Source organism: Lonchura striata, chromosome Z (genome assembly GCF_046129695.1).
Source record: "Lonchura striata isolate bLonStr1 chromosome Z, bLonStr1.mat, whole genome shotgun sequence".
In the NCBI taxonomy this organism is placed as follows: Eukaryota; Metazoa; Chordata; class Aves; order Passeriformes; family Estrildidae; genus Lonchura; species Lonchura striata.
Window position 1 is genome coordinate 60421402 of NC_134642.1, and position 69128 is coordinate 60490529.

Consider the following 69128-nt stretch of genomic DNA (forward strand, 5'->3'; position numbering starts at 1 on the left):
ACTGAGAAGCCTGTTGTGTAAATGGGCATTGTGTCCTCTTTCCACCAATGGATTCATTACCAGATTAAGAAATGGTAGCGTGATCTTCTCTAAGTCCTTTGGTTTTAAGCTTATTTATAGACTCAGGTGCACAGTGCCTGCAAATTGAGTGTTCAGTATTAGAACAAGCTGTATGTCCTTCTGGGAATGTAATGAACATATGCCAAGAAGTGCTTCCAGCTGGGACAACCAGAGCTCAGCCAGAGGACAGCTCTGGTTCACCTCATCTGGAGCGACTTGCTGCCCACAGACCCTATTGTTCCCCTGCACAGGGCCGGGGGAACAAAAGCAGTGTGTAGGCATTGCTTAGGCACTGTACACAGGACACTGCCACTCAACTACAAGTGTGGGAAGGGTGTAGAAGGGAAGGTAGTTGGCATCTATTCAAATTTAATCCTGAGTGGAAAAAAAAAATGGTGTTTCAAAAGTATGCCTGGAACTCAGCATTCTCTCAGGAAGAGAAAAGGTGGGTAATCTTTTTGGTTGGCACATGTACTCACACAAGCAACCTCCGAGCACCTTCTGATCCAGCAGTCAAGAAAATATACCTAGTGCCCAGTGCAGAACTCCATTTTAGTTGTTCCTGCGATGGTATCACAAAGCTGAGTGCTTCTGGCATTTCTAAAGACATCAGAAATGAAAGTCTGAAGCATATTTGGTAGATGCATTAACCAAGTGCAGATAGAAATCTCTTTTTTTGTACATAGGCCTGATCCTCAGCACTGCCGAATGAACACATATGCTTTTTTCTCAATTTTATTTCACTACATCCATCTTAGGTTTTTGCCTGTTGGCTAGCCTTTGAAATCTCTTATTTATATCAACTAGTAGGGCACAGCAGATTTTTACCACTGTAAGACATATGTCTAGTGTATATATCCTGCCTAGTACCTTGTGCATGCATCCTACAATTTGTCATTGCACTTTGCAGCAGTTCTAGCACCAGTGCAACAAAAGCACACACAGTGCAGGGGTGGCAATCCTACATCTCCCGTCTCACCTAGATGGCCCACAGATGGCCAATCCACGACAGTGCCCAGCTCTGTCAGCGACACAGACACCTGTCCCACTTCTGCACGGGGGGAACCTAGGTAAGCAAAGACCCTACAGCTCTTTGGCAATTCAACAACGACTTGGCCTTTGCTATCTTCGCTCTGGGAACCTGCTGGCAAAGCATTTCTCCTCTATTTCTCAAAGAAATATAGCAGCCCCTCTTGAAGGGGTTGCAGGACTCCCAGGCGCTTCCTACGGTCCGGCCGAGGCAACCAGTGAGTGCATAGCTGAGACTCGGCAAGCCAGCGCCTCCGCAGCCGCTCGCTAGCACCCTGCAGCTGCTCTGCGGGCGCAGCCTCTGGGGTGCCCGGCTGTGTCCCTGGGAGGTGGGGCGCCTATTTCCCGGTGACAGAGCAGCCCGCGGAGGCGCTCCGCCTTCCCCTGCCGGGAGCGGCGGCTCCGCGCTGCCCCCGCGGCCGCGGAGCTCCGCGGGCCCGGCGGCGCCGGCTCGGCGCACTGCTGCCCTCTGCCGGCAGCGCCGCGCCACAGCGCGCCGGGCCGGCGGGGAGCGCGGCGGGGCCGGCTGCTCTGGGGTCAGCTCCTTTTTTTTGTTTGGTTTGTTTGTTTGTGTTTTGGACGGTGTTTGTTGGTTTGGTTTGGTTTCGTTTGTTTCCTTTTGTGGTTTGGGTGGTGGGAGTTTTTTGGGCACGGAGGTGGGTTGAGTGAATAGATACGGGTGCCACCCCTTGCTGCTAGACAGCAGTTCCTGCTGCGCTTACACACCTGCTACTGGGCGTTGCTGGTCTGTGGCTGCGTCCCTGGATTCAGTTTGGAACAGCTGGCTCTGGATATGACAGGAGTTCATTTCGGGTGCTCTTCAGCAAGAGTTGTTTGGAGCCACAAGCTTTGTTCATGTGACTCCTTCCAAGGTCACTGGAAGGGCCAAATTCCTAAAACCCCACACGTCTCATCCAAATGGATGGCCAAACACACTGAAGTTGAAGCAAATATCTTCTGCTGTAAAGTTTTTAACTGATTGGTCTTGTGGGTGCTTGAGACCAGATATTCTTTGGCACAGACTATTCAGATAGTCAGTTTTGACCTTCTAAGTACTTTTTTCTCTTTTTCCTCACTGACATTTAGAAATGTTTTGCCTTTATAGCAGTGAATTTATATTTGTCTGAATCGAAATACACCCTAACAGAAAGCTTCCTCTATTCCTACAGTATAAATTAATACATCTATGTCTCTACCACCAGCAGCAATTCCATAACTCACTTTGAGCAGTGAAGTATATTAATTTCAGATGTAGGTTTTACATTTAAGCGGGCATCCTATTTCCAACTTCCCCTTTCTTATCCCAGTTTCTTTGCCTTTCATGGCATTCCAAGTAGAGCTACATGTTCCTTGGCATTTACAGATTTCTCTTTCTGGCATTATGGTCTGTCATCAGGTCAAGTAGAAAGAAGACACAGCTGAACCTCAGCTGCTTGTCTGTACAAATCCACAACCTTCCTCTGGATCTCCAGAGGGGTTGAAGATCTCTTGAGAAGGGGTCATTGGCCCTGGTCCAGCAGTGCCCCTCAGCTGCTGGCCAGCCATGCCATGGCCAGGACAGGCAGGGCCCCACTGGTACTGTTGCAGAAAAGTTTCCCATATACTTTTGCCTAATCTTTATCTCATAATTCATCCCAGGCTTCTGCCCCACAGACACTCTGGGAGGGCACCCAGTATAATCCTTCAGCAGGGATCACTCTGTCCCCTACTAACTTCAGTCTGGTAATGAAAATGGTAGTAATGTAGACAAACCAACCAGGCAAAGGTCTGCAATTTTTGTGTGCAACATGCAGTGGGCAACAACCCTGCCAGTAGGCCAGAAAATGAATTCTGGGTCTCCTGTAGCAGACTTCTCTGCTTGTGTCCCTCAAGAAAAGTGCAGGGCACTACCTCACAAAAATAGGGAAAGAAACTAACTTACAGCTTCTCCCTATTTCATTACAGTATTTAATGAAAATATAACAGTTTTCAAGAATAAGGAACTAAATACTTTACTTCACTAAAAATTCTGCTTGAGAAGGGTTCTCTCTGGACTGTACCCACAATAGTTCACAAGAGGTGCTGTGATCACCATGCAGATGGTTTTATGGCAACAATTTAATGGAACTAAGCTCACTATTAATTATATTAACTGTCAGACCTGGAAGACTGAATATAGCACAGTGCCAGGCTTTTGGGATGGAGAAATACCTATATAAACCTGAGTGTTTTGCTAGAAGCAGAGATGGTCATGCTGACTGCTGTGATTTCAGAGCTTAAAACTCCAGCCATCTGTCATAATTGTGTGTAAAAATTGTCATCCTGAGAAAAGTAAAAAATGCGGGTGAGGGAGAAGGAAAACAGCAGAGAATTTTTTTTTTTTTAAACACAAAGAAACATTACACTATTTATTTGCAAGAATTTAGGTTTTCCTTTTTTTCCTTTTAATATGCTGTGCTTTCATGTCTATTGTTAAAATCTTCACCATTCCGTGACATCCATGTGGGCATACACTTGCATGTCTCCAGCAGAAAACTAGTTTGGAGGTTAACACACAAGAAATTTGTTCTTCTTGTCCTCTTTTGGGGTCTATTCAGGACTTTATGAAGCTATGAAAGTGGTAAGTGGTAAGGTCTTGAAACAAATACAATCAAGAGGGGTTTAAATTACTTTCTCAAAGCTTTTTTGTTCCATTTGCTTGGCTTTGTTTTTGACAGCCTTGCTGTGTGAAGAAGTTTGTGCAAAAGGAAATATCAGTCATATTTTTTCAATAGAGTACTTTCTTAAGTAAAGACTTAAGTTTTGAAACACAGCTGTGTTTCAAAATGAAAAAGATTATTTGGTATTTCACTCTCGGGGCTCAACACATGGGTTTTTTTTCTTTCTTCTGTTGAATCCAGCAATGTTTTTTAATAATTAAAGGTGAAAAAAATTTGACACAAAAATAATTGGAAGCTTGTTGATATTAACTGTGTCAAATGAGCTACCCAAGGATCACATCAGAGCTTGTTAATGTTTTACCCTTGTAAAACAGGGTTGTTCTTCCTCTTTTACAGTTTGGTAACTTGTAATATTGTAGTCTTAGCACTTTGCTAAGATAGAAAGCCCTAGCTGATAAATGAAGCAAACTAAGATTCATTATCCATTAAGTATTTCTATTGCTATTTATGTCAATATATACAATATTTTGAAGGCATTTAGACTAAATCTTTTAGAAGAAGTGGAAGGGCAGAGATATAAAAATGTTTTGGTAACTTAATTACAGAAAAGAGAAGTAGAATTGGCAGGTTCCTGTATGACGAAGTTATACCATTACCTAATCTTTCTGCAATATTAATAATCATATTGTCTATTCATTTTTAAGTATCTTGGCTTAAAGCTGTTTTCTTCTATCTATTACTTACTTCAGAAAGCCATGGAACAAAGTCCATTTTATAGCTTCAACCTGTTTGGGGGTGAACATCTTAGTCACACATGAAGCAAATGTGTGAATGAAACCTAAACTTGCTTTGGAAATTGGGCAAATTCAGGCCAGAAAGACAGATATGCTGGGCTAAAGAACATGGTTAAAATCCTGTCTGCACTGAAAAGGAGAAATAATTATCTTTGCATCAGATATCTACTTCCTTAATCTCAGTTCAGGAAGATGCAATTCATAGATCACTTACAGTCTTGTCATTTTTAAAATAAAACATAATTTTGTTTTGAAATTAGAAAAAATGTAGGTTTGACCATATGTTTTTTTCTCAATAGAACCTGCTTTTCTTTTTGTTATCTTCAACAAAGGAGGGAATCATGGGGAGAAAAAAGAACTGTATCATTTTAAAAAGAAATAACCAATTGTAAAAAAATTCCTTTTCTTCTAATTCCACAGCATGAACAAATGGCAACTAAGAAATCAACTTAGTGACTAAGCAATCTTGTATTGATAAAGAACATTATTCTTAAATTCCCTAGTAATGATGTAAGAGCTTCCAGCAGATTTCTCAGTGTAGAAGCTGGCAAAGCCAAACCTAAATTTCTTCTGGCAAAAACATTGCAAATGGGAACAATATTGATGTGAACAGAAAAACACAATACGATCATACGATCATCCACTGAGTCACACTGGGGTAGGGCAAAATTTTAACTTAATTTTCAACAACTTGGTCTCTGCAAACCTACTTGTTGAACTCTATTTCAACAGGCCATGTATTGCTTAGCATAAAAGCTGTGGAAAATAAGAATATGATTTCTCTACTCCTTTGCTTCTCAAAGCCTTTTGATAGTCACTCTCTAGAATACATTTGCATTGTATTGTGCCTTATCAAAGGGAGCAGAGAGTCGCTGGAGCAATGGCTTTGCCATTGGGTTTCCATTTCAAAAGAGGAGAACAATATCCCAGATTTACTTCAAAGCAGCCAGCCCTTGTGCCTTTGCATTTCTTGTGTGGTCTGTTGAGGACAACCCAGTGGTACCAGCAGCACTGGAAAATACAGGAAAGCCTCGTTTGGTCCCAAGTCAAACAGCAGTTCACACAGCTCTAAATCTTTTGCGTCTCCCTTGAGAAGTAAATGGATACTTGTGAGATTGCAGATTGTACAAAGCAAAGCACACACTGAGTACATGAAGCAGAACAAAGAAGGGTCAGTCTCTCTCCCAGGAAAAACTGCTGATGGCTGCTGTGAAAACAGATAGCCCATCTCTCCTAACTATTTTTGTTTCTGCTTATCTATCAGTACATTTTGACTATGCATTCTTAAAAATATTTCAGCATTTCTTCCTTGCTGCCCTATTGTGTGTTCCAAGCTCACTAGTACACATAATTGGCTTTATTAGGATGAACTTGGAGCTAGCCCAGGCAGGCATGTCCTGGAGTAGAGGATCACACCAGGGCACCTTGGGGAATTTTCATTTAAAAAAACTGGCAAAACCTCAATGCTAGTACCAACAGAGGGATCCCAGACCCCTGAGCAAGGAGAGCTGAAACTCTGAGGGACAGTGGCCATCCCCCAACGTGGACAACAGCAGAGCACAAGTGTAGCAGCCTGAACTGCTGCTAGTAAAGTCCAGGGTAAAGAAGCAGGAAGGGCCTTTGCATAAAATCCACAGATGTTTAATTCAGCTGCTGGTGAGATGTTCAGAGTTCCTCCAGCACACACATGTCTCAGCGCTCACTGCCCTGTCCGGGGGGGTCTGGGGCTGAGCCAGCTCTCGGGGCAGTACAAAGATGAGGGCCAGTCAGGGAATAGGGAGGGAGTGGCTCAGGGACACAGGAACAGACATAGGAATAGGGGAAGGAGCCAGTGGGGTTTTAACAGCTTTGAGGGAAGCTTCCTGTGTCTCTCTAAACTGGGGAAATGCCCCCCAGGGTCTCCATACAGAAGGAACTGGGCTAAAAGGCCAGAGCATCTGCTCACTCTGCTCCAAAAACAGCATCCAAGACCCAACAAAAAACATGGAAGGGCCCCATGGAAAGGCTCAACAAGACAATGTGTCCTGTTGTCCTCACTGCTCTCACAGCAAATCACAAAAGGGATGCTGGAAGATAAACTCGTACTCGGATACTCTTGAATGCATTTACACCACAAATTTGTATGCTGGGATGTTAGTGCTCCTTGATTTGAAGCAGAAAGGCACTGTTATGGGTTCTGTGCCTGCCAGGTGCACAGGGGCCTGGCTAGTGCATGGGAAACTGGATGAGGCTTAGAGCTGGCCAGCCTGCCTCCATTGAGCCTCATAAAATACAAACTGCATAAAGTAGGGGAGAAAAAAGTAAATCTGAGTTTGCAAGGGATTTGCAATATTAGGACTACAAATAGAAATAATACATAGAAAAATCTTGCTTTTCTCTCTGTCTTGGAAATACATTCTCATAATAAGTCCTAGTATTATCCTTCTTCATCCTTATTTTTCTGTCTCAATGGCTCTCTAAAATAATCTCTATTGTAATTTTAAAAAAAGATAAATCAACATTTTTGGGTTATATTTACTTTGCTTCTGTATCTCTGTTAAGCAGGAAAAAGTCACAATAAAACCAGCATGAATGAATTCACACATGCATAAACACCCTGGAGTATCAGGGCACCTGATTTATGGCATCTTCTCAACAGGGGAAGAAGGGACAAATTCAGCTCAAGTCTGGAATGCCTATGGAAAACCTGTTTGCTTTGCTACTTAGCTCCCAGGCAGCCCACAAAGAAAGCTTCTTCCAGAGCCTGAATGGGCATCCTGTGGACATGGCCACAGAGAATTTCTGCCAGGTTACAGATACAGGAATTGGGCCTGAAAGGTGCTCCCTAACATCATTCCTAACTCTAGAGTCTTATTACTACCAAGAAACAGCAGGGAGGGAGCTGAAACTGTCTGTGTTGTCTACAGGTTTGGTGAGGAAAAAAGTAATCCTGTCAGCTCCACTGGGGTACAATGCCACACTTTCACATCTTCTTTTGGCTTAATGTTCACTGGTAGAGGGGGTGAACTGACCCAGGTGCTTCTGTCTCAAGTAAACTGTCTCTTCACCCTGTTCACTCCCAGGTGAGGAAAGGGAAGGACCATCCTCTGTCATCTTGATAATCTAAATACCTGGCTACAGTGAGCACACTTAGCTCAGCAATATGCACAATTCTGAGTAAGGTGGACCTAAGAACAATTATCAGGATTATATGAATAAGTCCCTCTGTCCTCTGACTTTCCTAAAAATGTCAAGTAACTTCCCAGAAAAAAAAAAAAAGATACTTAAGCACAAATATAAATACATTTACCCAGTATATATATAGAGGTAAGTTCTATGAGAAATGAAAGTAGCTTTTCCTAGCAAAGTATACCTAGTTGAAACCCCTGCAATTCTGTTATGAAATGACTTGTCAAATAAATTCTCATTTTTCACTCTTCATTTTTTGCTTACCTTGGTTTTCAAGGAGTATTTATGAGATTATTTCTCAAGCTTTTTTCTTCCAACAGTTTAGTTATGGTGTTTTTGTGGCATGTTATGTAGCAAAGCATGATGACTCACTTAAATTAGATTGCTATAACTACTACCCTTAAAAGTTATACTACGGTGGTTTTTTTTAAGAAAGGATGGATAGATATGGAGAAAATATTTTTGGTGGTGGTGGACATCTTTTAAATCAACTAACACAGACAGTCTAAATACAATCTTTTTATTCAAGTTCAGAAAGAAGCAAAGCCACTTGCACATTATACCATATAGGAAGAAACAGAACGTTCCCCTGTTTTAGCCCACAGGTTGCAGTGGCTTACCAACCTCAGAAATAGTTCTGGACAATATGCCAAGCTGTTCTGTGGAGTGTCTATGTTTAGCAGCACTGGTAGAAGCCCTCTCTGCCTACCCGATCCCTTCCCTGCTCAACCACCCATGCAGAATGATCACTCATAGAGTCCAAGGAAGAAAATAATTATTTCTCCTGTCTTCTGAAAATATTTGTCCTTTCTTTTTTTTTTTTTCATACTAAGTTGAAAGTTTTCTGTTCTACCTAGAGCACTTTCTCTCCACCTTCATCTAGTCTAAATTAGCTCTGTGGTTTTTTCCTTTCTTTTCTTCATCAGTCAGAGTGAACAGAGGAGCAGAGTACTGCTACTTTAGTTGTTTTCAGGTCTGAGAACAGAGCAGAAAACCAGCTATGATAGAGCAAAAGAAAGAGAGGAAGAGATGAAGAATTTAACAGACAGGAAAAAAATTAATCTTTGAGAGAAGTATTTTTTTATAGTGTTTAAGTCCCCTACTTCTCCCATGCAAATGTCTGTCAAACCTGGCAGGATTGCTAAAACAAATCAATGCTTTCAGGCTAACTTGGGTTTTCTCAGTGCAATGTGTATAGTTAGGCAGTAAATACAGAAAAAGCCTTACTATTTTGCCAGGGAGCTAGAAATATCCTTCAGGCTGAATCAAAGCCACTTCTTTCTAATTTGAGACTCCAGTGCAAACTGAAATTCTCTCTCACACAGATGCACCATTTGTTTTTCTGAACCTCAAAATAGGCTTTCAGATACTTGGTTCTCAGCAGGATCTGAGTCAAAGACCATGAACCATCTCAGGTTTCCCCTGATGGCAAACACACTGGAAAGCACCCCAGACAGCTCTGCATTCATGTGCTGGTGGGGTACTCAAAATATTTTTCACAGCCCTTTTCAAGTGCTTCCTCAGACACCCTTCTGTCTGTTCTACTACATTTCAGTCAAGAAACAAACCTGTCATTTATACATTTGAACAACATACTGAAGAATGGTAGCCAGATCAAAACCCATCTGCCAGCCTGATGGAGAAGCAGAAGATCTGTGCTGCCTACTAGGGTCGAAGATCCATGGTGTTGCCAAGAGAGCAGCCCAACTTGCCAAGTAGCTACTACTACCATTTCATTTGGGTGCAAATGACACCACAAGCTAAAAAATAGGCAGGATCAAGAAAAAGTCCTGGTGAGGCAGATGGAAATTATCAGTGCCCAAGTCCTCATCTATGCAACCAGTTGAAGAAATAGAGACAGAAGGGAAAGAAACAGAGAAAGAAGCAGAGACAGAGAAGCAGACCCATTGCGCAGATAAAGATCTGGCTTTGTGACCAATGCCATCAAGGAGTTTTTGGCTTTTATGAGAATGGGTTGTACTTTAATGATGATAACCTATCAGGGAGAAACAGGAACTACCTGTCCAAAAGAGGCAAGGGAATCTTTGGCTGGCCAGTTTGGTGAGATAGACTTTAAATGGAAGGACTGAGGGCAGGGGATGTGTTGTGTCTGAAGTGGCAATGCTCCTACTACTACTTCCTCCTGGGGAGCTAATGCAGTGACAGATCTCCCTTGGCTGCCTCCCAAGGTGAGAACCATGGGGCTAACCACATCAAGGTGTGTATGGCTTTGGTAAATGCCTTCTAGGGAACCTGGATGCTGCATCACATCTCTGAAATGCCTGTACACAAATGCACACAACATGGTGAATAAAAAAGAACTAGAAACCTAAACAGGGTGTTGATGTTTTTGCTTACATTGCTGGAGTGTTATCATGGATGGTTGTGTACTTTATAGAAAGGACAGGTCAGCACAACAAGGTGATGGCATTGCTCCTAAGTGAGGGAGCACCGGGAATGTACTGAGCTCTTTCCAGGACAGATGAACGAGTTGAGCATTTATGGGTAAAAATTAAAGAACAGGCTAACAAGGGTGACACTGTTGTGGGTGGTTGCTGCAGGCCACCTGATCAGAAGGAATTTGATGAGGCTTTCTGTGGACAGCTGGAAGCAGCCTAATAGTCACAGACCCTGGTTATCCTGGGGGACTTCAGGCACCTTAATACTGTTGGAGGGACAACATGGCTCTACACACCCAGTCCAGGAATTGACCATTGACAGTAACTTTTTCATGAAAGTGGAAGAGGACCCAAGAAGGAAAAGTGTGTTGCTGGACCTTGTACTTACAAATCAGGAGGGACTGGTCAAAGAAGGCTGGGAACAGTTTTGGCTATAGTTACTATGGGATGGTGGAATTCGGGATCCTTCATGGAGGAAGCAAAGCACTAAGGACTAGAACCCTGAGTTTCTAGAGAGCTAACTTCAGCCTCTTCAAAGAGGAGCATGGGTGAGGGCTGTAGAAGATAAGGGGGTCCAATATTCAAGCATCACTTCCTCCAAGCTCAAGGCGAGTGAATCCCCATGATAAAAAATTCAAGCAAAGTGGGCAGGAGACCTGAATGGATGAGCAAGAAGCTTCTAGTTGATCTCAAACAGAAGAAAGCAATTTATGGCATGTAGAAAAAGGGACAGGCCACATGGGAGAATTATAGGAGCATTCTTAGAGTATGTAGGAATGCAATAAGGAAAGGTCCACTTGAAATTGAACCTGGCAAGGGTTATCAAGGACAACAAGAAGGGCTTCTGCAAATACATCAGCAGCAAAAGGAACATTATGGAAAAATGTGGGGCTGCTGCTGAAACAGATGGGTGTCCTACTGACTGAAGACACAGGGGAGGAAGAATTACTTCATGCCTTGTTTGCCTCCATCTTTACTGTTGAGGCCGGCTCTCAGGAATCCCAGACCTCAGGGTTAAGAGAGGAATGCTGGAAAAAGGAAGATTTCCCCATGGTCAAAGAGGGTTGGGAGTGCTGTGAAGACACTCTCCATCATCTTTAAAAAATGATGGAGAACAGAAATGGTTCCTAGTAAGTGGAAAAAGACCAAAGTTACCCCATCTTCAAAAAGGGAGTACACAGGAAACTACCAGTCAGTCAGCTTCACCTCCCTCCCTGAAAAGGTAATGGAACAGATCTTTCTAGAAGTCATCACCAAGCATGTAAAAGAAAAGGTGATCAAGAGTAGTCAGTTTGGGTATAACAAGGGGAAATCATGCTTGACCAGTCTTACGGCCTTCTGTGATGGCATGGCAGGCTCCCCCACAGTGAGGGGAGCCGTGGATTTTGTCTGCCTTGGCTTCAGGTCTTTTGACCCTGTCTCCTGTGACATCCTTGTAGGTAAGCTCATCCCCAGTTCTACCCTCATTGGTTATTGTTCCTACACCCCTCCTCCTGAGTTCCTGTACAAAACCTTTGTTTGCCCTCCCAAGCTTGCCCTTGGGGCGCCATTATTTTCACCGAACAAATCCACCTTGTTGCACCCTTAGGCCCCCTTTGCACCTTAACTGTTCTGTGATTCTGTGAAAATTCAGCAGAATACTTCTCTTGGTTTCAATACTCCTGCTTTCTCAGGAGTGTCAGTCTGCCTCTCCTAGAGCATACACATCCACAGATTGGCTGCTTTAACTGCACTGGCACAGCTCACAGGAGATTCTCTGTGGATACAGCCTCTCTTGCTTCCATGTGCACACACAGCTGCCTGAAGGCAGCAACCACCGGGAGCTGGAACTTTGAAGCACCCTGCAAACAACAGCATCAATTAATATAACACTGAATGAAACAAAGGAATGCAGATTTAAGCAGTGGCACCAGTTTTCAGAACCAAAGAGCCAGGCATGTCCACCCAACCTGAGGTCTTCTGGTAGAGCTATTCAGGTTGGAAAGGTAAGCAGCATCTGCTTCCTCTGCTAGGGAATGGGTAGGTTCCTTTGAAAATGCCCAAGAGCCAAGTTCCTTCTGGATGCACATTTTCCTTCCCTGACTAGGGAGGAAAGCTCAGGCAGTCAAATTCATAACATCAGTATCTTACGTAAAACCCTGGCAGTCATTCCAAATTACTCTTTTGTCCTTCTAAACTCAGAGGACTGGTATATGAGTACACTTGAGAACCAAAGCAGTGCTTTCTCCCCACAAGTCATCTATTGTCATGTTTTGTAGGAAAAGTTATTTCAACCAGGATACTTAGGAGCTGGGATGTAATAATTTGAATGACTGAGAAACTGTATTTCAGCTTTTATTAAAAAAAAAAAAGAAAACAAACCAAGACATCACTTTTACATTTCAGAACATTTTCAAACAAGGCCTTTCTGTTAAAGCTGTAGGTATCTAAAAAGTGTCTACATAATTCACACCTGTATGAAGCTTTGCAAGTCACACCATAGTTGCCAAACAGCTATATTGCACAAAAATCCACACAATACCACACCATTTTTAGCTTAGTCTACATTGTAAAGTGCTGTTTCATAGGGAGAAACTTGAAAAAATAATTATCTGGATAGGCATGTACTGCTGAACTGTATTGCTGAAAGTTGACACTTCCATGGTAGTGGAAAAATATCACAGCGTGCTGTCAGTGCCTATTGACAGTGTGTTTTTTATTTAATAAGAGTAAGCAGCAAAGACTACTGTCTGGAATGCACACTAAGTATTCAAGTAACACCAAAAGGCAAATCAATTTTTAAACTCAGAATGAGATAAATACAAACAGATCTTTCAAAAGGTAGACAAATGTTTAAATTAGCATCAGTTTCTGTCCAGAAGAGTAAGTAATTGCATAGCAGAACACATGTTAAATGAATCTGAAACTCCAGTAGAAAAAGCCCCTACATTTTTAATTTCTTACTTCTACAGTCTCAAACCAATAATCTTTTCTAGATCTGTGAGTCTGAGACACTGTCTTCATATCTGCAGTAGAGTGTTCCATTTACAAATATTTTCATAAAGTAACAAAAGGTCCAGTAATACAAATCCAGGTGCTTATAAAAAATGTAAATGTGGAAATGTGAAGTGCTAACCATGACATAAAGCCTGTAATTTACACCAGTTTCTGAAACAGAAGAATTAAAAATAAAACATTCATCTATGGGAGGAGATTTATTCTGGAAAAGAAAGTTCAGCCCTACAACCTGCAGCTCTAAGCCAATTCTTGGTTTGGTAGATGAACTGACCATTGCCAGTTATACAAGGGGAGAAGTCACAGCTACTGAAGTGAGAATCCTTCCTCCTGGCTCTCTCTGACTGCTGCACTCGCATGAAAAATCATGAGTCACATACTCAACATAGTATACTAATGCAAGAGTTTTCAGTGCTTGACTTGTGGTTTAATAAATTTTGGAGAGGGAAAAGAAGTAGAAGGAACAAAAAATCTTAACAACAGAGATCTCTACAACTTAGTTTGCTCCAAGACCTGGAAAACCAAACAAATAACAGAATGGGCATGTTTGTGTATCCAGTTAAGCTACTACTCAGGAGCATCCAAGTGTAGCAGTGGCTGAAAAGCTGCAGAAGGCCCTCAGATCTTAGTGATTAGGTAAACAAGTATTATCAACATAAACAAATGCGAAACAGCATACCAGGTGGGGAAAACCCTGCATGCACAGCTAACCATTAGGACTGCATGAAAAACACTGCAGAAGAAGCTTCATCAGGAGCATGGTATTGCATATCAACCAAATAAAAGGCAATTACGGTTTTAGGACTAAAAGAAGAAGGAAAACACAAAACTTGGTCATCCTTCACAGCAAGAGAGTGTCTTATGGACAGACTGTTCAGTCAGCCTCAGCAGGCAAAAAGAGAGCAATGGCTTCAATCCAGTTAGAGGGAAGATGAAAGGGAGGGAATTACAGAAATTAAAAGGCGATAATGATAATCATCTAAACCAGAAGAAATTACTAAAAAGGCTAACTAGTAAGAGACAATTTTTCTTTTCTCCTGCAGGAGAAAATTCCAAAAGGTATCCCATAATTCATCCCTGCTGCTGGAACATCTCACACAACTCACACTGAATCTGTGGAGGGCACTTTCACACAGCCTTATCAAGACAGAAACATTTGCAGGTGACATCCAGACAAGAAGTTGTGCTTGCTGAGCCTTTCTGGTTGTCACACTCATGCTGGCCTAGACAACCATTTCTGACAGTTTTTTCTAATAGTAGCCACAGTTAGAGGCTTAAGAGAGAAGACACTGGGAGAGGTGGACTCCAGGTCAGATCAGTACAGCAGTTCAGACAGCAAAGCCCACAAACGTTTTGCATTATGACCTGCATTCACTTAACTATATTGTGATTTTCAGGTCCCATTTCACAGCTCTACAGCTGTATACATGGACTTAGTGAGCATACTTCACACACATTTACCAAGATGCAACACTATCCCCAAATTAGAAAGCATATCCCCAAATTAGAAAGCATATCCCCAAATTAGAAAGCACCAAGTATTTATTAGAAACATTCTTCACTCTAGATCCTTATTTTTCCACCAGTCAACAGTGTACATACCCTACTTCTTTTTATACATGGGTTTCTATAAAGAGAGGCAATCCACCTTCATTCCCAGTAAGATAATGTAACATAGGTCCTTCTGGAACGTAGGTCAAAATTTATGGAAGACAATAAATTGATCAGGGACAGCCAGATGAGTTCACCAAGGGCAATAATCACCTGCCTCATCTAGTGGTCTTCTGTGACCCAGTGACTGCACCAGAGGATAAGGGAAGAGCTAAAAGATACCAAGTACCTGGACTTCTGTAAGGCCTTTGATAAGATCCCGCACAACATTCTTACCTCTAAACTTGAAAGAGCAGGTTTTAAGTGGATGGACTTAGTGAATAACAAATTGGCTGGATAGCTACACCCAAAGAATTACAGTCAACAGCTCAGTGTCCAAGTAGAAACCAGTAATGATGAGCAGTGTCCCTCAAGGGTCTGTACTGGCAACCAGTGTTGATGTGGACCTCATGAGGTTCCCCAAGACCAAGCAAAAGATGTCTTGCACCTGGACCTAGGAAATTTACTCTATCAATACCAACTGGTGAATGAAGAGCAGCTCTGCAGAGAAGGACTTGGACATCCTGATAGATGAAAAATTGGCCATGAATCAGCAATGTGTGCTTGCAGCACAGAAAACATCCTGAGCTGCCTGGAATACTGCATTTGGCTCTGTGAGCCCCCAGTACAGAGTGGTTCCAGAGGAGAGGCACAAAATTCTCAGAGGGCTGGAACACCTCTCCTGTGAAGGCGTTGTAAGAGATGGAGTTATTAATCATGGAGAAGGCTCATGAAAGACCTAATTATGGCCTTTTACTATAGAAAAAATATTTTTTTAAAAGATGGAGAAGATTTACCAAGGCCTAGAGAAATAGGACAAAGGGCAATGGTTTTAAACTAAAAGATGATAGATTTAGGTTGGATATAAGGAAGAAATTTCTAACAATAAGGGTAGTGAGACACTGAAGAAGGTTTCCCAGAGAACCTATGGATGCCCCATCCCTGGAAGTGTTCAAGGTCAGGTTTGGTGCAGCTTTGAGCAACCTGGTCTAGTGGAAGATGTCCCTGCCCATGGCAAGGGGGGTTGGAACTAGATGGTCTTTAAAGGTCCCTTCCAACTCAAGCTGTTCCCATTACTATATGATTCTGTGAAAAACTACTGTGTGATACAGTTTTTAACATCAGAGGAACTGAAATTTGAAGGGAGACATCCTTTAAGGCAGAAATTAGGTCTCCAAACTTAACCAGTGCATTTTTAACATTCTTACTAAGAAAAATTCAAGCTGCTACTAGATTTTAAAAAATTAACCTATAAAAGCAAATGTTAAAAGAAATACCTGATTTTATTTTTTTTAATTCACATATAATTACTCATGTCAGCAACTCACTTGCTTTGCCTAAATACCAGGTACTATTATTCACACATGCAAACCTTTCTGATTTTTGACTCCAGATTCTGACATTTAAGGTACAATTGCACTTTCTTTTAGATAGCTTATAGTAAAAGCCTGGAAGAATAAAGGAACTTACCATTATGCCACCAACTATATGACACTGAGTGTCAGAACTTGCATTTTAACTTACAATCACATTAAGGGTATACAACATGCAATCAGAATTAAGTTTACCTTCATCATTCCAAGTATAAGTTAAACATTCAACACCATTTCTAATTTCTTCCTCTTTCATATTATAGTTCTATATGCTATTCTGTGCTGAAAGGCCCAACTGGTGCTCAGGGGTAACTGGAAAGCATCTAACCCTGTAGAGGCATTCAGGCAGATTTCTTAAAAGGAGAATGGCTGTAGACATTCTCAGTTCAGTCAGAGAGAAAACAAAGCTTTCTAACCAGGCAGAAGCCTGGGAAACAGTTGAGAAAGAATGTAAATAATTCTTTATCTCTCTTGTTCACATTCTTTATAGATAAGGTCTGCCACTGTGCATCATTCACTGCACACCAATGAAGTGAGATGTTTTTAGTCTAGGACCAATAAAATGCGTCTAGACAATATTCTCTATAAAAGAGAGATGTATTTGAAATAAATCAGAGTTCTACTCTCAAACCTTCTGATGTGGAGTCCTTTCACACCGCCCTGCCTCAACAGCGTCAAATGGCAATCACACACCATAAGCTTTGAATTCATTAAATACAAAACCAACTATTTAAGGACTTAAGTTAAATAAAAGGCAGATTTCTACCCCAAAGAGTAATTTTTGGTTGCTAGTCCTGAAAAGTAAATTTTGGTTGCTAGTCAGACTTCTTTCCTGCTTCCCCCAGGAAAAAAAGTCTATGGAGAATAGCATTGCACAGATCACAAGAAAGGCAGGAGAATTCATCTGGTGCAGGAAGCACCTGGACCATTTATTTTAAAAATCACAGGCCAGAGGCTTGTGAGCAACACGTAAGTAGAATATAATTTATCAGGACTAAAAGCTAAGGTAGAATTCTTCTGCTTTCATTTTCAGTCTCAGAACAGCAATGGGAAGAGATTCATGTACTAGATGTCGTCATGGTACTCCCTGTACTTGGCTGTGACAGCTTCCTCAAGGTGCACTGCTGCACTGCCCATTAAAGCAAACGCTGGGTACATTAAGCCAGAGCAATCCACCTCACATTCATACAGGCACTTCATACGGCCTGCATCATAAAATCCTACCCTGCCTCTGTCACAGTCAAGGCAAATGCCCAAGCATGATGGCAGGGGAAGGATTCTGCTGGCTGGATCCTTAGGAGCAGCAGGTGTAGCAGGGATAACAAACTTCTTCATGCCTAAAGTGACCAGTGTGCAAGGCTGCGATGAGTCGAAGAAGGCATCTTCACTCCCACTATCATGACCACTGTCTTGCTCGTATCTGGAATACAAAAAAAAAAAAAAGAAAAAAGCAAGTGCTTTTGTCAAATGCTGAAGCAGGATCAGTGATGTGAATGGGAGAAGAACATTTCTGTGAGATAAGCAACATTACATAATCACCCAAAAAAACCTTGGCTGGTTAAAAAAATCATGGAATCATAGAATATCCTGAATTAGAAGGAAACAACAAAAAACACTGAATTCCAAGTCCTGGCCCTACACAAGACAACCCCAGTTGATCCTTATAAGGCTTTCCCTCCAGACCCTTCAAAATCTTCATGGCCCTTCTCTGGACACTCTAACAGCTCAATGTTCTTCTTACATTGTGGCACCCAAAACTGCCCCCAGCACTCGAGGTGAGGCTGCCCCAGTGCAGAGCAGAGCAGGACAATCCCTCCCTTGCCCAGCTGGTGATGCTGTGCCTGATGCACCCCAGGACATGGGGGCCTTCTTGGCTGCCAGAGCACTGCTGAGTCAAGTTCAACTTGCCATTGACCAGGACTCCCTGGTCCCCTTCTAGAACACTGCTCTCCAGCCTCTCATTCCCTGTCTGGTCTGTACATCCAGGGTTGCCCCATCCCAGGTACAGAATCCAGCACTTTCCCTTGTTGAATTTCATAGAGCTGGTGCCTGCCCAGTCCCCTCATTTGTCAAGGTGTCTCTGCAGGGCCTGCCTGCCTTTGAGGGAGTCAGCTGCTCCTCCCAGTTTTGTATCATCTGTGAACTCAGTATCCCTTCTAGTTCTGAGTCCAAGCCATTTATGAAGACAAAGAGCACAGGGCTGAGGATGGAGCCCTGTGGAATCCCCCAAGTGACAGGTCACTAGTCTGATGCCACTGTAACCCTTTGTGCCTGGATGAGCTAGTTGCTTATCCCTTGCGTGCTGTGTTTATCCAGCTGAACACTAGATAGCTTATCCAGAAAAGATACTGTGAGAGAGACTGTATCAAAAGCTCTGATAAAGTGCAAAAATATTACATCCATTGGCTTCCATTAGTGACATCCACTAGTGACAGGTGACCAATCTGGTGTCACCCCATTCACGGAAACCCTTTCTGCCCAAAATATGAGCCAGCTGCTCACCCATCACGCAATTATGTTTATCCAGATGTGTGCTGAACAGTTTGTCTGGAAGGATCCTGGGAGACACAGCATCAAAAGCTTTACTGAAATTAAAAGAGGTTACACCAACTGACTTCCCTTGGTCAGCTCAATGGTTACCTTTGTCATGAAAGAAAAGTAATTTTTTCAAGCAGGACCTTCCCCTGGTGACTGCATTGTCTTTCAGGTGTTGTTCAGTAATTCCCAGAATAATCTTCTTCATAAATTTATTTCTGACTGCCTTTTGCCATTAACATATTTTTTAAAAACTTTTTTTATTGTTTCCCAGAGTTCTGGCCAGCTTCAACTCCAGATGGGCTTTGACCACATGGATTTTCTCCCTCAAATGTCAAGCAGCATGTCTTTATTTCTCCCATGTTGCCCAAACTTGCTACCATTTGCCAGCAGCATCTCTTTATTTCTCCCATGTTTCCCAACATTGCTACCATTTGCCATATCCCCTTTTTTTTCTTTTTTTTTTTTTTTTTTTTTTTCCTTAGCTTTAGAAGGTCTCTTCTCACCCAAGCCAGTCTTCTCTCCTGCTTGACTTATGACAGACCTTAGCGCCTTCAGTAGTGGTCTCCCAGGGGACTTTCCTGACTAGTACCCTCAGCAGCCTGAAGTTTGTTCTCCTCATGTCCAGAGTTGAAGTTTTGCTGGCACTTCTCCTCCTGACAACAGAGATTTTAAACTCAATTGCTTCATGGTTGCTGTGGCCAAGATGGCTGCTAATCTCCACTTTGCTCACGAGATCCTCTCTGTTGACAAGGAGAAAATCAAGGAGAGCAATTTTCTCAGCTGGCTCCCTTAGTACCCAAACCAAGAAATTATCATCTGGGTGTTTTAGGACTCTTCTGGACCTGTTTGTTTCATCTGTGTGGTGCTCTTGGTTAACATCTGCCAAGCTGAGGTGCCCTACAAGGACCACCCTACAATGGTGGCTGATGTAGAGCTATTCCTTAGCTCCTTAAGGAATAATTCATCAGTGTCCTCATCTTGGCTCTGTGGCCTGTAGTAGATTCCCACAATGACATCCACTGTTTCACCCTTCATCCTTACCCAGAGGTTCTCACGTGTGGCATTGCCAGCTGTCCAGACATTATGTTACAGACAGCACCACCCCCACCTCATCTGTCCTCCTGTCCCTCTGAAGAGCCTGTAACCAGCAGGGCACCACAGTCACAGCACTCATCCCACCAGGCTTTGCTTACACCAGTGATACACACTTTAGCCAGGAAGGAAGATGCACTTAGTAGGTGAAGACTCACTTGGGTTACTTCAAACAATTAATAACAGCTAAACTCAAATAAGGACAAGACCACAGAAGGCTTTACTAAGGAGTGGATGTATCTAAATATACTTATGCTAGGCAATAATTAATGAACCTACAGGTACAGTAAATTAGTTAACTTGAGAAGTGATTTAGCAAATAATGATCAGTCCTTACAGACAAGAAACATGTCCTGTGAGTTTTCCATGATGCTGCTATGTTACAGTATCTGTAAAATTCACAAAACAAAAGGTAGTGCTTTAGTGGTTTAAGTTTGGATGCTTTTTTTTAACGTGCCATGTCTGAAGAATTCCCTGAACAGTTTCCCAGACAGTTACTGAAGAGTCTGCAGACATATTTGGTCAGTCTACATGCTTTTCCCTCCACCTCTGTCCCCAGATAAAGACACATGCAGAAGCACACATTCTTCAGTACAGACATTCCTTACTTAGGATTTCAGTTTTGGGATGCTTGTGAGGGCAGTTGTTTCTGTGTCTGCTAAAATTTTACAGATATCTATGTGGAGAAGGAAAAAGAAATCGGGAAATTTAGATCTAATTTCTCACTTTGCAAATGGCTCCATCTGGCTTTAAGTAACTCAAGATTGTGCTGACACATTTTCCATTGAAGAAGCCAAAAATTTTTTGAATTTCTGAAGAAGAGTCCCCAGAAGATAGCCTCCCTTCCATGCAGTTTCTACACACATCCAGACTTGCTACAACTGTAATTGTGAGACAGAAATCTTTTTATTGGCACTATACTTTAGCTTGTGCTCAGCAGCGCTCAAATACCAGCATGTAGCTTGGCGTAAGCCAGTGATTTGGAATCCACTGTGACACAGCTACTGCAAAAACAAATATGCACAGTGAATACTGTTCCTCTGAAAGGCTGCCAGACCTTTCATGCTAAGGGAATTAAGGCAGAGCCTTGCTACTGATATTCAAGCATTCAATCTTAAAACTTACTTTTAACCTTCTTGCTTTAACTGACATTCTTTGGCATCTACAGGAAACTGACTTCTTTCCCAAAAAGAAAGAAAATAAGACTCTGGATAATCAGGACATCTTTTTGCTAATAATGGGACAACCTGCTTACACCATATCCTTCAAACTTTTCACTGGTTAGCTCACCTTGCATACTAACTGAGAACAGACTTGCTCTTCATTTACTTTTTTAAAAAGCAATCCTCTTACGCAATTTACCTTGGACTGGTCACATCATGGGTATTGTGGAACAATTTCTGTATCTTGTTGCTAGGAACAACTCCCACTTTCACCAGGTATGAATAGGCTTCCACAGTAAAAGCCCAGAAGTGCTTCCCTTTGGCAATCCCAGTGTCACCAATGATGTAATCCAGGGTTGTGTAGCATCCAACCTGCAAGCGCTCAGATCCCAGAAGCAGAGGAAATCCAGCCCTACTTTCCACCGAGGTTCTTCTTGGGTTCAGCTGGAGATGTTCATTGTTGTACCCACATTTGTCATCAAAAAGAAAACTGAAAACTGAAAAATAGTATCCGAAAAAATTCTGCTTAGTTATGTATTTGGCCTTCTGTACTTATAAACTACATTTTAAATCATACTGGCATTAGAATTTGTCACTTTTAAAGACTACCAGGATTGTCATGCAAGCTAACAGTCTCTGTATGTTACCTGCTTAATCTATAACAATGCTTCTAAACATTTATGAAACTGGTAACAGTGTAGGAGACATCTGGGAGCTATTGGAAACTACTTTCAGCTCTTAATACTGACAGACATAAGGAAACCCCATACCTGGGGCTGGAGGAGTACGCATAATAACTTCTCTGCTCCAAGGGCTACAGATGGACCCTTTGTAGCCTCGAACTCTAAAGGCGTAGCTGCTGTCATCATCAAGATCAGATAATACTTTGCTCTTGCCACAAACTTCAGTCTTTTGCCATGTCACACTCTCCTCTTCTTTATTAAGTTTATGATACTCAAGAACATAAGTATCAGCTGACTCTGTCTTCCCAGGGCATTCCCAGCTGATTAGAGCTTTGTTGTACATTCTGCTCTGCGCTTCATTGATTTCTGGTATTTCTAGACCTGAAACAAATGAGGAAAAAAAAAGCTCTGAAATTTAGATACATATTGTTTTGGAGTTAACCATACAACCAGTCCTGCGTAACCCAAAATGTTATTGTATTCCAAGTCTATTAGTGCTACTGTGAGATTTCAGCTACTTTGTAGCTAGGGACAATTACAATTATTTTGGCCTTTGCTATTTTGGTTTTTTATTAAACTGTTATTTTTTTCACTTCTATCAACTCATACTTGTTTCTCCTTACTGGTGGAAAGGGATTGGTTAAAACTATGTTAAGAGGAAACTCATTTTAAAGCATCTGCCTTTTAAAGATGTCTTAAACAAAGACATAACCCCTTTGTTGATCTGTAGCTCTGTTAAAGGGGGGAATCTGACTCTCTTAGTTAAAAGGAGTAGATGAGGATAGTTCTCTGTTCATGCACTTAAATAAATCCCCTATTTTCTGTTTTTACTTTGAAAGTAAAAACAAATCCCCTATTTTCTGTTTTTACTTTTTTTTCTGGCAGCTTTTAAAACTATTACTTTCTGTTATGTAATAAAAAGCTTTTAGAAGGACTGAATGTGATGTAAATACAATATTTTGAAGCCAGTGCAAACTGATACTTAAGAAAATGTCATTTTACTTTATTTATGAGAGCTGAAACTAACACTGCTGCCAAGTAATGCTTTCTGAATCATGGGGAAAGAAGGAACAATGCAAGTCACAACCCCGAGCTCTGCAACTGCTGCCCTATGCAAGTTCTGGCTTTCTCCAGAGAAGCCCTTAAAGCTAAAACCTGAGAAAGACCTAATGCTTTCAGAATTTACCATTGGAATGGAAGGACAGGTCACCAAGGATGTCTTCTTGCTTGGCAGTGTCCACCACAAAGTGTTCAAAAGTGGTTTCAGCTGCTGGCCTAAAGCTCTTCAGAGACTCAGTAGCTTTTTGGATTCTGAAAACACAAAAGTAGGATAGCACAAGAAAAAAAAAGGCAATTGAATTTGGACATTCCTTAAAGTAAAAATGCTAGGTTTTGTGTTACAGTGCGCTCAGGATATGCTTTACCACATTTCCAGGGACCCTTATGATTGGGATCAGATACGTCTGGTCCTTTCCTTCCTGCTCTGACGGGGTTGGCAGAAAGCCAGAAAGCCCTCCCTGTCCAGAGCCTAGATAAGGCCATGACCCTTCCTGTTCACCCTCTTTCCGCCCTCATCTCATGGAATAAAGAAGCTGGACAACCACATCAGGGTGAGAGCCTCTTTGCCCATCTCCTGATGTTCCTCCCCTCAAGGCTTTGTATCTCTGGGCTAGCCTGATAATTTAGGGGCTGAGAGAGGTAGGAGCATCAGTTGGCCCCCAACGTGTTTGCTAAAAGCCCACGCAGGAGCTGGAGCCCTTATTTTAGGGGTCTCAAAAGCTCTTTGGGAAAGTCAACTACCCTGTTGCTTCAGCTGCTTTTCAGTAGCTTTGAGTGACAGGGTTTAGTCAGGACCCTGCCTGAGCATCCCAGGCGAGCTGGCTGGAGCTGGGACCCCAGACGATTCCATGCATGACCCTACGGTTCACAGGATTGGTAAGAACCTCTTCGGTTTGCATTTTCCCAGGAGTGTACCTGGCTGGGAGGGGGTTACCACAGTGACCGTGGGAAGCTGCCTGTGGGGGTACGCTGGGAGCCAGTGCACGCAGCTTGGAACAGGCAGGCTTGGGGATCATAGCGGAGTAGCCGCTCCAACCGAGAGAGCCCACATTCCTGGGATGGAGAACCCGTGGGAGGGGGTATCTAAACCTGGGACAGCAGCAGGGAAACTCTGCACTCCAGGGGAGCCGAGAAAAACGCAGGAGCCGCCCTGGCGGCAAGGTGCCCCCCTGCCCCCCAGTGCCATTTCCCATGTTCTAAGACCAGGGAATTCAAAAACTCGTGCTGTGTTAGAGTCTGGTGGTGGATAGTCCACCAATACGATTAAAAAATGGGTGCAAAATTATTGGTGGACCAAAAGAGCACATTAAAACACCTTCACAATATTTTAACCAATGTTACATTCCCAAATAAGCTTCTACTGTGTTTCATATGCTGGTCAACAAAAGAAATAGCAGATTTCACTGTGCAGGAAATGAATTCAATCTCATTTTGGGACTAAATTGGACAGATACTAACTTTAAAAGTTGAAAATGGTGAACATAAAGCTTCTCTATTTATTCTGATATTTTTACAAGCTCGAGAACAGGTTTTAGAAGCAGAAAAAAGCATACAGGCACAGACTAACAGTCTGACTAACCTTCTTCCCCATTCCTATCCACCAGCCCTGATATCGCCTTACCCACCCTCTATCCCCCTATAACACCTGGTTCTTCTGAGAAATATAGTCCAGACTTCTCCAAAAGTGAAAGGTTCTCTTCCCAGAGCCCTGGGGATGTGGCAGGGTCTCTGAGACACACACAGCAGCATAATGGTGGCGGCCATGTGCTCCAATCTTTTTCTCAAAATCCCTTCCTTCCCCCAGCCCCCCACCTTTCTCCCAACCCCTTCTGGCCTCCAGCAGCATCACCCCACCCTCCACATCAAAGCCTCCCTCTGGGTTGCCACAGGAGCAGGGGAGGGGCCGATCCTGACACAGCTCCCAGCCCGGACCATGCCAGGGGCAGCCGAGTCCAGCCCACAGCACCAGCGGCGCACGGGTTTCCCCCGTGGCACCGGCAGCCCGGGAGAGAGCATGTGAGCTGCTTCTCACCAGGACCTAGGGGATGGGCGTGAGAAACACTCCTGCCTCTATGGACATTGGAAATGAATTAATGCCATCTGTAGCACCTGTTGTATACCTAGGTAGGAGAAACAGCACCAGAATGTATCAACCACTACCATATAGAGACAAAAGAGAGATTTGTAAAATACAGAGAGAATTTGGGAGATCAAGCGAGATTCAAAGGGATGATGAGGGCAATTTTTAATACAAATGAGATGGTACCGAAAGATAGTATTGATTTATTTAAATGTTTACTAAGCCCTTCTGAATATGAGATATGGAAAAATAAATGGAAGTTGGCTTTAACAGCAGTTTTAAAGGAGAAACAGCAAACACCCAGTGAGGCCCATGACAATGATGGTAACCCTATTACAATAGATCACCTATGTGGCACAGGTGACTGGCATTGTCCAGAAAAACAAACTTGAGTGCTGAGTGGGTTTTAGATAAAATCTATAATGCTGCAGAAAAAACATTTTATCAATTACCAATAACTGAGGCTAAGGATTTCTTGAGGTGCTTGAAAAACTTGTAGAGGAATAATTGGCTCAAGCACACATACAAGAGACAGACAGCCCTTGGAACTTCCCAGTCTTTGTAATAAAGAAGCCTGGGAAGGACAAGTGGAGATTGCTTGACGATCTCCGAGAAATAAACAAAATTGTAGAGGACATGGGTCCACTCCAACCAGGGATGCCTAGTCCAGCAATGCTCCCTTGAGATTGACAATTGGCTGTCCTAGATATCAAGGACTATTTTTTCCAAATTCCATTACACCCTGAAGATGCCCCGAGGTTTGCATTCTTGGTTCCCACCATCAATTGGGAAGCCCCAATGAAATGCTATCACTGGAAAGTTTTGTCCCAAGGTCTAAAATCCAGTCCTTTCATATGCCAACAGTACGTAGCCTCACCTTACTACTGTGTCTGGTACGTGCAGAGAGAAAGGATGCCATCATCCTTCACTACATGGATGATGTGCTTGTGTGTGCCCCCAATGACTCTGTATTCCAATACACAGTTGACCTAGTGGTTGAGATTTCAACCTCTGCTGGATTTCAGTTGCAGAAAAACAAAGTTCAAAGGATGCCACCTTGGAGATACCTGGGTCTGGAGACATCTGCAAGGACCATTGTCCCTCAGAAATTGGAGATCAATTGCAACCCCAGAACACTAGCAGACCTCCACTCACTGTGTGGGTCTTTGAATTGGGTAAGGCCCTGGCTAGGCCTCACAAATGAGGATCTAGACCCTCTCTTCAATTTATTGAAGCGGGAGAGGGAGCTGGCCTCCCCCAGGGAGCTGATCCCAGAGGCAAAGACAGCAATTGAAAAGGCACAGAAGGCTTTGTCAGAAAGGCAGGCACATCCATGTCACCCAAACATGCCTTTCTAGTTCATTGTTCTAGGAAAGCTGCCACACTTGCATGGGTTGATTTTCCAACGTATTGAGGGGCAGAAGAACCCACTCTTGATCACAGAGTGGGTTTTCCTCTCACACCAAAGATCCAAGACCATCACCAATCCACAAGAGCTGATAGCAAAGCTGATTCAGAAGGCCAGAGTGAGGTTGTGTGAATTAGCAGGGTGCGACTTTGCATGTGTCCACCTTCCAGTCAGGCTTTCTGAGGAGGGAAGGAACTCTCCTGAGAGACTGACCAAAGGGATGTTTGAGCATTTGCTCCAGAGCAATGCCAGTCTCCAGTTATCTCTGGACAGCTACAGGGGACAAATATCAGTCCATGCCCCATCTCACAATTTGTTCAATGAGGAATTCCACGTTATTCCTTGAGAGAAAAGGAGCTGGAGGGCACTCAGGGCTCTCACAGTGTTCACAGATGCATCTGGGGCTTCCCACAAGTCGGTGACGACTTGGAGAAATCCACAGACTCAGCATTGGGAAGCTGATGTTGAGCTTGTGGAGGGAACCCCCCAGGTGGCTGAACTGGCTGCAGTGGTTGAGAGCTTTTGAGAAGTTTTCTGAGCCAATCAACTTGGTGACAGACTCTGCCTATGTGGCAGGAGTACTGCCCAGGGTGGAGCAGGCTGTGCTCAGAAAAATAGAGAATGAACATCTCTTCAGATTGCTCTCAAGGCTGATTTATTTAATCTCTCACCGAGAGCATCCATACTTTGTGATGCATGTGAGGTCACACACTGATTTGCCAGGTGAGATTGCAGAGGGGAATCACAAAGCAGATTCCCTTGCTGCACCAGTCAAAAAAGCACGTCTCCCTGATGTCTTCCAACAGGCAAAGCTGAGTCACCAGCACTACCATCAGAATGTGCCAGGTCTGATCCAACAGTTCCAGCTAACATGGAGTCAGGCTTGAGCCATTGTGACCAACTGTCCCAACTGCCAGCTCCAGGCTGTGCCATCGTTGGGCATGGGGGTAAACCCCAGGGGCCTCAGCAGCTGTGAGGTATGGCAGGCACATTCAGAGTTTTGGTCGCCTTGAATGCGTTCATGTAAGCGTGGACACATTCTCAGGGGCAGTGTATGCCTCTGCTCATATAGGACAAAGGGCTGCATTTGTCAAACAATACCTAGTGCAAGCATTTTCAGTATTGGGGGTTCCAAAAACAATCAAAACAGATAATGGCCCAGCATATATATCCAAGGAGTTTCTGGAATTTCTCCAGCAGTGGGGAGTGGAACATAAGACTGGCATCACCCACTCCCCCACAGGTCAAGCTGTAGTCAAGTGTGCACACCAGACGCTCAAGCAGGTATTGAAAAGACAGAGCAGTTCAGCTCCGTGGATGTCTCCACAGGAGAAGCTCTGTAAAGCCATGTTTACCATCAGTTTTCTGAACTGTTCATTTGAAAACACGAGTCCACCTGTTGTACATCACTTTAACAGTGTCAAGCAGTTCAAATTGTCTCAGCGTCCACCAGTCTTGATCAGGGATCCAGAAACTTGGGAAACCAAGGGTCCCTATGAGCTCCTGACCTGGGGTCGTGGCTATGCGTATGTAGCTACTCCCTCAGGCCCTTGGTGGATTCCCCAGAAATGGGTGAAACCTTTTGTCCCCAAGAATCCAGGCCAGACAGAAGGGGATGAGAAGCAAGCAGCTGATGATTCAAAGAGAAGACGCCGCTGAATGGAAGGAGAATTTTTCTAAGCGTGAACTTCTTCTGGCAGAAATAGAAACTTTAACATATTCTCCAAATGTTTGTTTTTCCCTTTTAGAGAAAACCTACTTCCCACTGAACCCTGTGATGAACCCCATCCAAGTTGTCATCTTGCTAATGAAGAACTGTTCAAGGGCTGAGGATTTATGGGGTGGTGGACATTTGTTGTTAGATCGATTTTATTACTTCTTGTTATTCTGTTCCTTGTAACCTTGGCGTTTGGGATCCTGCGTCACTTGATTTTCAAAGCTATCAAGGGTCTCATACCTTCTACCTCAGAAGTCAACCACATAGAGTTGGCAAACACAAGGAGGTCTGACTATGCCACCAACTGTAGGTGGTGGGAAACCCATACTCAGGGTTAAATTGAGCCCAGTGAATCCCTGTAACCTTGTTAAACAACTAAGGGGGAGGTGTTATAGTGCGCTCAGGATATGCTTTACCCCATTTCCAGGGACTCCTATGACTGGGATCAGATACGTCTGGTCCTTTCCTTCCTGCTCTGATGGGGTTGATAGAGAGCCAGAGAAGCTCTCCCTGTCGAGAGCCTAGATAAGGCCATGACCCTTCCTGTTCACCCTCTTTCCCCGTCATGTCATGGAATAAAGAAGCTGGACAACCACATCAGGGTGAGAGCCTCTTTTTAATCTTTGCCCATCTCCTGACGTCCCTCCCCTCAAGGCCTCGTATCTCTGGGCTAGCCTGATAATTTAGGGGCTGAGAGAGATAGGAGCGTCAGTTTTGCTTTAAAAAAAGTCCTGCTTTCATGTACTTACTGATGTCTCCCAGAAATTTTCTCTAGAATCTCTAAAAAGATTCTCAAATGCATAATTTAAAGGCCTTTTGTACATCCGTGTAAAGATAATGAACAGGTAGTCATTCAGTTGGCAAAGTATATAAACAATTTGGAGGATTATGTTCAAAGCACCAAACTGATGTGAGGCACTAGCAGAGAACACAAAGATCAAAGAGCCTAAAGCCAGAAGAGACCTGTTAGATTAACTTGCAAATACTTGATAAAATCTCTGAGACAAGGAATTTGTCGGGGAGCTAAACAGAGTATCCTCCCATTGCAGTCCCACTGAACAAGGCTAGGCATTGTGGCAGGACAAGAGCACTCCTCTCCTGAGTGTTGTTTCCTAATGGAGAAATTCCAGCTGAACATGACCAGGAACATCTCCCAAGAATACAACTGCATGGACATCCTGGAACAGTACTTGTGCCTCAAACAAGGTATTTAAGATACCTGACATGAAGTTGTTTTGCTGTTTGAACAAAACAGGAGGGATCAGTTTCTTTCAGCACTTCTTGAGCATATCCTACAAGGCCATTATTTTCCAGGAGCCCTTGGTATTCTTCCACTTGTGTTTGCAATTTTTCCAGCCTTATATTCTTAGAGGTTTCAATTGCCCTAAGAGCTGCAGATTTCTTCTCTTCCAGGACATGGTATAATTTCTCAAAACTCTGAGATGCTTCTTGTTTAGCTCTTTCACTGTTGCACTAGGAGCAAACAAAAGACATTTCAGACAGATTCTGCATCGCTGTGACTATATAGAAACATACTTAAGGCTGTTCAAGACATTACAGTAATCTAGTAATTAATTTGACAGTTAAGACTAATGAGCTTTGTTATGCTATTCAGCACTGAAAATGAGATCAGCACACCACCTCAGCATTTGCTGTCTTTAACAGAGAATGAAGAGTAGGAAAGCATTCCTCTGATTATGCCTCGAGTTATGCATTACATTTGTCTCTCTAGCTCATGAAAAAGCACTGTAAAAACATGTCAGTCTCTGAAGTCTTCATGCCCAAGAGCTAGATGCTCTTCCACCTTCCCTAACCACCCTGACCTGAGGGTCCAGCCAAGCTTCTCGTTTACACCCTCTGAACCATAGTGCCACCTCTAAATACTGTCCTGGATAAAAGGAACTGCAAAACACAGAGGCAGTCTGTAATCAAAACACATCAGTACTAGATGATACTTCTGCCTTCATACTTTTGGCTTGTATGTGACTCTTCTGCAGGAAGATTTTGCCCTTAATTCTGACCTTTTCAAAGGAAACAGGCAGCATAAATACTGCATCATCATAAATACAGAAATGCCCCATGCTTAACCCACTTTGGTTAAGGTACCAAATAAGCTTTATTTTATTTCAATTTACAGGAGCACTCAAAAATGGACTTCCCTTTGTCTGCTTCCCATCCTGGCAGGACTAGGTTTTACCATGTGTGATTTAGTCTACCACAAACTGTTCAAAAATTGTTTTACTACTTAACTGAAAAAATCAAACTTAGAAACACTTCACTGAAAATAGTTTTGAATCCTTCCTGTGTAATAGGCCAACCCCATACAACCTTCAAGCCACTCTTACCTCTGTTTCTTTCAGCAGCAGATCCAGCTGTGTGATGTGAGCTTTCACCTGGCTCTCCTTACTGATGAGGTACTCGATATCTTTTGAAAGCTTCTCCTGTTGAAGTAAAACAGCCAGAATAGGGCATCTCACAGAAAGTGACAACCAGCACAAGCAGGTCATCCAGCTAGTCCTCAGTTTATCTAGCCACAGGGACAACATCGTGACACCAGTTATGAGCAGCAGTCCTGTGGAGAATTGTTTGGTGACCTGCAGTGACTGCAAAGCAACTGTGAGCGAGACTGCTGGCACAGGCTCTAAGGATCAGAGGTAACAGGGTCAGCTGGCTCCCAGTCACCCAGGAATCACCCTCTCTAAAACTGGGAAAAAGAGGCTTCAGGACATTAAACTTATGAGGAGTTGATAGTTATTAACTCATTTGTAGTAAGAGTTGCTAGAAAAAGGAGTAGCTCAAATCACAGATTTGTCCCTGTGCTTCCCTAGCTGCAAGAGTTAGCAGTTGTACAGGAAAAGCCTTGCAAACTGGTATGGAGGCCAAAGAGCAGAAGTCAGGCTAATCTGGTCTTTTTTTTTTTTTTTTTACCTCCTGAGAGCAAGAGAGGAAGAAAAGGAAGAAGAGGAAGTAGGTGTGTCTTTAATAACAAATTGATTTGCAAGTCTTCTCTGTTGTGCTTTGCTTAGGAAATTAACAGCTATGCAGCTTCAGAAACATACAAAGATACATACACAAATATCAACAGATATTTCAGATGCAAATTTGTTAGAAGCACTTCTCAAGTGTCCTCTACCACAAGCTACCTGAACACTTCTATTAAAAAATTTGTTTGTAAAGTTGATTAACTGCTCAAACCTTCTGCATTGTCTGTACTGCAGTACAATTAGCTGAAATAAGATGACAGCACTTTCTGGAGTTATGTTTCGAGCATCATAGCAAACAGTTTAGCTTCTAAAACATGCTTTATATCACATTAATGATACATTAATGAATGTTGCACAACAACAGGACTCAAGACTAGTTCAGGGTCTCCTAAACACACATCCTGCCTTCTATCCAGTGGGAGTTTGCCCTCACATCAGAAGTACTCTTCTCCTTAAGGCCAGGTCCAATTATATTTTCTTTTACCTTAAGGGTTTTGTAGGCAGTGCTCATGGTTGTTACTCTATGGTTTGCATGACTTCCACCCAGTTTGCAAAGATGACAAACAGGCCTTCTGCAGATTTCACAGTACATGTTTACTCTCTCCATTTCATGTTCTGGACACATCAAAATCTGTGGGGAAAAAAAAGAGCAGAGACAATGCAGATGTACTTCCAAAAATGGAGGTTCTCAAAAAATCAAAACACCCAATGAACCCAAAGCAGCATATGACTTGATCAGTGAAATTTTTATAGTCAGTTTATCTTCTACCTTTTATATTTTTCAGTGCCATTGAAAGAGAGCAGATGAACACTCACAGTTTCACAAGGTTTATAGTAAGTAAGCCTCTAGCACTATTTGTGTAGCCTCCATATAGCAATCAATCTTTTGCTAAACCCTGCCCCTGTTGTTTGCAATGCATCCAGCACCCTAAACTCCAGCTCAGAGCTGTAAATGCAATATTTAACACACCCAGCCTTTCAAACTTAACTATGCTCAAGCCAGCATCTCTTGCAACAGCTATGAGCTGTTTCTTAAAGCAAGAGCTGACATAATATTGTAGCAATTTAAGTCCTAGCTAGATTTTGATAAACCACATAGTCATTGCTCTTGGAGCTATGAAGTGCAGCCACCACCTACAGGTGCAATCATTTTGAAGACAGAAGACTCCAGTGTTTCAATCTTTCTGTTTGACTCCAGTTGCTCACACTGACTGCTACTTTCAGGATTAGCTCAAACAGCATTGCATGAAAGCTGGTTTGCTAAAAAATCAGCTTTCAAAAATGGAACTTGTTGAAATAAACATTCAAAGAGTTTAAAAAGTGCTGCTCAAGTCCAAGTTTAGGTAACACATTAAACCATATAATGTATGTGTTTGTCTGTGTGTGTGTTGGTTAAATAAAAAAACAAACAATGCTTGCTTTGCCTCATTCTAGAGCACTGAAAGAAAACATTTAGCTCATCTAGTCCGTAGAAGTTACCAAAGAGGAGCTTTTGTGGAAGCTTTTCACTTTCAATATGCTCCTGCACAAGAAAGGTCAGAAAAGGGCATAAAAATAGAATTGTGAGTAGCATAAATATGGATAGAAAAAGCTAAAACCTGAAATAAGCTTTCAAATCTCAATTGTTAGCTTAAAGTGTGGTGAAAAGCCCAAAGGCACCAGTCTCACCAGCACCTTAAGACTATCATTAAACCAAATATGCAATTAGCAATCCCATTTGGATGGACTACTGGATTTGGAAGGAAGTAAAAAAGGGAAAAAAGGAAGCTGCCAAGAAAATCAGCTGTGCAAGGAAACATCTCCAAAAACTACAGTCATTCAGTTAGTCTGTGTCAGTAAATTTTCCACAGCAGTGTACAGCCACACCTCACAGAAAATCCAAATTTTTATTCATCTCCTCATATCAGCAAGAATTACAGCTTGCAAGCAAGAGACAGCAGAGGTCAGCAGACTGCCTTGTCTTCTCTCAAAATTCTAGAACAATCACCCAGTATGTTCTTCTCCCATCCCCACCACACATGCTTCAAAGTGCTCTCCAGCCTAGCTGTAAATTAAAGTGGTGACTGGGAACATTGGTTAGGAAATCAACAAATACTTCATGCTTTCAGTTCAAGTCTTAAAAATGCTGTGCAATGAAAAATACACTTTTCTTTATTTATATTAAGCTCAAACAATCCTCAGAAAAGTTTCTATCAGAGCACAGTAAAGATCAGCTTACCTCAGTTGGGAAGTTTTTTAAAACAAGCAGATGTATCTAAAGTTAACCACACTATACTTTTATCCTTTTTTTCCCCTCTTCCTGTCTTCACATATAATTAGAAATGCTAAATCCCACATGCATACACATATTCAATACATCAGTGACAGAATAATCTAAACCACTTCATCCCATTTTGCTCTGCTTCAAGAGAACTCAACTACTGACTTTTAATCCTGAATTCAATGTGCATAAAGTGTAACACCACAGGGCACTTTTAGGAGCGCACAGGGATCACAAGATGCCTTTGATATTTTCCAATAGCAACGTTGCAGCTGTGAGGGTTTAGATGTCATAGAAGACTAAGGTTTTAAGGAGCTTTATAGCATCTTAAAGCAAAAGCAAGATATATTATGCAAACTTTCACCTTTCTCATTTTTCCAATAGAGAGACATTTCACACAATGTGTGTGCAAGCACATTTGAAAACATATGAAGCACATGCTCACTTTTAACTGGAATGAATGTTTTAGACTCAAGGAAAACACCACCAAGATGTTCACTATCTCGTAGCCTGCTAACTTTAGAGGCTCAAATTTTTCCAGTCTCAGAAGGAAAGTACACCAGCAGTTAAGAGCTTCTTACACATTGCACACTAATCAAATTTACTTAATCATAATTAATCAGGACTCCTTAACCATCAGCATTTCTGGCACCTGTGGGACATCCAGCAAGGAGGCACAGGCACACAGCATGTGCTGGGACATTAAGGCCATTGGTTAGCAAGATAGCGTCTGTGACATGTAACATGTGCAATCTAACAAATTCAATAAGGCACTGCCACGTACTGCACCATCCTCAGTATGAGACATGAAGGTAGTGGCATTTTGTTATCACTGTTTTGTCTGAATGCAGTAACAGCAGCACCAGTGTATAAAGTAGAAATTTTGCCATAACGTTTTTATCTCTTCTGCTATAGATAAAAAAAATAATGGCGTAATAACAGTGGAGACTATAACTCCACCTTTTGCTCTTGTTAGATGCAAGGAAGGAGAGAAAGAATATGCTTGGTGATGGATTAAATTCAAGCACAAAATATCCAAAGGGGATGTTCCTAAAGAAGGGCATGAAAGAGGCCAGGTGTGCTGGGGTTTTTAAGTTTAACACACACAGACATCCTCCCTAGGCAGTCCATTTTAGATGCTCAAAAGGAAGGTGCCAAAAACACCAAGGGTGTGGATTCAATCCCTATATGAATCATTCACTTAAAGGTTGAACTTGATGATCCTTGTGGGCGTCTTCCAAGTTAGAATATTCAATTACTTATGATCATTAAGCCTTAAAAAAGAAAAAAAAAAAAAAAAAAAAAAGAAAAGGAAAGAAAGACTCAAATCACAAGTAACACAATCCACTCCACAAAGTAAAAACCCTTACTTTTACAGGACCCTTCAAGTATGTTCTCAATGTCCCATTCAATGACAGCAAGGATCACTCAATAAATAACAGCAATTGTCAAGAAAGCAATCATGGTCCTAAAAAGCAATTATCCGACACAGACATTGATGTGTCGGCAGCTACAGGAGAATGCTGCAACCTGAATTCCATAAGTATACTTACCTTGGGTCTGAAGTTGGTGGTTGGTCCTACATATTCATGCTGGGCTTTCACAGTTCCCCAAGGATGGTGGATTTTGAAACATTCATTGCAGTAGCTTGCACTGCAGTCCATGCAGCTCTTTGTGGACTCCTGAGGTGGAGGTTTGCAGAAATCACACATAATAGCAACAGCTGCCCTGGCTGCCTGTCTGTATCTTTCCACAATGGTTTCCAAAGTGAAGTTGCGAAATAAGCCATTGATGCCACGCTCCCCAAGATCAATATCCCGCTGGCAACTTGGACAAGGAAACAGAGTCGATCTAGGAGTCAGTGAATTTCGTTTTCTGCCTGCATAGACATCAAAACCCAGTTTAGGATGAGCATAAAACAATTTGGTTTAGATTTTAAAAGAAGCACAGGAATTTACAAACCAATTCCAGACTGTAGCACATCATCCAAACCAGTACAACACCAAATCATATGCAGTCTGCCAAGCCAAAGAGAATACAATTGCCCTGACAAAGTAGTGTTAATGTCTTACTCCAAGGAACATCACAAACTACTACTAGAAAACTTAATTTTATGTTAAGATAAATTTAGCTCTTCCAATTCCATTTTCTTTATCTAGTTTTGGATGCACTCAAGCTGTAGCCTTTTGAAACAATAAGCAAAAACTTTCTGGAAGCCAAGTGGTTTTAGACTAACTGGTTACCTGTATAGAGAGCAACAGCTTCCTAACATATTGAAGTGAAAGATACTTACTCTCAGAGCAACAGAAATACATAGCCAACCTTGAGCTCCTTGGAATTTGTTTTGACTGAGTTCAAACTTACTTTACTCATCCCAAGAGTCATCATAAAAAAAACCCAGGAAAACAAGGGAACAGTATGACATCTCAGCCAAATAATTTAGTCAAAGAATGTTTAGGCTCACTTGGCACCTTCTGAAAGGCCTCAGTAGAGGAGGGCTGCTAAATGAGCCCTACACACCAAAGGGGAATCTGAGATAGTTATATCTTCAGGTTACTCTGCTCTGAACTGAGGAATCACAGATCTCCACAGGGATGTTAAACAGCATTTATCTACCTCTGCTAGTTCCTGAAGGGGGAGCTGCAGAGAAGCTGCACTCCTACCAAACAGCTACACACAAATTTCCCCCCTTCTCCAAAGTTAAATCACATGCTCAAGAAAAGCCACTAACTTAAGAGCCTTTTGAGTCTGTAAGGAGGTGGGTCACACAAACTCACAGGTTATTCACAACGTAATATTCCTGAGGTTATCAAACCAGGAGTGCATCCTGTTCACTCATGAACCCACAGGCTCCAACTACCAGAAAGAATCCTTTATGTATTTCAAAAGCAGGCTAAGCTAGTCTTTAGGCTTAACTTGTATTCTCTCAGCTTCTCCTTACAAAGGAACACAAAAACCCCATATTCTGCACTGCTGGTGCATTGCTTTGAGATCTCTTTGAGAGCACTGCACACTGGTGTAACCAACTGTCCTGATTTCATCTGGGTTAGAGATAATTTTCTTAGTAGCTGGTACAGCGCTGTGGTTTGGATTCGGTATGAGGTTATTATGCACTGGTGTTTTGGCTGTTGCTAAGTAGTGCTTATCCTAAATCCAGGACTTTCCAGTTTTCCATGCTTCACCAGAGAGCAGGTGCATGAAAAGCCGGGAGGGAAAATAGCCAGGACAGCTGACCCAAACAACCAAAGGGATATTCCAAACCATAACATGTCATGTCCAGGACATAAACTAGGGGCAGTCAGGCGTGACAGGGTGGGTACTGGGTGAGCAATTGTATTGTGCATTTCTTGTTTCTCTTGGATTTTATTCTTCTCTCTCCTTTGTATTAACCATTTTTTTATTATTTTTATCTCTCCAATATATACTACAGTATATAATTAACTCTATTCCAGCTGAAACCAGGACACTAACAAATTTGTAAATGGAGGTATGACTTAAAGCTGAATTCTTAGTGTTGAAATTGGCTCTTCTTCAGAAATGGAAATTTGTTATTCTCCATATTTAATCAGTATTTTCCCATCAAAATTGCTAATGCTGTATTTCTTTTTGAAGTGTCCTGTGATGCTACCCAAAATACACTTGCCTTGAGCTGCTCTCCTGTTGCTTCTTCACCTAACAATCCAAAACCTCCATTCCTATCATGCCCTTTCCAGTCTCTTCAAATAAAACAGCAAACCAACACTCCTATAAGCAATCAATTCCTTTAAATATCTTTGAAATTTAACCTTTGGTAGTTATGCACGACTGTCAGCTAAGAAGTCACAATCAGAGCATGGATAAATGTGCATGCACTGACATCTCCCATCCAGCTTGGTCTCATGCCTTTCTCAAAGTTGTGAGCAGAACAACTGGGCTGCATTTACAGAATAGGATGGGTGAGACAAGCCACAGGTATGCAACCCTCTACCTAAGGGAGAAGTGATTGTTGCCTGATTTCACTTTTTCTTCATATTTACTTGAAATTAATTAATTACTGCACATCCTGCAGTATCTACAACTTGGCATACACAGCAACACACACATGCAAGGTACAGCATCAACAGTGAAACACAAACTGTATTTCCAGTGTATGTTCCAAGCTAGCACTGCACACAGGAACACAGAGAAAGCTTCTACACAGACTTCTAAAATGTCCTAGACAAAAAATGACTTCACATGCAGTGCCATGCAGACAACAGCTGAATACACACATTCACTGAAACTAAGAAAATAATCATACAGTGCAGCACATATCAGCACTGCCTACAAGTAGTATGCTAGAGCAGAGAGCAAAAATGACAAAAAAAGATAACACTGAAAAAAAAACATGGTGCAGTGGTCAAGTTTAATAATATAATCTGAAATTCATATCCATCCCAATGGAGGCCTTTCATTGTGCCTGTGGTGGATGGAAATGAGATTGTCATCATGAGCCATGCTCTGCAAAAACTGGTGACATTATTTATGGAAAGCAATCCAGTGTCAAGGAAGTCCTGCACACCTTCAGATGTCTCATCCCTTTTCATTGACAGCACTCTGAGAATCTAGGTTCAGGTGTTTTTCTGTTTTAAATCCTGGAAATTTATTTGCTAAGCTATTTGGCATGTTCTGCCACTTCAATACTCAAAAATAAGGAGATACATGCTCTTTTTGCCTAGTGAGTGTTAAAATATTAACAGTCTGGTTCGCTTTCTGCTTAAAGGATTTCTACACTCATATTTTAAAACGAAAGCGCTGATGAAGAAATTAATTACTTTGGACACTGTCTTTCCTATCTGTATTGTGTCTAATTTGCTGAAACTAAATTTTGGTTATATTAAAAAAATCCAAACAAACAAAAAACACATTAAAAAACCCAGAGCAAAAAAACCCTTGGATTTTGTGGACATATTTAGATGTGCATCTCAGAGAAACTTAGCTCCTACCCACATTCTCTTTTATACTCTGCCAATTTAGTTTACAACAGCAAATATGTATTTTGTGAAATATTAGAAATCATCACATGAAATTTTCCACTGTGATTTGTAAACCGATTTCTCCACTTGCAATAAGTTGCTCAATCAGTTACAAAAAAAAATCACAACATATACTCAGACACGCAAATATTACCATAGAGATTGCAAAGACACAAGTCAAAAAGCAATTTTAACATGTCCTTTAAAGACAATGTTTAAAAGTCTTCTTCCCAAGGAGAGGTACCAACACTTAAAATGTTGAAAAGTCCAAGCTGCAGTGAATGGTTTGCAAAGGGATAAGACATCTTAAAGTTGTGTTTTTCAAGTAAACAGTATTACCAGAATTCTATGGTTGTGGAAGACATGGACATTAAATGTGTGGAAGTTTAATAAAAAAGATTTAAAAGTCAACTGGATTCTCTTGTAATGTTGGGGTTGTTTTTAAATAGAAATGCATATTGCCACCACATAACTCAGTTAATGTTTTTGGATGGGCTTTTAGGGGGAAGGAAAAAGGGAAGGAGGAAAAGGGGATAGGAATAGCAAGGTGAAAGGGTAAAGAGGGAGGGAAAGGGGAAAGGGGAAAGGGGAAAGGGGAGAAGGGAAAGGCTTCATAAGAGAAGCCAGCTGAGCTAAAATGTTACTTTCAGATACTTTAGTCTTTCACAAATCAAAAGAGCTTCCTGCAAAAAGAGCAGACATGGACAGCTTTCCAAGAGGTCTGATGGTATCGTACAGTAACTTTGTTTTATGCCACTTTCAGCCTTCAACTGAGGTAATTAAACTTCCTCTTCTGATCTGCTTTGTCCTCCACTGAGTGTGAAATTCAGATTTGTGTTTAGCTCAGTTCACATCTTTCTTGAAGGACACCATATTCTATGGATTACTCATGTGTCTGCCAGTACTGTGGCAACAAGGAATTTGGGGACTTTTTCTCCCATTTTTGACCAATGATTACATTAAAAAAAAATATTTAATCAGTATTTAAAAAGTCCACATAGTGGCTGAGCTGCTCAGACAAGCTCAGTTTTGGAAAAGAGATTAAAATAAAAGACTGACTGACTTGACTATCCTTCAATCTGATTGTGTCATTAGACATGCCAAATATTAAAAGTCTAAGTGTAAAATGTTTCATTTTCCTCACATATTCATGTGCTGTGATAAACTGTGAGATTCAGAACTACCTACTCATACCACCATGGTGCAAATTTTAATCAAATTAAGCAGGCTTAAATACAATAACAAACTAATACTATATTCCATTTAGCAGCGATGGCCAAACATGACCTGTATACGTAAGGAAGATCAATCCAATAATCACATTTCATTACCAGTAAGACAGCGTTTCATTGAAACTTGAGCACGTAAACTCCTGAAAATTAAAAAGCAGGGGGTGGAGGAGATGGTGCAGTGATTGCTGGGGTTCTGTGTGCATTTTTGTACCCACCAATCTATATTGAGTCATATATACACAAGGAAAAAATATAATCCAGCCCTTAACTGAATTTCAGTCCAGTTGACCTTTAAATCAGGCTTGCACAGAAAGCTGTCCTTATAGAACTTCTTTGCTGTACCTTTGTTCACTGCAAAATAATTTTTGTGGACTTGACCACTGACAAAAAGCTATATGCTAATCAACAATATTTAACTTGAGATCTAAATGCTAGACTATCTCTAGCCAACACAAGAAGTGAAGCATTTCTACCTCTGCACCCAAAAGACCTCCTCTGTGAGACTGTGAACAATGAACAGAGAGCTATTTAGACATCAAAAAATGAGATATACCATTGGTTTACAATGGTTCAAATGAAAAGCACCAACTCTTTTCTCTCCTGTGGCTGTTAAACTCCTGCAGGGTTGAAAGGCAAGAATGTTTAATTTCCTAGCATATCAAAAAACAACAAGATTTAAGCAGAACAGGAAAAGGGAGAAAGAACGCATTGGGGGGGAGTGGCACAAGGAGAGATATTTCAAACATTTGCACAAGTGTCAATATAACCACATTACATGTTTTAATTGCAGCAACACTGTAATTACAGTAACATTAGAGATAATTGAACAGCAGTAAGAAATAGCCATCATTTTCATGTTATATACAGCAAGACATTGTTAATTAAAAATTATTTTAAATACAGTATGAACACAGGAGTATTTTTAAACCAACACACTGGTTTTTAAGCAGCACATGCACTCCATTTCAATGACTTCTGTAGTTTTTACATTAAGATAAATTGTACTTGTAAATGCAAGCTGTGTGTGTACAACAAATACAGAACATGACCAAATACATACCAGCTCTTCTGGCATACCAAGAATTTAAATGTCAACCCATTTAAAATAGATCATATTCCCTATGAAGACATCAGGGATTCTTTAAGTGAGGAAAAAAACCCAAAAAACCATAATGGGAAGAAGGTGTCATATGCATTTTGAAATGTGACACTAAGGTCTTCAAACATGCCCTGCACAAGCCTCTCAAAAATTGTAGTGGGTTTTTGTTATGCATGTGAGACCCCACTGTGGACGTTTTCCTTACATTTTCTCTCTTTTGGAGCTGTTTTCTTACAAATTTCCCACAAAGCAAATTTAGCAAGGAAATGCACAGTATGGGTACTTCACATGCAAGACAACAACTATGCAAATGTAAATTGCAAGCTGGCAACCATTGCTGGTACCAAACTGGTCTGAGAGCAAATCTCACACTTGATATAGCAATGGAGCTATAATGCTTGTAACATTAGAAGCAAAGACAGTATAATCTGAATTTAAAAATCTATTCTTTAATGCTTCCATTTCCATATGCTTTTCACTGTGTAAATTTGAACTGTCTGAGATGATAATTTTCCTGTGATGTGCATCTGCCCAATGGTCTTTGAGGTGAGACGGGGGGAAGCTCCTTATTTCCAATTCTCAACCTCTCTTGCTAGTTGTCAGACAGGTCTTTAGGAAAGCAATCACCTCTCTGTTAGCAGGTCAGATGAGGAGATATAGTCCCATCAGTTTGCTGAGACGGTGGCAGACCACAGTGGATTTAAAGATTTACAACTCCTGCAACAATTTGTGTACATGTATCTCAGGACAGGGTGGTGGCAGCAGCAGGAACACCAAGAACTAGTGGCTTTTTCCTTAACAAACAGATTTGAAAGAGCACCAGTACTAACAATTCGGTACTAAATGAAAAGAAGCTAGTGAAATTGCACATTTGATCTGTGAAAACTGGGAAGGATGAACTTTAGTAAAAAGAAATGTAAGAACTTTAGTTTGTCTTGTTGGTAACTCTTCCAGACCGCAGAGAAGTGTTGTTTTAAAGTGGATAATTATGTCAGAAGAAAGCCTGAAAGCCAAGATGAGTTATCTTTCAAGAAATAAAGCATGCACAAAGCACTGTCAATGCATCTGTAGGAGAGCAGACCAACTCATCCATGGATTACAAAGAATCTTTCTAGCACAATACTTCAAAGAGCATGAGGAGTCCTAAAGCTAAGCACTCCTTAAACGTTCAAGCAGGCCACAACGAAGGAGGCTGCTAGGGCTGTCTGCTTACAGTCATCTGCCCTCCAAATCTGCAACTGTGCAATAATCATAACCAATGGAAAATTATTTACTGTATGCACAATGAAGTGGGCAGGACAAAACTAGCTTACAAAGTCTACACAGGCTCAGAAGGAAGTCAGAACTACTGCATTGGGGCTGGTTGAAACCAGAACAAACCACTGGCAGGCAATGAAATCACCAAAATCTACATCTCCATGCTACTGAACATGATGCTACTACATTGCCATGTAACTGAAATACAGAAATAAACAAACACAATGGTTATAAAGATTTATAGAATGCCACAAAGACTAATCTATTATAGATGAAACAGAGTGCATTGTCCTTAAAAATATTCCCATTGTTCTTGACACAAAATTAACAAGAGTAGCACTATCCCTAAATCATCTCTATAACCGCATCAGGAGTACCAGGAAGACATTTTACCAATGCAGACCCCATTCAGCTCAAGCCAGTCTAATAAAAAAATTAGAAAAACATGCACAATCTCTGATACATACCTGATCTATTAATCCTGTCAATTCTGTCCATGCTAGAAGCAGAGATTCTAATTCGAGGGCTACTCTGATTAGAGGATTCAGAGCCTCCATCAGCAAAGGAGTCTTCAAATGCAAAAAGTATTTCTTTCACACATTTGTGACAGACATTGTGCTGGCAGGGAATGATCAGCGGATGGGTAAACAATTCTTTGCATGCTGGGCAGATAAGCTCTCTTTCAATACCCTTAATGGCAACCTTCATGGTAGAAAGAGGGAGAAACAAGTATAAGCGCAGGAAAACATGAGCCACCAAGACTTATTGCACTGCTCTAAGTCACCAAACCACAGCTCTGCAGAAAAAAAGCACATAATTTTATCTGGCTAAAACAAATATCAATTAACATTTATGAAAGCACTGACAGCATTCATTTCAACTTAGGTGAACATTGCCAGTAGGCAAACAGTTCATCTTTAGGTCATGTCTGCATTGCAGGGGAGAAAAGGAGGGGAGTAGTCTTAATTCCACTCAAGGAGCTGGTGAAATGCAACCGAACACAACCATACTTCTTAACAATAGCAGTCTATATGTTTAGATTGCTTACTGGCTTACAAAGAGGGAGCAGGGAAAAAAAAAAAAACGAAATTAAGTGTCAGACTGCTTAAACAACAGGCTCTCCTGACGTGTAATTGGCGTTTATGGGCTGAAACTATCTTGACTTCATTAAGGTAATAGTTCCGAGTCAGAAACATCATTTATTTATTTATATGTTTATTTACGTCGTTTATCTGGCGCACAAAGAGCCGCCTGTGGATCGCTGCGGCTCCTCAGTGACTCCGTGACGGCGCTCCCCGCCGATCGCGGGTGCCGGGCGGGCGCGGAGGGAAGAGCTCCGAGGGCGGGCGCGGAGGGGCGCTGCCGCTGCTGCCGCTGCCCGCCCTCCGCGCCCCCATCCGCGCCCCTCCTCGGAGCGCTTCCCTCCGCGCCCCCATCCGCGCCCGTCCTCGGAGCGCTTCCCTCCGCGCCCCCATCCGCGCCCGTCCTCGGAGCGCTTCCCTCCGCGCCCCCATCCGCGCCCGTCCTCGGAGCGCTTCCCTCCGCGCCCCCATCCGCTCCCCTCCTCGCAGCGCTTCCCTCCGCGCCCCCATCCGCGCCCGTCCTCGGAGCGCTTCCCTCCGCGCCCGCCCGTCGGAGCGCCCTGCCAGCCCTGCCCGCCGGCACGGACCTGCCGGCGCGCGTCGCGGGGACTGCCAGGCTGACCGACTGACAGACTGACTGACAGACTGACAGACAGGCTCACACTCCCTACAGCCCCTCGCAGCACAAGAAGAGGAGCGAAGGAACGACGCCCTCCGCCCCGGCGGCCGCGCCCCGCCGGTTCCCCCCGCGCTCACCGGGCTCTCCAGCCGCTCGCTCTCCATCCCCGCGCCTCCTCCTCCTCCTCCTCCTCCTGCGCCGGGCGCCGTCAGCCCGGGCGGGCGGGACACGGGCGGTGCGGCGCCCGCGGCGGCTCCCGGCGCAAAATGGCGAGCGGGCGGGCGCGGGGCAGCGCGGGCGGGGCGGGGCGGCCGCGCCCGCGGCAGCAGCCGCACAGCGGAGCTGTCCAGCCGCCCCCGCCGCGCTGCTCCCCGCGGAGCACCGGCGGCCTGGCTCCGCTATTGTTTTGGTCCTTTTCTTTCGCCCAGCGGCACCGGAAATACCGCAAGTCCCGGCGGCCGGGGGTATTGAGTGCTTTCCCGCTCAGCCCCTGCCACTGATCATGGCTCATGGTAACCCATGTGATAGAATCACTGAGTCGTAGAATGGTTTGGGTTGGAAGGCACCTTGGAGATCACAGAATCACAGATTCAGTCAGGTTGGAAAAGACCTCTGAGACCATGAGTCCACTCTGTGTCCTAGAGCCACCTTATCAACCAGACCTTGGCACTAAAAGCCACATCTGGTCTTTCCTGAAATACCTTCACCACCTCCATGGGCTTTGAAGAATTTCTTTTTCATGTCCAACCTGAATTTCCCCTGATGCAGCTTTGGATAGTGTCGTCTCATCCTAAACATCTAATTCCAATGTCCCCCACTGTTGCCAGGATCACCTTCCAGAAGAACAGATTGCTCAAGCCTTCTTCAACCTGGCCTTACTAAAGGTTTGGAGCATCCACAGCTTCTCAGAGCAACTTGAGCCAATGTTTCATCACCCTCTCAGTGAAGAAGTTCATCCTAATGTACTATCTAAACCTGCCCTCTTTAAATTTAAATTCATTACCCCTTTTTACATTACCTGGCCATAGAATAACTCCCTCTTTTTCATAAGCTGCCTTTAAATACCGAAAGACCACAATAAAGTCCTCATGGAACCTTCTCTTCTCCATGCCAAACAGTCTCAACTCTCTCAGCATATCTCAGCATAGGAGAGGTGCTACAGCCCTCTGATCATTTTTATGGACTCTTTTGGACTCACTCCAACAGATCTGTGTCTGTCTTGTGCTGAGAATCGCAGACCTGGATGCAGTGCTCCAGGTGGATAGAGTAAGGGCAGAGTAGAGGGGGATAATCTCCTCCCTCAGGCTGCTGGCCACAGTTCTTTAGATGCAGCCCAGGATACAACTGGCTCTCTGGGCTGCCAGGGCACACTGCTGCCCCATATCCAGCTTTTCATCCCTGAGAACCCCCAAGTCCTTCCCCTCAGGGCTGCTCTCAAAGGCTCCTTCTCCCAGCCTGTCCTCACGTTTGGAATTGCCTCGATCCAGGTGCAGCTCTGCACTTGCACTTGCCGAACTTCGTAAGATTCTCATGGGCCCACTTCTCTGGTTTGTCCAGGTCCCCCTGGATGTCATCCCTTCCATCTTTTGTGCCATCTGCACTGCTCAGCTTTGTGCCATCTGCAGATTTGCTGAGGGTGCCCTGGATCTCACTGTCCGTGTCATTTATAAAGATCTGAAGAACACCAGTCCCAAGAGAGAGCCCTGAGGAAAACCACTCATTCCTGGCCTTCACCTGGATACAGAGCCATTGACCACAATTCTCTGGCCAATTCCTTATCCACTGAATAGTCCATCAATCAAATGCATGTCTCTCCAATTTGGAGATTAAAATGTCATGTGGGACTGTGTCAAAGATCTTACAGAGGTCATCTCTTGGTCTTGCATTGTCAACTTTTGCAGTCATCCTATCACAGAAGGTGACCAGTTTTGTCAGGCACAATTTGTCATTATTGAAGCTGTGCTGGCTGTCTCAGACCACCTCCTGGTTTTTCATGTGCCTTAACAATTTTCCATGAGGACCTGTCCCATGATCTTCCCAGGCACTAAGGTAAGGCTCACAAGTCTGTAATTACCCAGACCTTCCTTCATCCCCTGATTAAAAATAGGTATGGTGTTTCCCCTTTTCCAGCCACTGAGGACTTTGCCTGACTGCCATGAGTTCTCAAATATCATGCAGGAGGCATGCACCAGGCAGCTTTTGTGGCAGCTAGGATGAAAAAGAGATGGGGAAGTGGTTATGATGGCCAGCATCTCCTAGCCTTCCCTTACAGCACGTTTCCATTGGAACAAGAGTAGTAAATACCCTTTTCACCATCCACCAGAACAAACAAAAAATACTTTTCAATTCTCAGCACCTTTCGCTTTTGTCAAGGGTGCAGACAGAGCCATTGCAGTGGCAATAGTTAACATAGCATTAGGCTAAGGGAGAAAGAACCAGTTAGCAAGCTTTGAGTAAAAGTATGCACTGTCCTCACATTACACAGTGGAAGGAGGTTTAGTTAATTAAAATACATGCGGCCTGGGTTATGTGAATGATGAAATGTTGTCAGTTGGAGAAACACCAGATTTGACCTGCTGTTCTATTTGAAGAAAAACATCAGGATAAGAAGTTCCCTTTTCCTCTGAAAACTACTTTTCATATGAGTCAATAAAATAAACACTGTTGAAATGCCTTACTTGGGCATTATTTACACCTGTGTTTCAGTGGCCTGGATGTGAAACTTGAATGGAAATTTACACTCAGAAATTATGAAAACAGAGGTGACTTTTTATGTGTCCAGTACAACAAAGAAGAACCTTCTACAGAAGACTTATAAAGATATTATTTAGGATTTACTTTACTAACCAGTGTCATAAAAATACAGAGTGCTCTGGTTGAAATTATTCTGATAGTACCAGTAAATGTACAGTACGTATATTCAAACTGAAACATGTCACTTAAATGGGCGTGGGGAGAACAGGTTGGTAAGGTCATATGTTGTCAGCCTTCCAACTGTGTTTTGAATAGTGATTTGCAAGCCTCTGAATATGGATATTATCTCTTACCCACCTCTGCTATTCTTCAGCTTTCCTGATTCCTGCTTTCCTTACAGGCAGGCAGCTTTTAACAAGCCCTTGTCTACACTAGCACACTACCCACCGCTGATGCTGGGTTGTGGTTGATGTAGGGCCAAATAAACAATCAGCTTCAGACTAGATCAAAGACCCCTGGGCTCTAAGGCTGCCTTTGAAACAGTAGGAAGAAATTTTGTCTTCGGTGGCTCTGCAAGGAAAACCATTCTGCGCTCCATGCCAAAAGTGTAGATGCTAGCACTTGGGTGCTGCTAGTGCAGACAAACATGGAGAACACATTTTCCCCTGTCCTTCTGAAGTCTTCACATGCACCACAGTGCCAGCTGCTGTTACTGCCAAAACTTGTGAATGATTCTTTGTTCAATCTCTTAATAAATTGTTAAGGTATTACCTAGTTTTTGTACATGTTTGTTCTGGCTTCAGGATAATTCAGAGCAAGATTTTAATTACCACCTCCATCACATTAAGATATTACATGGAAGAAGATATCCTTGAAGGTATCAAAAGGGCAAAACTCCCTCTTCTGCACTCACACCTTTTTACTAGCTATTTGATCCTCCCCCAGCTCAGGACTACTAAATTTGCAGTGCCAAAATTCTCATTAGCTTCATGTACTGGGAGGAAAAGGCAACAGCTAGGAATGACTGATACATTAAAAAGATAAGAGCACAAAACATTGTTAGAAAATACTTCTGTCCTTAGCTTCTGAAAAGGGTGTTAATAAGATCAGCATGACTACAAAAGTCAGACCTACCCTTCTGCTTTGTTACCAGCTGAAGATGTGCCTCAATTGGACACCCGTTCTGCTCACAAGGGACTCATTTTGCATGGAGTAGTGCCTGGGTTGTGTTTAAGTAGCTCTACACATCCTTCAAAATTCAGCCCTGTTGCTTTGGCAGACAGGGTCTGACCAGGATTTACAGCATGCCCTGCACTCCCAAGACAGCAGAAGAAAACAGTAACTAGGATGGGTGGGCATTGCCATCCTCTTTTCCCCCCTACCTCAGGTTAAATATGCTTATTAATTTAATAATTGATACGCAGAAATTTCCAGAGTGCTCATTTGCATTTACTATCAAGGTAGTTTCAAGAAGGATGCAGCACTTCTTTCCAAAAAGCTGTAAAAATCCTACACTTGTTAAACAGTGCAGCTGAAGTCCTACTTCAGCAGGAAAAAACGTAAGCCTGTCTCAAAGCACCAGAAAGGTTCTGCCAACACCTCCCCTCCCTTCAGTAGGTCTGCTAAACCAAAGCTTTTCAAGACATTTATTTTCATGCTTTTTGCAACCACAGCTTGAGACTGAGTCAGTTTCCTGTTGGTCTGACATCCTCTGACTGAAAATATTAGAGCCAATGCATCACGGTGGAGATATGCAGAATGAGAATAGAATTTTTCCTGAGCTAGTATGACTGACCTGGGGACTGAGCTATCATACAAAAGTTTTTTGTCCATGTGCAATGTGTTTTCTTCCAGGATGAATTCAGAGGGGTGTTAGCCCTCATCCCACTCTCTGTAAATTGTCAGTGATGCAATTTACTTCCCTATTTACTTCTCTTCTCTTGAACAGTTGAATCTAATGAAGATGATTTTTACCCACAGGATTCTTCCAGTCATGTAGGATAAAAAATAAGGCAGCAATAAGGCAGGAATTTATGCTGCCTGAGAGATATGTGCCTGTTTTGGCTCAGGAATAGAGGCTCAGTTTTGTCTTCACAATGGCTGCCCTTCAACTGTGTGACCATGAAGAGCTAGCTAAGATCTGTAGGCCTTGGGTGTTTCAAAGTGAACATAACTATGGCCTGAGGAGCTCATCACCAAAAAAAAACCAAAAAACAAACAAACAAACAAAAAAAAGTCCCTAATCCCTTGATTCAGGGTTGTTTGTCTTCTCTGCAGAGAAGTGCTACAGGTCCATAATCCTCAAGGCTGGACAGGTTTCCTAACAGATCTCATAACCTGATCAGCAGGACTGGACAAGTTCAGAAGGTCCCGTGTGCCAGTGCTATGCACAGAGCACTGAGTCAATAAAGACTGCACTCTTTGCCAGAATACTGGGTCTGCAAATAGCTTTGGGTAGGATTTGTAGCTAGCATGTTTCATGCTAAACTAATTCAGTGTGTCTTTACTTTTTAACTTACTGCCAAATGTACAGTACTCTCCAGGACACCTGGAAAGCAGCAGAGAATCCAAGGAGCAGCTACATACAAGTCTACACAGAGGACCCTGTTGTTTCCCTCCATATATTGCAATCACTTGATTGCCAAGCAAATGGAAGAATTCTAATGAAAAAGCTTTCCAAAAATACAAGACATTAAAATCAAAATATCTTCCACCTCTGAATTAAGAGAGAGTCCTACCTTTAAAGAAATTATCTTAGCAGAAAGAAAATGTAAGGTTATTTTGAAAAGAATTTAGAATATAAACAATTTACATGAAAAAAAAAATTACAAGGAAAACCAGTTATAGGCTCAGTTTCTGACACCATAAAGATATGACACAATAAATAGTACAGTACACATGGAACACACGGTTGAAACTGAGTGGAAATTTAACAGGGTAGAAATCCATTTTGGATTTAGGTGTTTTGAAGTCTGATAACTCTGCTGTGCTCAAGGCTCCCTGTTCTCGCAGAAAGCTTGTGCTCACAAAACTCTCATTCCTTTTTCACAAGGAAAAGAATGCAAACTTCCAAGATAATTAAGCCCCTTGAACTTTGAAAGACAGGAGCCTAAAGCTGAGGCTGCAAGAGATGGACAAGATGACCAGAGAGTTCTCTCTGTACAAGAACTGATAAGGGCTAATTGCAAGTTGTAATGCAAAACCAGTAAAATTAATATGCATAAACCTATTGTGAAACTCCATGCATATATACAAGAGAGGGGAATAATAAAAGATTTGGGAATTCTCAGGGGAGGACATGTTCTTTAAGGGGAGACAATCCCCACTAGCACCCAGCACTAAAATAAGCATACCAGCTTTACAATTTTTACAAGTTGTGGAGTAAGTTTTTTTTCCTGCAAATCACAGGGAGCTTCTCTCCTTCACTTCAGACTGTAGATACCCTTGTCACAGAAGACAAAGCTGGCAGCTCACCCTTGCCATGTCACATCCCATGTGCTTCTAGGTGCTTCAGGGAAACTGTTGGAGTGATGAGAACATGCCTAAGATGTGGAAACACACTTCTGTCACACAGGCTGACCAACCCAGCCAAGTAACTGATTAAAAGCTGTGAAGACAGGCAAATTGGATTTTAACTGCTCTTGACTGTTAGATTTCAAACTCAGACCCCTCTGAAGTATTTAACTTAATGCTTCTGCCTGACTGAACTCCAAGTTATCTTTACATACAACCAGAGTCACTACTTTGTGCAAATACCCCTCACAATATACGTATATTCTGGTATGCTTTTGAATATTCTGTAAAAGGAAGAAAATTGCTGTTAGAGGAAAATTCTCCTCATAGGAGCCCAAACCCTAAAGAAGGACTTTCTTTCACATAAGCAAGAAATATGTAAAGCCTTATCTTCTTTAGCATGCATGAGGAACAGAGCTCCAGTTTGGCTGAGTCAGTGAGCCCAGAGCCACCTGCCAGCCACCACAGCCACTAGCAAATGTTGCATTTCTCCTCTCCAGCTCCTTATCGTGATTTCAGTTTGAAACCCTGTATAGCTCTACCTCTTCTTGTCACCTGGACAAAAGCTGAAATGCTACCACAAGAGAATCTTATATTAATCATTACATGAAACCAGGCAGAAGTCAGGTCCAGAAATCAGTGTCACATGCAGGTTGCAGGTAGAGAGCATGCAGAATTAGAAATGCTCTTAAAATAGTTTTTATATATTTCTCATGTTCATATCATATGGGGTTTAGGGCTTGTTTTCAGTAGTGTCTATTTCTCTAAATGCTTCTTCTAGATAATAACTTTTAAAGCTGTTTCTTATAAACCACAAACTATCAGTTTCTGCAAACCATGTGGAGAGCAGGAATAGATGGTAAAACAAAGGGAACAAGTGAGGAAAAAAAAAGAGAGTGATGACCCTGATTAAAAAATAGAGCATGCAAAAATCCTCCTTACTTCAATTGAATAAGGGGTCTCAGGGACAGTGTTGTTAGTTTCCCTCTGAAACTCACATTGGTTTATATCAGCTTATTGATTGTATTCTGCTTACAGAAAATGTTCCAAAAGGCTTTATGGAACAGATGGCAAGTATTGGTATAATTTAGCCCATCAGATATGATTGTTTCTTTATAATATCTAAAAATTCTTTGGGGTTAATACTTCAGGAGAATCATATGCATTTCAAAAGAAGAAAACACACACCTATGAAAGTAAAACAATATAAACTGGAGTTTGGGTGAATAGCTGGGTTAGAAGTGTGTGTGTTTTGACTACTGCAAAAGTAAATAAAAGGAATAATTTGGGGGAGGGGTGGGGAAGAGGCAGGATTGGAAGAAGCCTGAGTTTATCTCTGGAATGATACATCATTTTGAGACAGATGAGTGTCCTTGCTGTGGTTTGAACTGAGATTTCAGAGTTCTGAAAGAAAGTCACACAATCTCCTTCTGCACCAGTGCCTCTGATACAAAATGCAGTTAGTTGTTAATCTGCCTCTCAGGGGTATTTTGGAGCTCTCAGATGCTACTGTGACATTTGTGACAGGTGCCATGGAGGCCCAGAGTATCTCAGAGAGTATTGTAGTGAGCCTAAACAGATGTTGTGGGTATATGGATTACACAAAGAGTGTTTTAATGGAACTAAAAGTGCTACATTTTCTGTTCTAGCATTTCTAGCATTCAAGCATTTTCTGTTCTAGATACTATGTGCAAGTCGCATGTGTGAAGGCGGGTCACAGGACAATAATGAGTACAGATGATTAAAAGAGATAACAGGTTTTTGAAGTGACATTCCCCCGGGGAAAAGTGATATATAATGATTTGCCCTGTTTGAGAGGTCTGACAGAGGTTGGCAGCTAAGTGGAAAAATAGCATGCTTGCCAAGAGGGGTCACGTGCCCAGGGTTGAAGAGCTGATGCATCATACCTGCAGGGACCCTGCATATTCAGAGGTGGGGGAACAAGTGTCTTATTGCATCCTGATCTTCTAATAGGTCTTTGTTCAGTGAAAGCCAGATGCTTAGCAGTTAACTCAAAGAATGTTAATGCTTCCAGGCTTTATTGAAAAAGCTTTGATAGTGGGAAGTGGGAACAGGAAGACTGGAGTGCTGAAACCTCTAAATAGCAATACCCTGACCCAAAGCAAATACAGTTTACCATGCAGAAGAGTCCTTTTGCTGGCATGATTTATGTCATCTGAGAAGGGAGTTTAATTATCCCAGCAGAACACCTCCAAGCTGCTGGATAACATCAATAAATTACAAAGAGGCTGTAATCTAAAGCCCTGGTCTGAAGGTTCAAAAAAGGCAAAAGGAAGATGTGGAGAGCAATAGGTCTCAGAGCGAGAAGCTCAAGCAGTGATCGCCACTATGGGAAGTCTGTGGCAGTCACACAACTGGTGTTGTTCCCCTTTTCTTCATGTACGTCAAATGTCTGTGATGATGGGACTTGGCAATGTCATTGTCTATGTATAAACAACAGCACTGTTTGTAATAAACATGCATATTTCACACTACTGTGCCAACTCTGCTGCCTATCGAGCCATATGCTCTTGCAGAGGGTGTCTGAATTAAGTACGAATTGCTTGACTGTGGGATAAGAGACAGATGTAGCACCCCATTACAGGGACATTCCAGGCACAAGGAGTATATCTGTCCTGAAACACTTCATGATTTTCTTTGGTGTATAAATGGAGAGAACAAGACTGAATTTTCCTTTAAAGTCCTGGCATAATTGTACTCAGGCAAGGAGAAGCAGAAAATCACCCAGGAAGCTCCTCATTCACCTGGTCTAAAGATTCTTCCAGGACATTTAGAAGAGGTAGTGGAGGAGAGGGAGAGGGAGAGGGATGTGCACAAAGAACTGGCTGTGAATGCAGCCTTTGGAGATATGCTGGAAAGCCATCAGGATGAGTCTGGAACAAGCAATATTTCTGACAGCCCTATTGTTTTCCACAATTATTTTTAAGTTTAAAAATATTTTGGCTGTTTCATTTTTTGGGGAAAAAAAAAAAACAAACAAACAAAAAAAAAAAAAAAAAAACAAAACAAAAAAAAAAAAAAAACAAAAAAAAAAACTAAGCCTGAACCTTTGGTGCTCCTTGGTTATCACACATATCAGCAAATCAACAGTACAAAAGTTGGATTTCGTCCTTTTACTTTTTTCTTTTCCCCTAGGAAATGCGCGTGCAAGTTTTCCTCAAAATACTTACCATCTCTGAATCGGTGCCTGGGGAAGACAGTTCTCTCTCCAGCGTTGCCCGCAGCCGGCGGCTAGCAGCAGCAGCCCCCCGGGCAGGGCGCATCCCATTCCCGGCTGGAGCGGGGCATTCCCGCACGGAGCAGGGGTGGGCTGCAAACGCGACAGAGCCCGCCCAGCTGTGCTGGCCTGGGGGACACTTCGCGTGGAAATTATCTTTGAAATTTTCCCCTGATGGCTCGGAAGTGTGTGGCAAGCATTAGTCGAATCTCCAGAATACATTAGTAAAGACGAGTCACTCGTGCCCCCACATTCCCCTGAAAAAGTCCGACAAAGCACTTGCGAAGGGAGCCGTCTCTGCCCGCCCCGCCGTGTCGCGGCGCCGCTCGCCGTCCCTACCTTGTCCCGCTTCAGCAGCTCCAAGATGTAGGCGAACCGGGGGCTGTCCGCGGCTGCCTCCATGGCCCGCTCCAGGCGGGATCACCGCCCCTGCGCTGCCTCCGCCACCGCCGTGCAGCCGCTCCCGCTCCGCTCCCGCTCCCGGTCCCGCTCCCGCTCCGCTCCCGCTCCCGGTCCCGCTCCCGGTCCCGCTCCCGCTCCGGTCCCGCTCCCGCTCCGGTCCCGCTCCGGTCCCGCTCCCGGTCCCGCTCCCGGTCCCGCTCCCGGCGCTCTCCGGGGGCAGGGCCGCCGTGCTGCGACCGATGCTCGGCCCGCCGCCCCGCTCACGGGGCTCGGGATGCTCCTGGGAGCGGCGCACCCCCGAGCATCGTGGCAGGACTGACAGGGAAATTTGCTTGGAGCACCTGGAGGTGCCCGGGAGCACCGCCTCTGCTCAGGCGCCGCGGCCGCGAGAGTGGCTGCCTTAAAGCCGACAGAGTTACACCTGCTGGTGGTCTCATAGAAACGGAGTGATGCTGTGTTAATCACCGAGCCTGTGGGATTGGGCTGGTGCCTGTGCGTGCCCCCCACGGCAACACTCAAGGTGGGCATGCCTCCTTTCAAAGCACAGATTGAAGTGGATGTATGCTGAGGAGTAGCATAATGCATTTGTACCCAGGGTCCATCTGGTTTTCTTAAATTCTAAGCTTTTGTTTAAATTACAAATTGTGTCTAAACAGAGAACACCTACTAATGTGCATAATTGCATATATGATCTCTTTCACGTGTTTGCACTTGATTGCTGATGTGCTTGTGGGGTAACTCAAACATGAGGAAATCTTCCTATCATCTCCTTTTCTTCATCCCAGGCCTGATACAACTTCCAAGGATGAGATGGATACAACATGCCTGTATTACAACTGTGGCAGAAAAACTGGTCCCAGTAACCCAAGTACCCTCCTCTGCTTGATGAGGGCAGCCATCAATTCCACTGAAATGTTCACACCAGGCAGGAAGATCAGTTATCAGGTGAGGCACTGCACAGCCCCCCAGACACAGTGGGCATCGGGGTTCCACAGGACAGCTGGGGAATGGTGTTTGACATGTGGCAGACATCACATTTCTGCTCCATGCCTGTCCCCACTCCATGCCTTATATATACACCTTGCTTCTGGTAGAGGAACTGCAGCCAGCAGTGGCTCATTTCTTCCTGTTCTGGAGTCAAACTTCCCCAAACACAAAGGTCCCAGCTGCCTGCAAGACCTGGGGGAGAAGCACAGGTGAATGGGCAGCTCGCTGCTGTCTCACCAGTCCTCTTCCAAGCTGAGAGGTGGAAGGTGACAAACCCTTCTTACGCTGTAGGTATCAGGTAGCCCGTGGGGCACATCACCCCTGGGTGGTGAAAACACACCAAAGAGTATTTTATAACAGTATAATGTATCCCCTCAGAGGCTGCATTTCCTAAGATATTGATATAGTAGTAATGTTATCTCAAATTCTCTCTATGGGTTACTCACTGAAATAGTATATCCTTCCTTTCTCAGTAAACGGGACTCATGAATAGCTTGAGACTTTTCTGTTACTAGATATTGTACAATTATATATATCAAATTACTCATTATTCAAATAGCTCATTATTATGATATAGACAGGCTTCCAGTGCACCTTTTGCTTTTGTGCAAACAGCCCAATAATAAAAAATGTTCAGTGGCACTGGGGACAGTCAGCTGTCATCACCCACACAGATGAGAAGTCCTCCATATATAATTGAACTCAGCGTGAGATATTTTGCTTCCTGGTTTGATTTCAGCTCACCAAACGGCAGTCACATACGAAACTTTCACTGCTGTAGTTTCTTTGTCTCAGTGTGGAGTGCTGGTAGAGAGCAGGGCTGGCCAAGGCTGGGACAAGGGACTGCCTGAAGGAGTACCTTGCTTGTCCCAAGCTGCTCACGTCCAGCAGCCATCTGCAGGAAACCATGCTGGCAGTGGCCTCAGCGACAGCGGCTCCTGCGTCAAGGAAGGTTGTACCACTGTATCAGTGTGACTCTCCCAATGATAACCAGCACCAAGAGCAAACATACCTTTGACCCTACAGCTCCTTAATGACAGGCTGTGTGAAAAGCCAGGGAATTTACAACCCTTTGTACTCCACAGCACAAGCTGTTCACTCTACTGGAACCCTTTCAGTGGAAGGGCATGCCTGCACCTGAATCTCACTGCAGCTTTGTCATGTCTTGGCTAAGCAACCCCCAACAGCCACCAGCCAAAGTATGTGAGACAAGAATTTCTTCCCATGCATGGATCTGCTCCAAATCAAGAGTTCTGTCTTGTGTTCTTTAGCCACAAACCATGCTAGTATTGTGAACTGCTCTGAATTTCTGGCTGTTGTCTCATGATGGTTTTATTTTTCAGCTGTCAGATTTGGGTTGTGTGTTTTTTTCTCTATTGCTGCCAAACCTTGTAGGTTATGACCAAGGACTTGGACATAGGACAAAAAAGGATGATTCTTTGTTTCACTTCCTTCACCTCCTCATGTCCCACTTCCATAAATTGATAAATGTAAATGTCAATGTAAAGAGATGTAAATGTAGCTTAAGTCATGAAATCAGCCAGGGTAAGAAGGATACAGGAGAAGATGGAAGAAGCTGATGGTTCTTTCATGATCCCTTCCTGGAGTGGTTTTGTTTCAGGATTAGCTGTGTTAGCACTCCAGGTTCAGATGGCTGCCAGTGATAATTAAGCATGAGGAAGCCACAAACCACTTTTGCATTGATTTCACAGCTTCAGCAATGACATCCTCCCAAGCAGCTCTAGCCAGGATGATCCTGGGCACTGCATGACAATGCTTTCTGCCATCAGCCCTGCAGAAAAGTGTTTTTCTTCAAGTCCAGCAAGCCTGAGCAGAGCCCTGTGGACAGTTCAGCGTCATTTACACAAGCTCTCTCCATACATCCAGACTAGCTAGGAATTTGGGACTATCCTTTGCAGAAGATATAGATTCCTGTAGCCATTCTGAGGGCTCCTGTTGACTTCTCCTTGGGTAGCAGACAGTTTTTTCCAGCCTTTGCCTTGAGTGGCAGAAGGCTGACAGGGGAATGTGCACTTGGAAGACTGTAGACAGATGGGAAAGCTTCACATTGCAGCTGGTGGCCCAGGGGCTCTCACCCCTCTTGGTAACTTTATGGCTGTGTTTTACACAACCTTTACTGAGGTGGGCTCTATGTTGAAAACAGCTGGGAGCTCCTCACCTGTTCCACATAAATACAAGATATGAAATTGCTTTTCATAGTTTTCCTTCTTTTGTTTCATGTTTTACATCAGTTCCTTTCTAAGGAACCAGGATGTCTGAAAATCAATTCAAACCTTCTATTGTCATTAAATTATCTAAGAGTGTGTCATATTATGTTAAAGTGAAACATATAGGATCATATTTGTTTTCTGTTACTTAAACTTGAAGCAGATCTCAAAAAAAAAATTATATAAATTATTTGGTATAGTTTTATATCAGTGGAAAAACTGTTCCTGTATTTCAATCCTGAAATGTCATAGAGCACAGGGTTCTGTTGTGGCATGTTAGTACACAAATTAAAATACAAAGGAAATTTGTTTTTCTTGACCTGTGAATTATGTTGATTCTCCCAAGACAATGACAACAGCTCTAGATTTTCTCTTTGATCTCCTTCTCTGTCTTAGTTGGCTTCTAAACTAAATCAGAGCAGTGAAGCTTACTCAGATGCTTTGGTCTTTCTGTTCCCCTAGGACTGTGAGGTATTTTCCCATTTCCATTGCACAGGGAATCCAGTCAAGCACACACCCTCAGCACACATGTCTAGCAACATAGTGAGGTTGTTCTTCTCCTATTGCATTCCTGTAAATACACTTCAACTTGCTGGCCATCATCACCTGAGGAAATCTACTTAAAGGGTGTTTGAAACCAGTTGCAGGTGGTGGTATGTTAAGGGCTAGCACAAATAACTAGGTATAGAGGAGAGAAAGAGTACTTCCATTTTATGTTAAAGATAGTAGAAAACTGTGCTAGAATTCAGCATTAAATGCTTCACTCTCTAATTGTACATGTGAGTAAACATTTGAAATAATGGAAGAAACAACTCTGAAATGTGAGTTTGCATGTCTCTGATAAAGACTGTGACCTGCTTTTATTCTCAGAACAGCCTTCAGAGGCCTGCATCAAGCTTGAGTAATATGAAAGAGAATCCATGTGAATAGTTTATGAATTTTATATGAACTCCTTCCTTCTGCAGGGAGTGATGTAGATGTGAGCTGTCACTGGCAGAAGAAAAATTGCCAGATGAGACCTTATGATGGCTGGAAAGGTGTTGCAAGCTGGACAAATGAGACCAGATTATTTCAAAGAGCAGAGGACTTGCATGCAGACCTACAATAAACTCCATCTCTATAGTTTTTCTAGGCATCACAGGGGCATTTTTTTTTTCTGCCATTTTTTTCCCCCAGTTGTGTTGTTCTGGAGTAAACAGAGGAGCAAAGTTTCCAAAGTGTCTTGACAAGCAGTCAGAAAACTGTTTGCTTCTGCATCTCTTCCACTCCTGCACCTTCACCCTGACAATTGTGTTAATGATCTCCACTCAGGATTCAGATTTAGCCTCAGATCTCTCACATGCTGCAACTGCTATATCACATCTTCACTTTCTGCTGGACAGTTTGGTTTCTACCCTTTCAATGTCTCTAAACTTCCTTAGTGATCTGATTTTATCCCCTACCACAGATTGAAACAGAGTTTTATTTATTTTCATATACTTTAATCTAATAGAAAACAGCAAAAACATGAAGGTCATTAAACACATAGGGCTTAATATGGCCAATAAACAGCAGGAGATACTGAAGCAGTGGCTAACACAACATACTTGGTTGCTAGTGGCCAGAAGAAAGACTCTCACCCTTTGCCTGTACCTCTCATTTCCCTTACTTCTGGCTGTAAGTCTTTGGCAAATGTAATAAAATTAAAAAGTGAATTTCAAATCCACGATATATTGGAAGCAAATAATTTGTTCTACTGTGCTCAGACCTTTTTGACACTGGAGATACCTATCTCTAGGCTTTTTGTCCTGGCCCCTTTAAAGACCTCTGTTCAAGTTCCATTAATATGTCCATTCAGTATTTTTGAGACAGAAGCACACAAAATAAAGTACAGACAGAAAAATGCATCTTCACTCTTTGAAAAATTATGTATGATTTCCTCCTAGCCTGTCCCATGTGACACTAGTAGAGTATCACATGCCCCTGGGAACAAGCTACTTTAAAAAATATGGGTTAAGCATGTAGACCATTATTAATATTTAATGTATTGAGTATGTTATTAGATATTTATGAGGAATAAAGTACACAATTATGCATACCATGAATATATCATGTAATTGCCATTTTTTGTTGCAATTACTGTTAATCTAGTTTGACAATACAAAGAGAATTTGGGCTATCTAGAGTTTTAAGAAATATTAATTGAAAAAACACAGCAAGCTTGAGTCTATTAATTTACTGATTCTATTCAGTTACTTAAAACAATGTGTCTAATGAAGAAATCAGAGACATGCAAATCAGAGGAAGATAAGGGAAAGATGATCTCTGCTGAGATCTGCATGCAAATGCTGTCATGTATGTGTTAGTAATTTTGTGTGTTTTGCAAAAGGGGCAGGTCTGTAATTGTGAAGGTTCTGAAGAACGAAGCAGAGATATGAAAGCTTTTAAGGCTCAGCTGGCCTTCAGAGTCTATTACACCCTTCTACAAGGCCTGTCCAATTCATGCCTTCAAGGTGTAAGTGTGTCAGCTGGGCTCCTACACTTTTCCTTCAGCTCAGCTATACCAGGATTAGGTTTGAATTAACTCTCCTTTTTCAAAACGGCATGCTGTGCTGCTACAATGAAATTCATCCCCTGCTTTTACCCATGGGTTAATAAAGTCTTTAATCCCCTCTAGAGGTGGATTAATCTCCCTGCAGATTGACTTTGCACAGAGCAGGGTGGCTGCAGACCCTGCTGTGCCCAAGGGCTGACCCTCCTGGTGTCACACAGTGCCAGAAGGAGCCTGCCCCTGGTGTGCCCGCTGGGCATCTGAGGCTCTCCAGAACCCCCACACCAATCACTCAATATAACACCAGTATCCAGCTGGGATCAGCATTTAGGCATGCTGTTGGAGTAGCTTCCTGCAGGAGTACTGGCTGCTGCCTCTGGGCAGGCAGTGCTGCCTGCTGAGAGCTCTTGTGCCTCCTTCCCTCTGAAGGATAACAAAGGCACTGGCGACCTGTCAAAGAACAAGTGGCTCAAACAAAGCTGGCTTATGTATATAAAGGGATGTGCATCACAGAGCAGAAGGTCAGAAATGTCACTTGGAGGAGTTTGTCTGAAATCACTGCAAAGAAAATTGTTCCTTTTAATATTAATAAAAAGCCAAGGGTGGAGTACAGTGACACTCATGCTCCCTGGCCCCATAGTGTGGAGTGTGGAAAGGATGTAGGGCATAAATTTGGTCCTAGCCAGCAGTATTTGGTGTCCAAACTCCCAAATCATGTCTCTGCCTGGTTACCCATGTGTGCTGCTCTGCAGGGCAAACAAAACATCACGAGATGCAGAGCCAGGCACAGGGTGCAGAAGTAGAGAGCCATGGCTCCAGGTGTTGTCCCACAGATACCACTCAGCAAAGTGAGCTGTAGCCAACCTTGCTGTGTGACCTTGGTTGCCTTCATCTCATGGGTCACAGGCAGAAGCACAGTCCCTCCTGATGGGAGCCCCTGCCATGGGCCCACAAGTACTTACACACTATTCTGGAGTTTCTAGGAAATGAAATCTCCCTGGATTCCCATGTAAATTTCTTTTCATTCCTTTGACTTCTACAGACTGCTTGACAAGTTCTCATCAGGCCTTCCTGATGCAGCAGCTTAACTGAGCAGAACAGACTTCCCTCCAATTCAGTTACAACACACTAAATCCACAGAGGCACTCTCACTTTGCCCTGCTGTGGAAAGTCAAATGCATGTTAGTGTGCCAAGGGTGTGCCCTCTCAGTGCCATCCCCAAATAACTTGTCAGGCAAAGATTTCAAAGAGGTTAAAGATAGACAAACTCATACTAGTTTGGAATATTGCATTATTTATTACAATTTTACTGCATTTATGTTGAACTGAGGTGTGTAAAATGTTGGCAAAATGGACATTTTAGCCTGGTTTAATTTTTTTTAGCATTACTTTGAAGTAAACAAGAATAATCTGTTCTTGAATGACAGCAGTAGATGAGCAGAAGTGTTTAGGCTAGAGCTGTCTCAACCTATAGAACAAGGCACATCTATGATTTTCATTTGCCAATGTTTCCAGAGCACAAAACATCAGTGAAGTGATGCGGCTTTCAGGGGTCACTCGCCGCTGTCCCCCGTCCCTCCCCGGCCCCCCGGGACCCTCTGGCTAGCTGTCCCCTCCGGGGCCGGGGTTTTCCGCGGTCCCGCTGCCCTGGGCTCACCAGGCAGCGGCTGGGTTAGCACGGTCCGAGCTGCGGCGCTGCCTCGGTCGCCGCTAGGATTCGAGATAAAGAGACCAAGAGAGACCAATGGTATGCTTGTCCAGAGAGATTGTATTGCCTGAAGTGTTGCAGGGACCAAAGGCCCCGGGCTATTGCCCAGATACAGTTTTATACAGCAAAATTAAGATATAACGTCTAAACAATGGGGATACTGTCCAGCTTGGGCACATCAGAACCACCCCAGGGGTCAGGACCAATGGGAACTGCTCAGGGGTGGGGAGAAGGAGGTTTACAGAGAAATGCTGAAGAGAAACTTTCCCAAAACAATGGGACATACAGAAATGTATCTTTTCCTCAGTTTCCCATTCCCAAGGCCTTTCTAAAGCCCTTCCTCCACACTACCATGCCAGCATAATAGCAACAAAGTGACTGAGATTGGGGCGTTTACTTATTTAAAAAAAAAAAAAAAAAAAAAAAAAAAAAAAGTCTTGCTTTACATCCCTGTTGACTCCAAATCCAGCTAGCACCAAAAAACACCAGAAAGCTCAATTTGTTCTGACAGGGCAAGTGGCCTGTGCGTCTGGAGTAGGCTGGGCAGCCAGTAAGGGGATGGGAGGGGGGTCCAGTCCAGACTGGCTATCATATCAACAGCTGCTGCAGAATTTAATTTCCTTTTATAGAAGGGAAACTGTGGGAACTGTTGCTTTCCACAGTCAGTGGAGCCTTTGGTTTAAAAAACTGCCCTCCCTGGGGAACAGATGCTACGTAACATCTCAAATGCCTGTGTGGTTGCTCAGGTTTCTGCTGCAGCCAAAACCATTGTGCTCATATTTGCTTTATGCAGGGACCTGTGAAGGCTGCCTTTTCTGTGGCTTCTGGACTGTGGCTTGGAGTCACGGGAGATGAGAAAGCCTGCAACAGTCCCAAGAGGTTACAGGCAGAGGGTGAGGGAAATGGAGTGTCAGGACCATCCAGGGGCAGAAGGAGAAACATGCCAGGAGCATTCCTGCTGCTGTGCATAGGGCTGAAGGTGCAGAGCACAGGCTGAGATGCCTGGCCAGGTCTCTGCAGGTGGCCACTGACCTCAGGAGCTGTAAGAGGGCTGGGGAAAAGCTTTCTCACCAATAGCTGCCATTCCCAACTCGTGCTCAGGGCTGGCAACATCCCTCAGCAGGGAGGAGTGTGCATCCTGAGCAGAGTAAACATGTGCCTCTGGTGTTCCCTCATTCCTGTATTTATTAAAAACTAGGATAAATCAGGGCTGGCAGAAGGTAAGAGGACAGGAGTTGTCTTATGGCCAGGGAAGCTTACCTTGTTAACACATTTAACACCTTTTCTTCAGATGCCCACCATCACAGTCCTCACTAGTACCAGCAGCTCCTTATTCTGTAGAATGAAGTTGTTAGAGGCTGGAGTTTTTTTGCACCGAAAACAGATGTCAAGGCACAGAGACATCAGAAAAAATTAGTGGTAGTAGCAGTTTGCATGGTGTGTACAAGAAGTTATCTATAGCAACTAGGAAGTCACAGAGGGCATGTTATCACTGCCCTGCAGGACTCATTCTGGCCACATACAGGGAGTTATATATAGAGCTGTATACAAAAATACAGAAGAGCTCTGTGCCTATGCTGGAAAGCCTCATCAGGACTTCTCTTGAGCAGACTCCTGTCCCTGACCTCACCAGAGAACTGCATATTTCAGAGGATATTTTGGAAAGATGCCGGACAGCAAGTACCTCCCGAGGACAGCTGATCTGTAAAGTACAAGTGTACAGCCCAGAGCGCATGTATGCCCAATCTAAGATTTCTAATTTCCTTCTGAAGTATTTTTGTGCTATTTATAGAAACCTTCCCCCTGTCACGCCTTTCCATCTATGTACCTCACAGACTGGCTCCACAATAAACTGTCCCACCAGAGCAAAACTCTCCTTGGTTTAGGAATCTATGGGTTGAGGGTTCAGGGACGGTAAAAAAAAAATTAAATTAAAGTGGACTCTAAAGAACTGTAAGAAATAGTTCACCAAAGGGTCTCAAGGCAGGATAAACTGTCCCTACATCATGACCACCATCTTAGTCTAACCTACTGTGAAGGAGCACCCCTGACAAATGCTCCCTGGGCAACAGGTTTACACAGATGATCCCTTTCCACATTATAGGGTCTGAATTCAAATAAGTTTTTAATGATAAAATAAGCAGAATGGATGTTGAGACAAAGATGAAAATAAAATTTAATCAAGTGAGCTTATTTTAGTAAGGCTTGGCTGTAATTTAAAGAAGATTGTTAAACAAAGACTTCTGGACAGTACAACAGCAAATAAATATAGCTCTGTGTTTAGGGAAACCTTTAAATTAAACAAAAGTAACATGCAATTTCAACAGCAGTCTTATAGATTTAGCTTTCTAGGCAGCATAAGCACCTGTTCCACAAGCACTCACATAGGGTGATAAACTACAGAAAATCTTGATTAATTTTCACTTCAAATTTTTCTTTTGCAGATTTCACATAGAAGGATGAAGTGGGATTCTCCCTCCCAGGGTAAGACAGAGCCTTTGTCTCATGTCTGAAGCAAAGGGAATATGGGAAGAGTTTTGGATGGAAGCCCAGGTTGGATCTTGCAGAAATAGCCTCATGAAAGCCTCCATGCTCTCCCAGATTGAGCATCCAAAGCAGTTGCTTCAGTGGTGGACAGGTGTACTGGGTTGGGCATCTGGGCTGGGCACCAGATACCTACCAAACCACTCTATCACTCTGCTTCCCAGCTGGACAAGAGAGAGAAAATAAGATTGAAAAGGACATAAAGGTTCAGATCAGGCAGTTTACTAAAGCAAAAGTGAAAGTTTGCACATGCACAAGCAGAGAAAAAAATAGGTTTATTCTCTACTTCCCATTGTTGGCAAGCAATGTTCAGCCACTTCGCAGGAACAAGGCTTCAGCACCTGGAGTGGTTGCTCCAGAAGGCAAACATTGTAAATAAAAAATGTCCCCTTCTCTCCTCCTTTCCTTAGCTTTTATAGCTGAGCTGATGTCATATGGTAGGAAATATCCCTTGGGTCAGTTTGGGTCAGCTGGCCTGGTTGTGTCTTCTCCTAGAACAGTGCCCAGCCCCAGCCTACTAATGGGGCAGGCAAGAATGCTGGGGAGACAGTGCTGATGCTGTGCCAGCACTGCCCAGCAGCAACCAAAGCACCACTGTGTTATCAGCACCTTTCCAGCTGCCAGTGCCAGGCACAGCGCTGTGAGGGCTGCTAAGGGATAATGAACTCAGCCAGATTCAACACAACAGAGTAAGTCCTGGCCCTCTTACTAGGGCTTTGCTGTCATCACTGTTAGGAGTTAACATGGAAGCCACTTTCACAAGCAGGCTATATTTGTCAAAACACAGCTGCTACATTCATATCTCCCTCACCGCATTTGTGAATTTAATATAAACAACTACATGGCAAGTTGAAAGCTCTTTCCTGAACATTTCTAATTCTTAAAGTGAGGGCATGCAGATTGTTTTCACCCAGGTATTCTCTTCCTTGATGAACTTTCTCTTTTTTACTGCAAGTCAGGACCTTATTCTTCCTCAGAATCCTACTTGTTCTCCAATGATAGCAGACTGTCTAGTCCCATTCCCAAGTACAGAGCCAAAAATTATGGTAAGGCATGTGGAAAATAAGTAGGTGATTTGTGACAGCCAGCATGGCTTCACTAAGGGCAAATAGTGCCGGACTATTTTTGTGGCCTTCTAAAATGGCCTTACACTGATGGATGTGGAAAGGACAACTGGCATCATATACATGGACTTGTGTAAAGCCTTTGACACTATACCACATGACATCCTTGCTCTAAACTGGAGAGGGTGGACTACTCAATAGATAAGGAATGGACTGTGTGGTCTCGCTTAAGAGTTGTGGTCAACACTAAATGTCCAAGCAGAGACCAGTGATGAGCGGGCTTTGGCAGGGCCTGGTGCTGGGACCAGCACTGTTCCACATCCCTGGGGGCAGCAGGGACAGAGTGCCCCCTCAGCAAGTGTGTCAATGACTCTGAGCTGCTTGGTGCTATCCACACACCAGAAGGAAGAAATTGTATCCAGGGGGACCTGGACAGGCTTGAGAAGGGAGTTTGTGCAAATCTCATGGAGTTTGGCACAGCCAAGTGCAAGTGCAAGGTCCTGCAGACAGGAGTACAAACTGGGCAACAAATGGATTGAGAGCAGCTGTTCTGAGAAGGACTTGGGGGTGACAGGGGTGCTGGTGGCTGGGAGGCTGGACATGAGCCAGCCATGGGCACTCACTGCCCAGAAAGCCAAACGTGTCCTGGGCTGCATCCAAAGCAGCGTGGGCAGCAGGGGAGGGAGGGGATTCTGCCCCTCTGCTCTGCTCTGCTCTGTTGAGATCCTCTTTGGAGTGCTGCATCCATCCCTGGGATCCTCAACATAAGAAGGACACGGACCTTTTGGAGTGCATCCAGAGCAGGCCATGAAGATGATCAGAGGGCTGGAACATCCCTCCTGTGAAAAGATGCTGAGAGAGGGCTGCTTGACCTGGAAAGGAGAAGGCTGTGGGGAGACCTACAGCACCTTCCAGTCCCTGAAGGGACTCCACAAAAAAGTTGGAGAGGGTCTTCTTGTAAGGGCATGTAGTGACAGGACAAGATTAAAACTGAGAAAGTAGGTATTGGGAAAAAATTCTTTACTGTAAGGGTGGTGAGGCACTGGGAAAAGGTTTGCCAAAGAAGCTGTGGATGTCCCATCCCTGGAAGTGCTCAAATCCAGGTTGGACTGGGATTTCAGCAACCTGATCTGGTGGGAGGTCTCCCTGTCCTTGGCAGGGGTGTTGGAAGAGATGATTTTTAAGGTCCCTTCCAAACCAAACCATTCTATGATTCTATATTCTCACAATGCAGTTATCAAACAAGGCACTTTTTCAGTACCTCAAAAATAAAGCAGTAGTGGCTGCCTTTGATGGGTTCAGCTTGAAAACCCTTGGAGGCTGTCATTCTCTGTGCCCTTGGGAAGACAGGTTCTCACCCAGAACATGTAACTTGGAAAAAAACACATGACAAGAGCTATGGTTAAAAAGAAATTACAGTTTTCCCTCATTTTCTCAACAGTTCATTGATTTTTATTAAACTCAGAACCTAATCAGGCAAATAGAGACCAGGAACACAAAAGCTTAAAAATGGCAAACAGAAAGTGTAAATCTACAACACATTGTAACCACCCAGTGGAGTAATTTAATAACCATATAGTATAAACATGTTGAGACTATCTTCTTTTTCACCCACTGTCATCTCAGGAGAGGAAAACTTGTTAAGGGGTCTTTTCTTGCAACAGCAAAAAAAGAACTTTTCAGAACCACCACAATAACATCAATGTAAACAGACTAATAATCCCATTCAACTGATGAATTTTGGAGATGTCTCATATTTAGTTGAAGCAATAGCATCTTCTTACTTAGGATCTCTCTGCTTCTTATGCATGTCCTGACATCTCTTTGACCTCCACAGGGACACTAATAGCAAATTTCTCCAAAATGCCAGGAGATGGGCTGTCCATGAAAGGCTTTGACTTTGGAAATCACCGTTTCTTCCCATATATATTAGGCAAGCCCATACTGACTGGCTCACTGGGCACTACACTGAATTGCATTTTTTAGGGAATACAACACTTTCTACAGAATATTTAATTTCTAGACTGGCATCCATGGAGAAAGCATATTAGATGCAGCTTCTTCAGCTCCTCTCAGGTTCTTTTACCTTGGGCAATAGAGCATAGAGCAAGGTACGCTTAATATGTGCTTCAGCACATGCACTTCAGGTATTTCTGCAATACCCAATTCACTTATTAGTTTTTCTCAGTGATGATGATTGTTCCATTTAGAAAAAACAGTTCTCAATATGAAAATTCACAAACATGCTTGGAAGCAGCCTTCCAAAATGGTGTTACCATATCTGTCAACAGCTATGTACAAATCAAGTGGGCCTGAAAGTCCTAATGACGTTTTAATCCCCAGTCCTCAGAACCTATGGAAAATATACATTTGACTTCCCTTGTTCAATATACCATTTTACAGCTGTTTTTCTGGAAGAGAAACTTGGGCCACACATAGAGTTTGGGAGTGTTTCAGATAGGATAGAGGCACTCACATTTGTCAGCCTAATAGCCAAGAGGTTTTACATCTGCAAGCACATGGTAAAGCCATTCAATGCATGAATTTCTTATGTAGGTTCAGTCTCAGCAATGTAAAGCTGTGATTAACACAAAATTATTAGAGGTAGGTAATAATCACATGATTTTCTTTTTCTAGCTACATTTAAACTTCACAGTTCACATTTAAGTTTTAGCTCTATTTTGATGTATCCCCTTTAAAAGTGATTTTAGTTATGCACTTATGTGAAACTCTTGTCCACGGATCTGTCACTTAACATTTTTCTAGTCAGAAGACACAAAAAAAAACACAAATCAGAGAGACAATTCAATACAGTCAGAATCCAGGTGTCTGCTACACAGGAACATTCAGGCAAACATCATTTGTTTGCCTGACATCAATTGGGACATTCAGAATGGCAAATAATGTATGCAGCGTTGGTTATTAGTACAGCTTTTTGTCAACCTAAAAAAGATTAAAGATTTCAAAAGAATTAAAGTAATTAGATATTCAGTGTGAGATGAAAGCATTGCTGCTTTCATCAAACTTTGGGTTAACGAGGAACAAATATGTTTTGTGCAACCTTTAGGAAAGGCTAGCTCTGCAGTCAACATGCAGCCTGAAAAGATGTTGTAGAATAACTGGGGGCCAAGGAGATAAGAAATGTAAAATCCATATAAAGAACCCAGAGTAACTTACAGAAAACACAGCAAGAAATGCTACCTGTTTTTTGAAACAGAAAACTGTTAAATTACTTGCCATGAGAATTTTTCTTGTTCACATAGTATGATTTTTCACCATTACCCCCATATTTTCTGCTGAGGGACCCTGATGCCCCTCACAGATGAGAATGTGGTCACACACAGGACAACTCAGAAACCATAGTTCAAGATTTTGCAAGTATGGATTTGCCTCATGATAATCAAATACATCATTTTTCACTAAGCTAAGTAAGAACAAATATTTAGACTGTTTCCCAGCAGAGACTAAGAACACCTATTCAACTCTCCTGAAATTTACAGCTACTCCCTCTACCAGGGTATGTAGTAAATGCTAAAAAACTCAAAGATGGTTCACCAGCAAGGTAGAGAAGCAGTGGTGGGGATGGATAGATACAATTATATCTCATCTTCATTTTAACTACACTGCATTCCAGAAACCCAGCCTATCTACCAAGAAGTCAACTTGTCATCACCATCTGATGTAAAGACAAGAAAATACCATGCTTTTTTGATCCATTTTTACTTTAAATGGGTTTTCATTTAGGTAGACCCCCATGAACTTAGAGACTTTTGCTCAGGGAAGCTACTTCAGCATTTGCTGACCAACATCCCATTAAACCCTTCCAGGAAAATGGGATTCTCACAGGAAGTGCTGTAGTGAGCCTCCTGCCTGGGAGATCCTCTTTTAGGTATCTTTCTAGTTCTCTTTACTTGTGGCTGGATTTCTGGTCATCTCAGCATGTGGGCAGTAAAACCAATTACCAAGCTCTATCTTTGCCCCCTAACTCCTTCATACTCCTTGAGTCAATACCTTCCTTTTGCTCCCTAATCTTACCCTAGGCAGCCCAAATCCTTTCCACCAGTTTGGTTCCATTGCTACTCCACATTTTTAGCTCCTGCCTCCAGCCTCAGTATCTCCCAGTTTCATTTTTCTTACTCTACAACAGTCCTGCTCAAGCACCTCATTCCCCCTCTCTAGTACTAGCCTCAGTTCTCTTGGTTCCACCCCTCTGGACTTCTCAGTTTTTACAACTATCAAGTCTCTCCTCCTCCAAGTAAAGTGTCTACTAGGACATGTCTAGATCGCACACACCTTACTCCACTCCTCCACTGCTTTCCAAGCAGACCACTATCACTAATTATGCTCCCAATGCTGCAATCAAAATTAATCTGCTAGAGAAATAAAGCCTATCTATTTAAGTAGGAAGGCTGCTACAAGTTTGGACAATGGGATTGTTCTAGTAGCCTAAAGATAACTATTGGACCTCTCCGACATGTGTGCTAGGGGTACAACTACCCTTTTCACTTGCCCTGCATTGCAAAACAGGAATCATGTTTATCCCCAAAGCTCTTTCTGCTGGACAAAAAGATCTAAATCCTGTTTCTTTGGGCTCAGCAGTGGCAAATGGTGCACCTAATTAGGAAGTCTTCAGTTGTCTTTGGAACCTTTAGAAAAGAAAAGTGCTGTTAATGACTGACAAGTATAAAGACATTGTGGTGTCTACTGAATGCACAAACTGACCTGCCACAAACACACCAGCTGTAAAGTTACTTGCTTCAACTCTGAACAGCACTTCAAGCATACAAAATAAGGCACTAGTAAAGCTAAAGAAGCTGAGAATGTTGATCATTACTCTAATTTGAACA

At 42.9% G+C, this 69128-nt stretch overlaps 1 protein-coding gene across 2 annotated transcripts; it reads right to left on the reverse strand.

Annotated features, from left to right (window-relative positions):
- Window positions 1-15865: 15865 nt before the first annotated feature.
- TRIM36 (tripartite motif containing 36) lies at window positions 15866-52942 on the reverse strand. 2 transcript variants are annotated; one of them, XM_021524999.3, is made up of 11 exons: window positions 52772-52942; window positions 42140-42374; window positions 39790-39819; window positions 34644-34969; window positions 31315-31461; window positions 30192-30287; window positions 29066-29319; window positions 22769-22893; window positions 21670-21963; window positions 21099-21396; window positions 15866-17526 (listed from the first exon to the last, which is right to left on the reverse strand). In XM_021524999.3, exons 1-11 carry the CDS (start codon window positions 52862-52864, stop codon window positions 17172-17174), a joined length of 2253 nt encoding a protein of 750 aa, XP_021380674.1. In that variant the 5' UTR covers window positions 52865-52942; the 3' UTR covers window positions 15866-17171. The 2 variants fall into 2 exon arrangements, with proteins under 2 accessions (XP_021380674.1, XP_021380676.1); XM_021525001.2 differs by lacking the exon at window positions 52772-52942 and adding an exon at window positions 43511-43639.
- Between the last annotated feature and the right edge of the window lie 16186 nt (window positions 52943-69128).

Excerpts from the sequence above, each read along its gene's own strand:
- TRIM36 (XM_021524999.3), bottom strand. The coding sequence starts at position 52,864 with ATGCGCCCTGCCCGGGGGGCTGCTGCTGCTAGCCGCCGGCTGCGGGCA. Across the intron at positions 29,320-30,191 it reads TGCTGCTGAAAGAAACAGAG|TGCAACAGTGAAAGAGCTAA; the intron begins GTAAGAGTGGCT and ends GTTTGCTCCTAG. Across the intron at positions 22,894-29,065 it reads GCAAAACAACTTCATGTCAG|AATCCAAAAAGCTACTGAGT; the intron begins GTATCTTAAATA and ends TTGTGTTTTCAG.